The 72089-nt window shown below is 45.4% G+C and overlaps 1 protein-coding gene across 4 annotated transcripts; it reads left to right on the top strand.

Moving 5' to 3' along the window:
* Nucleotides 1–18853: 18853 nt before the first annotated feature.
* On the top strand, nucleotides 18854–71323 carry LOC147013201 (globoside alpha-1,3-N-acetylgalactosaminyltransferase 1-like). 4 transcript variants are annotated; one of them, XM_085855806.1, is made up of 9 exons: nucleotides 18854–18931; nucleotides 25815–25920; nucleotides 36510–36560; nucleotides 36801–36836; nucleotides 41554–41586; nucleotides 56686–56721; nucleotides 57026–57160; nucleotides 65946–66231; nucleotides 70861–71323. In XM_085855806.1, exons 2-9 carry the CDS (start codon nucleotides 25850–25852, stop codon nucleotides 71275–71277), a joined length of 1065 nt encoding a protein of 354 aa, XP_085711932.1. In that variant the 5' UTR covers nucleotides 18854–18931; nucleotides 25815–25849; the 3' UTR covers nucleotides 71278–71323. The 4 variants fall into 4 exon arrangements, with proteins under 4 accessions (XP_085711932.1, XP_085711931.1, XP_085711933.1 ...); XM_085855805.1 differs by lacking the exon at nucleotides 18854–18931 and adding an exon at nucleotides 25549–25672; XM_085855807.1 differs by lacking the exons at nucleotides 18854–18931; nucleotides 41554–41586 and adding an exon at nucleotides 25549–25672.
* Nucleotides 71324–72089: the final 766 nt, after the last annotated feature.

Genomic DNA, 72089 nt, shown 5'->3' with positions numbered 1-72089 from the left:
GGATCCCTGAGTGCGACATTCATGGTATTCGTGTCCCCAAAATAAATAACCTGAGGGCTGCGTAACTACCTAAACAAACTCACTCACACGGACGACTTAAATAAAATTGCCGGCGCAAAGACAAACATGCCGGGGGCGCACTCATATTTACAGTACATCTTAACCTTAACTTACAAATTTTACACTAAACCATGGCCCAGGATCATTGAACTCTGCAAAAGAAAAGCAGTTAGCAGGGAGCCAGGCTGCCCGCATGCAGTCTCTGGCTCAAAACAATGCAGGTGACAGGGAACGTGGCTGGCTGCTCACACGCAGTCCAAGGCCTTCCCTTTTGAACTGAACTCAGTGAACCACAACGGTGCTTGGGCTGCACAACGCAGTCTCCGTGCCAGCTCAAGTGGCACACGCAATGAGCACAACGAATGGATGCATGAACACAAACACGGTGCACGGGCCGCCACTGCAGGCCCGTGTTGTAGCTGCCAACAGGGCAGTTCTCGCAGCTTGCAAACCGTTGCCTTGCGGATCCTGGCGCACATGGAAATGAACAGGGGGGGGGGGGGCAAAGCAAAAATTGAACGGGGCTGGTGAACAGGGGCAGTGGGCATGGCATGGCAAAGGTGAGCAGGCAAACACAGCCCGCAGAAGAAGGCCGCTGCAGGCAAACACAGCCGGCAGATGAACTGGCCGGCACAGGCCTTGACGCAAAACACGGCCAGCCGATGGCACAGGCCTTGCAGCACAGCAGCTGCAGACGATCCAGCCGGCACAGACCTTGCAGCAAAACACGGCCAGCCGATAGCACAGGCCTTGCAGCAAAACAACAGCTGCCGATGAAGTTGGCCGGCCTCCGCCTCGAAGAAAAACACGGCCAGCCGATGGAGTTGGCTAGCCTTTGCCGTTCAGTGGAGGTTGGTGGAGGGAGTGCGGTGGTGCTGGCCACTTGGAAGGCGGGCTCGGACCTACCTTCCTGTCTCCCTCCCACCTATCGCCTTTGCCTGTCACTGTACATACCCACTCCCTTAATTTGTCAAACCCCAATTTAGCCCCAACTTATTTTTTTTTGTTTTTATTTTTACTTCCCCACTATAAATCGTCCCCTAACCCCCTTTACTGTCCTTGTTCGGCTAACCTATCCTGTCACCTAGCCTACTCCCAACCCCTACGTTCCCTTCCCGGAGGGGAATAAGGGAGAGCTAACGTCCTGTGTCGAGGCCCAACGAAGCCTCAGAATGGCCTCCCCAGAGTTCGGCGATCTAACCCAAAGTGGGTCCAGCGGCCCACAACGACAGCGAGGGGATGGATGGTGCGGAGGGGTACATCTCCTAATCTACCCTAACCATTTAACTGTTAAACTACCCCGGGGCTTTCAACAAGCGCCTCTCGCTTAAACTATTGGTTCTAACAACCCAGATTCCCGTCGCCTGTGTTGGTGTCCTTACAATTTCGGGCCTCGCCCCCCAATTTTCTCTCCGTGCCCTCACACGGTCTCGTGGCTGGGACACGTGGCTCCCTTTGGCAGGCACGACCCTCTGCCGATTCTCCCGCTATGGCACCCCCGGGCACTACACTGCCTCCGAGCCTACCAGCTCCCTAACACCGGGGAGTGCCCCCCATGGCACCTCCCCTGAAACGCACACGTGGCAGGCCGGCCTCCCGGGCCCCTTTCCGAGGGTCACCCGTGCCCACAACACTGCCCACGCGGCTAATGGCGCCCCGGGCCCCCGCACCAAGCAGGCGCACCCGTGCCCACTACTCTATCCCGGCCCCCCATGGGCCCATGGCCTACCGCGGCCGACTAGCCTGGTGCCCGGGGTACCCACTCAGCGATACTCACCTTTCGCAGCCACGCTCCCAAGCCCGTCAACAGGGCTCCTGCACCCCTCTAAATGGGTCTCGAGCCTACTTTCCCACCAACAACAAAACGACCTCCATTTTTCAATCTGACTAACCCAGCTAACTCACTTTACTCTGACCCCGGGGTCCCTTGGGCGGGAGTCACTCCTCCCCCCAATCACTCATCGCACCATGCATTCCCCATTCACTCCACACACACAGACCCGCTGGCCTCACTCACTCACCAAGCACATGCCTCACAACTCACCAACTCTTCAACATACACACCGCTGAACTCTGCCATTCTTCTAACTACATCCCCTAACTAACTCGTGCTCCCACGTCGTCCCTTAAACTATAGCACGTTCCTTTTAACACTACGTAGCTAAGCTACGTCCCCACTACACATTCATAAGTCTGTCTCTGTCTCCAAAATAATCCCATTTTATTTCCCAATCTAAATCTGGCTACAATCCCTCTAACTAATCCATTCCACGGACTCCATGAGGACTTACCCCTGCCCCATGAAGTCGGTCTAGCTAAGCTAACCCTTCCCCCTAACTAGTTTTCATCCTGTGCCCAGGGTAAGGGGGTCTTTCACCCCTTGCCCAGGAATCCTGTACACCCGAAAGTGAGGCTTGCTTTTTCTTTTTTTTTTTTTTTCATGCGCAGCACCTGCGCGGCAACTCAGAGCTCGCGCACTTTGCACCTGCCCGTGACGTCATGCAGCTGCACGTGTTCCTCGTCCCTCCTTGGACGGTGCCATCCGGCAGAGATACCCCTCCTGCCGGATTCCAACCCCACGTGCAGCCATGACGTCACCGTGCGCAGAAAAAAAAAACAAGCCCCCCGTCTCGAGGGGTTCCCCACGCGAACACATGTGCTTTGCCCGTTGGAGCTTAACACACACGATCGCGTGGAGAACCCGTCCGGTCCAAATCCATTTACCTGCCTAAACTTTGTCCGTCCGCGGGATCGGCAAATCCACCGCGTGCGTTTCCGGACCGGGGCTTCACTCTCGCAAGCGAGCACGTGGCGGTCTCGTGCGTTGCACAGCACGAACCTCGTGCTCACTGCTGGGTGAACCCGGCACGGTCCCCGAAACAACTACAGCCGCGACTCGGCTTTCTCTCCTCTGTCGCCGTCTCCGTCTCCATTCAACCCACGCACACCTGCGTGTTACGACGCACACAGTCCACACCATTAAACTCACCCCGGGAGACGCGGCTGCGTGCTCCCGCATGCCAACCGACATCTCCCTCTCATACCGCTCTCTCACACACACGGTCTCCCTGGCACACAGCGACCTTGCACACGGCCGTTCACTCACGCGTGCGGGGGCACTCACCCGCGGTTCCTCACTCGCACTCCGTTCCTCATCCACACACGCGGGGGCTCTCACCCGCGGTGCCTCACTCACACACACGGCGACACTCATACACGGTGCCTCATCCACACACGCGGGGGCACTCAACCGCGGTGTCTCATCCATACACCGTGCCTCACTCATACACGCGGGGGCACTAACCCGCGGTGCCTCACTCGCACTCCGTGCCTCACTCACACACGCGGGGGAACTCACGCGCGGTTCCTCACTCATACACACGGCGACACTCACACACGCGGTCCCTTCCACACAACGTGCCCCACTCATACACGCGGGGGCACTCAACCGTGGTGCCTCATCCACACACGCGAGGGCACTCACCCGCGGTGCCTCATCCACACTCGCGGGGGCACTCACCCGCGGTGCCTCACCCACACTCCGTGCCTCATCCACACACGGTTCCTCATCCACACGCGGCGTGCTGGGAAGCACGTACTCTGGCTCCATCGCCACCACACCACTCACACACGGGGTCGCTTCCACACACGGGGACGCACTCACGCCTTGCACCACACACACAGGGACAACCACACTGGGAATTTGTGTCCCCACAAGGGTCTCCGGGGCCTCTACACCCCCCAAGCTCTCCGTGCACCTGTCCACAGCACTCGTCCCCTCAACCTCGCAAAGCACGACCGAACTCACCTGGTCGTGACTCGCCTCAAGGGGGCATACTCCCTCCCCTCGTTCCTGGAGGAGGCCATCCAGCTGCTCACACCGGGTCCCTGCACGCTCCGCGAGCTCACCCCCATTATCCTCCACTACCTCCGTGTGTGCGTGCGCGTCACTTACCCCGTCTTCATCGTGTAGTCTTCCCTCTATCGTTCCCATCTCCCGTGTCTCTGCCAACTCTTCACCCTTTACCTCCCTTGTCTCAACTATTATTTCTGTTGTCGTCACCTCGTGTCTCGTCTCACACGTTTTGGTCTCCCCATTTAATTTTTCCCTTTCGGTCATCGTCACGACCCTCGCCCAACACGTTCCACGAATTATTTTTTCACCCGCCTCCACCGCGGGCCTGTCAGCCGTTGCACCCCCACCCAGCTCGTTTGCTCCCACACGTGGAGTCGCCATTTTTATCTCCCCGGTCACGGCCTTCATGCCCGCCTGCAGGCTTCGGCCCATGTTCTGCGTCTCACCCCGCAGCTTTTTCATTTCCTCCTTCATGTTTGTTTCCATTCCGTTCATTTTTGTATCCATCTTTTCGTTTATTTGTTGTGTATTCGCATCCATCGTCGTTTTCACTTCATTCATTTCGTTTTTCATTTCATTTGTGTTTGCATCCATTTTTTCGATCATTTTCGCATTCATCTTTTCGTTCATTGCCGCCAGCATGGCGCATAGCTGGGCCATGTTGGATGCACTCAGCTGAGCCGTTTCGGCAAGGGTTGGGGAAGGGTTTTGGTGGAGAAGGGGGGGGGAGGTGTCATACACTGCGGCCGCTGCCGCACCCATTTCGAGCTCTGGGTTCAGCTGGGCGAGTCCGTGTTCCTGCACAATCAACATTTCCTGCTCGGGGATTCCATCCTGGACCATGGACTCTACATTATTACACATATACATTTCTAATACCCCCGGCTCCCGCTCGCCTTGAGACGCCATCTTGCTTCTCGTGAAGGGTTAATTTGCTCGCTCGTAATTTGGAGGGAATCGGGGGTCGCTTCTCTCACCCCTGGACCGATTCCCGTGAATTTCGCTGGAGACAGGAGAGCCTGTTGTCCCGCTCTCCAATACCAGTGCCGCGAGGAGGGCGATGAATTTGTATCGCACGACCTGACACCAGTGTTGCGGTATTCGCGCCCGCCGGCGTGCGAACAGCCACGTAACTCGAATCGCGGCACGTCGCCCACCGGACGGACAATCCAGTCGTGACCCTCTCGGACTAACGCCGGGAACCAGTCACGGGTGGACCTTTCGGTCTCACCGCGATCGAGCCAATCAGCCCCCGCGTGGGATAGGGTTGCTCGCCAAATTCGAACTACCTAAGTACCCACGCGGAGGGTAGACCGGGCGATCGCACCTCGCCGCAGGTCGACTTCGGACACGGGCCACTTAAGCGACCCGTTCCGTACTATCAGAATAACCGAGCGGTGTTATCGTCGACCTCGACGGTTCGATTAATTATCGGGCGTACTCAGCCCACTACCAACCCTTTACGTGAAGCAAGATGGGGATTCAATGGGGGAAAAGACGAAGCGAAGCGGGAGAACAGTTCAACAATAAAGCACATTTATTCTCGGCACACGGGAAGCACACAAATACAATTCCACCAAATGCACACAAAAAAGAAAACACAATTCCATTTACACAAAAAGCAAACATAAAAGTGAAAACACAGTGCAGAGCTAATACCGACTACCGAGCACACGGCAACACTTATACAATTCTACTTCACAGACGGCGCCGACAACACATACCCAAAACCAAGGAAAAGAAATACCCCAAGAATGAGGTAGGCCTGGGGCCGAGACCGGGTCGGGCCTACCCGTCTGGTGATGAGACGCGGAGCGGCGATGGCCCCGCAACCCGCGGGCCTCGTGGACAGTGCCTGGCTGGGGGTGGGAACGGGGCCCCCTTGGTCGCACTATCTCAGCGCGGGGGGAAACAGGAGGGGGGTTGCTGATGCTCGGGGTATAGAGGATCTTTATTATGTGCGACGAGCGTCTCCACCTCGGCCAGGTCGCGCTGTCGGCCTCCCAGGGGTGCAGCTCCCTGCACGACGCGAGCACCCCCTCGTTTGGTGTCGCCGCCTTTCCACAGCTCCGTCCCCTCCGTTCCGACTCCAACGCACACGACGAGCAGCTCCACCGCCCGCGAAGTCTTGACCCTTTGCTTCCGACTCTCCTCTTCTTGACTCTCCGACCTCGTTCTGCTCCTTCTCTCGTTCCCGTTCTGCTGACTCTCCTTTGCGACTCTCTTCTCGTTCCGACTCCTTCTCGTTCCGCTGACTCTTTCGCTCCGACTTTTACGACTCCTTTGACTGACGAACACCGTCCTTTTTATCCCCCCCGTAACTTCGCCTTTGACCCCCTCCCTTTGACCTTTCAACTCGCTCCCCATTGGCCCGAGAAAAAGTGGGCGTGAAGGCCTTTTGATCCACAAATTTGCATATATCGATCGCCCTGGGGGCGGGGCCAATTCGCCCCTCGCTCACCGATTGGACGGCAAAAAGTGGGCGTGTGTCGTTTTCGATCCGTTTTTGAAGCAGAAAATCCGTGGTTTTGTACACGCTGTTCCACGTGCGCTCTGCATGAGTCCAGCATCGGTGCCCATGAGTGGCGCGAGATGACGGTGATGCGATGGTGGCGAGTTGTGACGGTAAAGGTCGTGGCGGTTGTGGTGAAGCGGTGGTTGTGGTCGGTGGTTGATGTTGTGGTTGTGATCATGGCGGTTGGTCCAAAATAAAGATAGTAAAAGAAAAACGGCTATCCTGAAGAGTCGCAGCACGTATAAATGACATGTATTCCCACTAGACAACGGGTTTGGGCCTAACTACACATGCACTTACCGAGATACCTCACCTAAGGGACCTGAATGGTGGTTTGCGAATCTGGTAACCACAACAGTATGTACGAAGGTCTCCCAAACATAGCGAAGAGGTCAGAGAGACATTTTACGACAGTGCCCGAGGTCATATCCGAGCACGGAAACGCGAAAGGGAACCTTGAATATTCATCAACAACGGTGAATATGTATCTGTTGTCTGTTTCGGTCGGTAGGGGCCCTTTGAAGTCGATGTTTAGTCTCTCGAAGGGAGAAGTGGCCTTGATCAGTCTGCCAGATGCCGCGCCAAAGAATCTGGGTTTTAGTTCAGCACAAACAGGGCATGAAGCATTCATTAGTTTAATATCTTCAACAGAATAGGGAAGATTTTGTCTGCGTACGAAATGTGCCATCCTGGTTACCCCTGGGTGGCACAGAGACACATGGAGGTCTTGCAAAGCCTGACTGATTGTTGCCGAACTGTAGACCCAGGAGAAGGTATCTGCAGCAGGGTTTTCCTTCCCGGGCCGGTAAACAATGTCGTACCTGTAGCAGGCTAGGTCTATCCGCCATCTCATAATTTTTTCATTCTTAATTTTCCCGTTATTTTTCCCATCAAACATGAAAGCCACGGATCGTTGGTCCGTAACGAGCGTGAAGTGGTTTCCCAGTAAATAATGTCTCCATTTACGCAGCGCTTCGACGATGGCGTACGCCTCCTTCTCTATTGCCGAGTGTCTCTGCTCGCTTCTAGAGAGAGTTCTCGAGAAGAAAGCGACCGGCCGCCCAGACTGATTAAGTGTTGCAGCTATGGCGTGATTTGAAGCGTCGGTCTCCACCACGAAGGGCACCGAGCTGTCGATCGATAAAACCACGGACTTACTGATATCATCCTTGAGATCGTGGAAAGCTTTCACGACAGCGGCATCTGGTGGAAAGTTTTTGCAATGCACTAGGGGATGTATTTTCTCGGAGTATTGCGAAATCCATCTTGCATAGTAAGCGAACATCCCGATCACCCGGCGCATTGTTTGCAAGTCCTGAGGTGGTGGAAGCTCACGGAGCGGGCGCAATCGCTCAGGATCAGGCTTAATTGTGCCGTCGGCTATCGTGTAGCCGAGAAGGTCAATTGACCTTGCCGAGAATACGCATTTCTCGTAGTTGAGAGTCAGATTATATTTTCCAGCAATGCTCAAGAATCTGTCCAGATTCCTATCATGTTCCCTCTGATCCCTACCGCACACTGTGACATTATCCACGTAAACAAAAGTGTCTTCGAGGTTTTCATCTGAGATGATGTCGTCCATAACCCGTTGGAAGCAAGCTACTCCATTCGTGACACCGAATGGTATCCTTCTGAACTGGTAGAGGCGCTGCCCTGCCTGGAATGCAGTGTACGGTTTGTCTTCCTCTCGGATGGGAATTTGATGATAGGCGCTTCGCAAGTCGATGGTACTGAATACCTTATAATTGGCCACGCGTTCGACCATCTCATCTATGCGCGGCAGGGGGTAGGCATCGAGTTGGGTGAAGCGATTGACCGTTTGGGAATAATCGACAACCATCCGTCTCTTATGGTTCTGACTGCTGGTTACTAACACCTGTGCGCGCCATGGCGAATCGCTCGGTTCTATAATTCCCTCCTCCAGTAATCACTTGGTTTCTGAAGTGATGAAATTCATGTCAGCAGTGGTATATCGCCGCGATTTGATCGCTATCGGTTTGCAGACCGGCGACAAGTTAGCGAACAGCTGGGGGGACGTCACCTCCGCGGTGGTCAGCGCATTTAAAATTAGACGAGGCTTGCTTCCTCCAAAGGGTATTTCGACGCTCGTGTGCTGCTTGAGGACATTATGACCCAGGATTACGTCTGCGCACAAATCACGAAGCACCAGCACCTTTACATCCCGATGCGTGTACCCTTTTACGTCCAATTCAACATTGCAGTACCCTCGTACGCGGGATTGTAGTGAGGTGGCGGCCATGCATACCGTATTGTCAGTCGGGTGGATTACCCATTTCCTGCCCTTCACTAGCGAGCTGTTGACGAAACTTTCAGAGCTACCGGTATCAATCAGTGCCTCAGCCATATGCCCGTTAATTCGCACGTTGATGATAGCCTTGGATAGATTCCCCGGGAGGCTGCAGTCAATTTATTTTGCGAGTAGAGAGCCGCAGAAGTGGGTTTATTCCTCCTTAGAGTAGATTTACATACCCTGGCATAATGCCCTTTCTTGTCGCAATTCATGCATGTGGCATCTCTGGCGGGACATTTTTGACGAGGATGCCTTTTGTACCCACAAAAGAAGCATTTACCGACCGGAGCAGTTGCTGAGGAGTTTGACGAGGTCTGGGTATCCGGCTCCTCGGGTGTTTCTCCATCCCTCATGTCTGGCTGTGTCTGTGCCAGTGGGGTTCCTTGGGTTCCCATCGTAGCAGCGTTCATGAGCAGCATCGGTGTCCCAAATGACTCAGATTGCTGCTGAGCCGTATCCATCGCTCGAGCCTGATCGACTACCTTGTCAAGAGTGGGTTGCGCTTTCTCTAGTAAGCGTTGCCGTATGTGGGCTGATCTGAGTCCTTGGATGAATGCCTCCCGTGTGGCTTCCTTTCGGTGTTCCTCGGCGCTTACTGCCCGGAAGCTGCAGTCTTTTCCCAGCTGATTCAGAGCTTGCAGGAACTGATCGATTGTCTCCCCGGCTGCTTGCTTGCGTGTGTTGAGAAGATGTCGTATGTATACCTCGTTCTTGGGCTTCACGTAGAGCGCCTGCAGCACGTCAATCGCTGCTTCGTAAGTGTCGCACCCCGAGAAGAGCCTGTACACGCCGGGCGAGACATGATTCACGAGAGCGGCAAATTTGTCAGCTCCCTCCGCGATGATGGTCAGATAGTGTGAGAAGGAGCAGAACCAATGTGACCATTTCATTTCTGCGTCAGTCGTGTTTGGGTCTGCGTCGAACCTCTCTGGTTTGTAGATCTTGTCCATCTTTGGTTGAGAGAGCCGAGAAAATCAAATGGAATAAATTGAAATGAGAGCGAGAGGTGAACCTTCAGAGTTTAGGCTTTATTCCATTTGATTGGAGCCGCTTCTGTGGGCACACCAGGAAATACAGGTTCAGCTAGGAGTACATAAGCAGAAACGTATACATGTGCAGTTAACCATTGCAGACTAAATCCGCGTAAGCACGGAGTTCGATATAATCTCCATTCTCACCAGTCAATGAGCACCTTCAGTTAACGAGCATCAAGTGGACAGCCGATGTCAATAGCAATGCCCCGGGGACAATCCTCGTGCCGCAGAGAGACCTCCCCTTATACGCGAGACGCACAACATGTGATCCCGCGTCATGTCCCTCGATTCACGTTAATTCACCACAAGGGGGGGACGGAAGGCAGTGTGAGGGGGGACGGAAGGCAGTGTGAGGGGGGACGGAAGGCAGTGTGAGGGGGGGATGGGAAGGCAGTGTGAGGGGAGGAGAAGATAAGGCATTGTCAGGGGAAGAGAAGTCAGTGTTAGGAGGGGAAAGGAAGGCAGTGTGACGGGAAGAGAAGGCAGTGCGAGGTGGGGGAGGGAAGGCAGTGTGAGCGAAGGAGTAGATAAGGCAGTGTTAGGGGAAGATAAGGCAGTGTGACGGGGGGAAGGGAAGGCAGTGTGAGGGGGACAGTGATGGCAGTGTGAGGGGAGAAGAAGATAAGGCAGCTTGAGGGGAAGAGAAGGCACTGTGAGGGGAGGGGAAGATAAGGCAGTGTGAGGGGAAGGGAAGGCAGTGTTAGGGGAGGGGAAGGGAAGGCAGTGTGAGGGGAGGGGAGGGGAAGATAAGGCATTGAGGGGAAGGGAAGACAGTGTGAGGGGAGGGGAAGATAAGGCAGTGTGAGGGGAAGGGAAGGCAGTATGGGGAGAAGGGAAGATAAGGCAGCTTGAAGGGAAGAGAATGCAGTGTGAGGGGAAGGGAAGGGCAATAAAACATGGCCAAACAGCAACATTTTCTTTTTAACCGCCGTGTTCGATATGAAACCGGTTGGGTGCATTTAAAACCCATGCTATCTAGTTGGCAAAGACCTGCCTGCATGCATGCATGCTCGCACATGCCGCGACCTATGCAACCCTCTGGTCGGCTCAAACCGAATCTGATTCGTACATGCTACAGTACTGGGAAGCAGTTTTAAATTCAAAACTAAACCTACAGTCCTTAACAGTCCCCTTAACAGAGGGAGAGGTGTGGCGGAGCAAGTAGGGTGGTGAGAGAGGGAGAGTGGTAAGAGAGGAATAGTGGTGGAGAGAGCGAGAGATGGAGAGGGGTGAGAGAGGGGAGAGAGAGTGGAGGGGATATAGAGGAGAGGAGAAAGAGAGGGGAGGGGAGGAGAAATAGAGGGTAGGGGATGGGAAAGAAAGGTGAGCGGAAAGAGAGGGGAGAGAGAAGAGAAGGGAGTGGGGAGACAAGAGTGAGGATGGGGAGATGGGAGGGGGAGACAAGAGGGAGGAGGGAGAGAAGGTAGGGAGAGACAAGAGTGAGGAGGGGGAGATGGGAGGGGAGACAAGAGTGAGGAGGGGGAGATGGGAGGGGGAGACAAGAGTGAGGAGGGGGAGATGGGAGGGGGAGACAAGAGTGAGGAGGGGGAGATGGGAGGAGGGAGACAAGAGTGTGGAGGGAGAGAAGGGAGGGGAAGACAAGAGTGAGGAGGGGGAGATGGGAGTGGGGAGACAAGAGTGAGGAGGGGGAGATGGGAGGGGGGAGACAAGAATGATGAGGGGGAGATGGGAGGGGAAGAGCAGAGGTGGAGATTCCGGCAGATGTGAAGTCCAGTTTAACGTCCATCACACACATTGATGAATCACTCCACCTGTAAAACACCAAGATGACAGTTTATAGCTGGATCAAGATTCGAACCCAGGCGAGACAGCTTAGAGTGAGCATGCATATCTCTCGGCTATCCTGCCGTGTTGTGGTGATTCATTGCATTGTAATGACTGAAAACATTTTTTACTCATTGTTATCATCTGATCTATTTTGCCTTCCTAACTTCAGAAATGTGCCCACAGAGAACCACCCAGGTCAAAAAACCAGTAAAGACCAGTAGCTTACTGGTCAACTGGTACCAGTTGAAAACCAGTAGCCAACTGGTACCAGTAAAGCCAGTTGGTTTCTTCCTGGTTTTAATATGGAAATTGGAATAGAGTGATATATTACCAGTTGAAATACATGTATTTAACTAACTGGTATCAACTGGGACCAGTACATTGTAACTGGTATCAACTGGGAGACCAGTACATTGCAACTGGTATCAACTGGGACCAGTACATTGCAACTGGTATCAACTGGAACCAGTAAGACTTTAACTGGTACAAATATGAGCTACTGGTTTTTTCAACTGGGAAATTGGAATTCTGACTGAATTTAGCTGGTACCAGTTGAAACCAATAGAGACCAGTTAAAGACCAATTAGAACCAATAGAGACCAGTTGAAAATGTGTACTGGTTTTAACTGGTTTTTCGACCTGGGTCATCATCGTGATCGTAAGCATAATGTTAGCTTTACGGTTGATGTGGCTGGCTTTTAAGACCTTAGGGTCTTAAGCTCAAGCCTCTGTCAGGCCATTGAAATAACAACTGGTGAGTTGACTCAGTCTGTCATCCTTCGTAAAAATGAGTACCATCTTACTGGTAACAGGGGCACTGCATCAGCAGTACAGCCGAGCTTTCAAAAAATGATGCAACCAGCAGCCAAATGCTGCACACGAAACATCAACAACAAACAACAACAACAACAACAACAGTAATCATCACATGCCATGTCCTGTATATTTTCAGTCAGCGTTCATAGAACCTGTGGGATGGGCGCAGTGTTTTCTCGAACCATATACCCAGACCTGCAGTTCTGAAATCTAAATGAACCCCTCACCCTAAAAAGTCATGGGAATTGAATCTGCAACAGTGAGGATAATCAAACAACAGCAGGGAAAAATGACAGTTCTCGGACACCTCACAATGGCTACCTGTCAAGGATTTTTGGTTCATGAGCGCCAGCCAGAGTGACCACTATATTCGTGATGTCTGTGTGTCTGTCTGTCCAGAGCATAACTCCGTGGACTTTGATCCGATCTTGATGAAACTTGGTTATGTGTTCGATATCAATGTCGAGTTGTTTTCCTGGATGGGGGTGTGGTTACTCCATTGTGGGCAGATCCACCCCAAAAAAAATAGCCATTTTTAGGGGGTAGTGGGATTAAAAATCTATCTTCTCCTTGGGAATTGACTGAATGGAATGGGTTCTTCGGTATTTGAATAGCAAAATGAATTATCTAAAACTTGTCGTTGTCCGATTTTTCATTTTCTTCCCAAGGTCAAGGTCACAAGGTCAAAAGCTTAGTTAATTGCGAATTTTGACATAAAAATCATACGACTGCCCAAACTTTGAGAGCTAGGATGACAATTTTTTTATGAATAATCTTGAGGTCATTCCCCACTTAAAGTCTTGAAACCATTTTGCTCTATCTCGAACACCTTGCCCGTGACACCCCCTTCAAGTTTGTTTTTACGCTGATTTCATTAAAGTATGGATAATCCGAGTGCGAAATGCCATATAGCCTATATAACGTTATATTGTTCCTGGAATGTTCCAGAGGAAGTTTTGCACCAAAGGTCAAATCCTTGACCTTTGACATTTAAAGTTCACAAAGGTCAAATTTTCAAAGTTGTGGGAATCGAACCGGGTTTTCGACCTTCTTCGACGAACTAACTCCATTAAGCTATAGCACGTATCCTGTTTCCTTATTTTAATGTCCACAACATTGTTTTGTGACCGTTAAAGGTTATGCAAAGGTCAAATTTTTAAAGTTGTTGAATGAAACCGGGTTTTCGACATTTTGCAGCTAATAACCTGTCACTCGGACCACATCATGTTGATCATTTTTATAACTTGGTCAAACATTATCACATTGTCTCATCCTTGACTTCTGAAACAATCTACATAGTCAAATACCGCTCAGGAAACATTGTCGTCTTCAGACTTGTTTTTTTTAATTTCGCGAAATAAATGTGTGCACCCTGTTCAGAGCAGCTCTGTTTAGAATACAGGCTTCCCCCATTAAAACCATCTGATACAATATCAATATCCTCTCATATGTTAGATCGATTTATTGTCATTTATTGGCTGCTCTTAGAGCACCCTTATTCTGGACATTTCCCTCTGTCTGTCTGTCCGCGAAACTTTGGTCAAACCTGGGGCTAAACCACTCAACCGTTTCCAATGAAATTTGGTCGGCAGGACCAATATTTCTGGGAATCGTGTGCTTTCGAATATGGGACCGCGGGCCCTAGCAAAGGCATAGCAACGGCCCTTTAAATTGGTCCAAAAAAATCGGAAAAAAAAATAAAAAAAAAATCGAAAAATCTAAGCTTAGAGTTCTGTGTGCAATCGGTTTAGCTTCCTTCACGCCAATTTGCAGCCCTAACAAAAAGTATTTGTAGGAGGAGATAGGTTTTGGGCAAGTACATGTCGAACATTTCAGAAAAGGTTAATTGCGAATATCTCTAAGAGAAAGAGTCCGATTTTGATGAAACTTGGGTGAAATGTGTACAATGTGGCTTGCATGTACACAAAAATGAATGGTTGCTATGTACACCTCCGTTGCTTAGCAACAGCTAAAATACTTTATCGTACACTTGTTGTGCACTGTACAAAAAGACCAATACCTCCGAAACTGGACCTCCGAGGGACCTGTTTTTTTGTGCCCAAGGAGAATGTCTTACAGTATCATATAAAAAAATAAAATCTTTAGCGAATAGATAGATGGAATTACCAGGGCTGCCATTTGTTAGAGTCTCTTTGGAAACATGCCTGAAATTTCACAAGGCGGGTTTCTGGGCGCAAACTAAGAGGGCTGTGATAATCATATTTATTGTGCTAAATTGATTGATCGCATGTACATGAATATCGGCTATTCGCGTCGGCCAGCTTTCCATCTAGAGCGAGCAGCCATGTCGCCTACCGGCTTGTTTGTTTATTTATTCCTTTCAAGATTTAACTATCATATTTGGGTTCAATTCTATATTTAACCATAACCAAACAAACTCAATGTCAGACTTGCAATTGGCACGACGCATTAACTTGGAGGGCGTGTGCACTCACATTTCGCTCTACACAATAAACTGCAAACCGGATATTTCGCATACCAGGCCAGATAACAAATTGTGTAACATGTATTGGAAGGACATGAAGCTGGAAGACACGTCAATTGGCAATGGTTGATGTTGGACGTTAAAGATCCAACGATGTTTTTTTTTTTTTGTACACCTTGTCGAGGCTCATATGAGAGCGATCACACAACGCACAACAAGGGGGGCATGAGACAAGAGGGGCGGGAGTGGGAAGGACAAATCAGTGGGGAACAGAGACATTAAGACATCTGTGGAAGGGAGAGAGATGGGGCGGGGAACTCCTCTCTGGCTGGCAGGCTCGCTGTTCGTTGGCTCGCTGTTTGCTGCCCTCTGCTCACTCTCACTCTTGCTCTTTTTGCTTCTCTTTGGCTTCATGATATTCAAAAATATGTTGATCGTTTCCGTTTCTTTGTTTGTCGCTCACCGATAATCACCGACAGATCACAATTTTAAACCAATCTTCACAAAACGGTGTACAAGATTGACACTACAGGGGCTTTCAGGAATGAAAGCAGGGAATTTGAAGGAGGTGGGTTTGGGGTGGATTTACGGGAGTAGAAAAGATCGAGGCTTCCAATTTCCAAAATAGAATATCTCTATTTTATCGTAACTCTATCTTTGATTCTATGCTTCAATTAGTCCATGAGAGTACATCATGTTTCCAAGGCAAGACATTTTTAGTAGGCAGAATATAAATGGCGGCGAAGACCCCTGTAAGGTGAAGTTGGGCTGACCAAGGATATGATAGAAGGTCGTAAATTATCTTCTAAAGTGCCTTAGCGACAAAAATGACAAGGATTGTTACACGGTGGACAAAAGCGCCATTTTTCAGAGCTGCACATGGGAATTGTGGTTAAAAAACAAGGTCATGCGCCAAAGAAACGGACAATGGGAAGGGTCATTTATGACATCATAATGACGTCATCATACCAGTTCAGTTTGATTACAAGCAATGATTGACAACATATTCCTTCACCTGGAAAACATACCTGTAACAACTTAAAACTTAACCATAGCATTCTGTGATCATATTTTCCTAATTTGTATTATTATGTAATTTAACATAACTGGTACGGGCCCGTAGGTGCGTAAACGACGACTGGATTGGGACATTATTTCTATTAGATTGGACCAACCGTATCATAAATGGCCATAACTTGGGAAACATACTCAGGTCCCCAGCGTCAATTGTGACGTCATATCAAACGAAGAAGAATTGTGTTGTCCTGTCATTGGTCGACAGATAAATGGCCATAACTTGGGAACCGCTCGTCCGATTAATATCAAACATCGAAAAGGCACATCCGCGGGGCCCCGGCAATACTCCTGGCAGGTTTCAGTCAGATCGGACCGTCGATCGTGCAATAAATAAATAAATAAATAAATAAACATTGATTGTGACGTCATAGCACCGTGTCTTGTCATTGGCCGACAGATAAATGGCTGTAACTTGGGAACCGCTTGTCCGATCGATATCAAACCTCGAAAAGGCACATCTGCGGGGCCCCAGCAATATTCCTGGCAAGTTTCAATCTGATTGGACTGGTGGTCGTCGAGAAACGGCGGTCGCAGACAGACAGACAGACAGACAGACACACACACACGCACACACACACAGCTGGAATTATAGATAGATGACATCATAAAAGACTCTTCCAGCAAGCCGATTTTTTTGGAGCATGACCTTTTCTAAATAAGTAAGTCGATGCGGTTCTTTGATGAAACAAGGACAAATGTGTCCAAGAGCCGCGTCATGAAGGTTTTGTCTGAACAAGAACAAGAAAAAGAACAACAACAACGCGGAGCTCTCTTCGAGCCAGGGTTCGCAATGCGACGCGGCTAAAAAAACAAAAATACAAGAATAACAACAACTTCCGCTATTTCGTCACATGCCTTGATGGAGCCAATAGCGAGACCCATCATGGAGGCTCCTCGTTCATGACGAGAAAATAGTGTATTTACGAAATTACAACACATTAAATGGAATAATCTTTAAATATAATATTTAAATAAAAATTTAAATAAAAATTACATAATCGTGAACTTTTCAAAACTTAAAAGCAAATGTCCGAATATATTGTTGCGAATTCGCGCCCGCCGGCGTGCGATCGACCGCGTGGAGCCAAAAGCGGCCGCCTCGCCCACCGGAATGGACAATTCAGTCGTGACCCTCTGGGAACTACCGCCCGGAGCCAGTCACGGGTGGGGGTTTAACCCCACCACCACCGAGTCCGCAGTCTACCCGCGCGAAATAGGGTGAATCGCCGAATGTCGATATACCTAAGTACCCGCGCGGGTAATCTCCGAGGGACGGTACCACGCCACAGGCCGAATTTGGACACGAACCGCTTAAGTGGTTCGTTCCATATTACAGGGATAACCGAGCGGAGTTATCGTCGGCCTTGACGGTTCCGATTAATTACCGGGCGTTTTAAACCCACTATCAATCCCTTACGTGATGCAACATGGAGATTTCAATAAGGGGAGAAAAGACGCAACGAAACGGGGAACAGTTCACACAACGCACATTTAATGCACGTAAACGAAAAGCACGTATTTACAGTTGCAGCAACAATCAATCATTCACGTATACAGTCAAGCAAGGAACAAAAGCAAGAATGGACGCAGAATTACAACCGAATATTATTATTTACACAAGCACACTTATACAGCTCTAAACTTGATGGACTGGTGCCACACACACACATTTACACAAAACCCCAAAGAAAAGACAGTCTGGACTTCCCTGCGCGCCATCGAGTCCCCCTCCCGCGACCTCAGCGTGGTCGTGCCTGGTGCCAATCTCCCTCGCAGCCGGCGAACCCTCTCCTCCTCCTCGTCCGGACGCGTAGGCTCGCGCCCCACAGCCGGCTCTGCCGCGTCTCACGTCTGCTCCTCCCGCGTGGCAGGCCGCTCGCTAAGCCGCGAGCGCAGGACCAAGATGACAGGAGAATCAGCAATGTTGAGTGAAGAGAGAGAAGAGGAAGAGAAAGTAGAAGGACGCGCCCCGCCCGTATCCGTCTTTTATGGAGTGCGGGGCTCCGCCCGTCACTTAGCATCGCGGGGATCCGCCCGTCGCTCCGCCCCGTTCTCGGCTCCACCTCGCTTCGAGGTGTTTCGAGAAGCCTCTCGAAATGGGGCGTGCCCTCACTCCGACCGCCTCACGCCGCACATCTACCAATCGGGAGCGAGCCGCCGCACCCTCCCCTTCACACCGAGCGTGGTGGGGGGGGGGGGATTCAGGCGGAAGCATCAGGCGGGGAAAACCCCACAGGCTCCACAAGTGCTTTTGCTCTTGCACGCGCCTGCACGGTGCTCGTTGAATGGTGAGTGGCGAAGATGTGGTGGCGTAGTTGTGGAAGGTGGCGTCGTGTAGTGAATGGCGTGATCGTGAGATGTTGGTTGTGGCGATGTTCGTTGTTGTTTTTGCACCAAATTAATTATAGTCAAAGAAGAACGGCTAACTGAAGCGTCGCAGCCCGGATGAATCACACATATTCCCTCTATACAACGGGTTTGGGCGAACTACAAATGTACTTACCGATATATCTCACCTGAGGACTCTTTATAGTGTAATGCGAATTTCCACAACCGTAACAATATTTAAAAGTTCATGATAGACGCTCTCAAAAGGCACCCTCAATGCGAGGATGTGTACAGGTGTTTAGTATTTAAGGAGATCAGGATCCTGTATATAAAAGAGCCGCGTCCGAAAGGTTTTGTCAGAAGAAGAAGAAGAAGAAGAAGAAGAAGAAGAAGAAGAAGAAGAAGAAGAAGAAGAAGAAGAAGAAGAAGAACACAGAGCTCTCTTCGAGACGCGGCTAAAATGTTGCTCTTGTCCACCATGTAACGATTTTTTCACTGAGGTACCTCACTATTGTGGCCATCAAGCTATTTGGTCCCCAAAATGTAAATGTAGTTTCTTTTTTTTTAGCAGTGCTCATCTGTGTGTCTGTATGCTTCACACAGGAGTGTAAATGTTTCATCGGCTTGAACTCTGTCCTCCTGAACCAAATTGTACGGACAAAACCTACTGAAGTGCAACGTAATGACTGGGAGATCGCAGGTAAGGGAGGGCAGAACACAGTCATTACCCCTGCCAGAGGGGAGGGTATTGCATTTGGGTCCGTTTGTCTGTCGTCTGTATGTTTGTTACTTGTTTAAAAAAAAAAATTGGCAAATATGTTGATCGTTTCCGTTTCTTTGTTTGTCGCTCACTGATAATCACCGACAGATCACAATTTTAAACCGATCTTCACAAAACGTCACTAAATGGTGGGGTGGGTGGTCCGACATAATCCTTTTTATTTTTAAGATCAAAAGGTTAAAAGGTCATCGTAGGCCAAAGGGTCAACAACTTTTTCAAATTTCTAAAATCCTCAATTTTCATTTGATTGACTTCAAATTTGAAGAGGATTTGCACATCAGGTCAATGAATTCAACCACCATTACTATGTTTGAGGTCAACATCAGCCAAAAGGTCAACATAGGCCAGATTTCTAAAATCCTCAATTTTCATTCGATTGACTTGAAATTTGAAGAGGATTTACATGTCAGGCCATTGAATTCAACTACCAATTATTTTTTTAGATCAATATCAACCAAAAGGTCAACATAGGCCAAATTTCTAAAACTGTCAATTTTCATTCCAATGACTCGAAATTAGAAGAGCATTTAAACATTATGTCACTGAGTTCAACCACCCACTATTTTTGAGGTCAACATAGGCCAAAAGTTTGGTCAACATAGGCCAGATTTCTAAAATCCTCAATTTAAATCCAATTAACTTGAAATTTGAAGAGCATTTGCATATAAGGCCACTGAATTCAACAACCTTTTATTCTTGAGGTCAAGATAGACCAAAAGGTCAACATGGGCCGAATTTCTAAAATTGTCAATTTCCATCTGATTGACTTGAAATTTGAAGAGGATTTCCACATCAGTGCAGTGAATTCAACGACCAACTATTTTTGAGGTCAACATAGGCCAAAAATTCAAAAATTGTCAATTTTCATCCAATTGATTTGAAATTTGAACAGGATTTTTAGATACGCTCAATGAATACAACCATCAATTATTTTTGAAGTCAGAATATGCCAAAAGGTCAACATAGGCCAAAGGTCAACGACTTGGGTGCAATTTCTAAAATCCTCAATTTTCATCTGATTGACTTGAAATTTGAACAGGATTGGCATATCAGGTCAATGCATTCAACCACCAATAATTTGTAAGGTCAAAAGGTCAACACAGGCCGAATTTCTAAAATTGAGAGATAGGGCCAAAAACTATATATATATATATATATATATATATATATATATATATATATATATATATATATATATATATATATATATATATATATATCTATATATATATATATATATATATATATATATATATATATATATATATATCTATATATATATCTATATATATATATATATATACAGTATCTCACAAAAGTGAGTACACCCCTCACAAATAGGTAAATAATTCAGTGTAACTTTTTAAGCAGCTGTGCTCGAAGCAACACCTTAGAGTTGATGACAGTAGACATTCTGCAATATGTATGCAGGCACAAAACTGCCATTCCATAAAAACAATGTGGCGTATTTCGAATACTTCTGAAAGAGGAGGCAACAAAAGTGAGTACACCCCTGCTGCACAAGAAGCAAGTCAAGCATGGCAAAACAGCTTCCATTTTCATCATTTTCTGCATATTTAAGTCAAAGAGTGTTAAAGGTACAAATATGCACCAAACAATACACACAATGTCCATAGAGCTGCAACCTCCATGGTATGCTAAAAGTGAAGAAGTATACTCAATGCAGTAATTGTCTATCTGCTTGCTGAAGAAATAATTGCATAGGAAATACTGTACCAATCGCCATTAAGAAAGCAGCATGGCTCCTCATGGTAAAGAGCTCTCGAAAGATGTCAAAGATCGAATCGTTGCCCTACATAAAGATGGCCAAGGATACAAGAAGATCAGTGCTTCTTTGAAAGTAAGCCCCAACACCATGGCCAAGGTCATCCAGAGGTTCTCCAAGAAGCGTACAACAATGAGTTGCACTCACCAGGGCAAACCAGCAAAGATGACTGCACATACTGTTCGCCAAGTTCAGAATCTAGTCCTCCAAGACAGACGACAAGGTGCCACCAAGATTGCTGAAGAGATGTCTACAGCTTCTGGCCAGTCTGTTAGTGCGCAAACCTGAAGCAGAGCCGCAAGAAAGTTCGCAAACAGTTTGCTGAAGCACATCAATCCAAGCCCCTGGACGACTGGCAACATGTCCTCTGGTCTGATGAAACGAAGATCAATTTGTTTGGATCTGATGGAGTGCAGCATGTCTGGCGGCGACCTGGGGAACAGTACCAAGACAAGTGCGTTATCCCTACTGTCAAGCATGGTGGTGGCAGTGTCATGGTTTGGGGATGCATGAGTGCTGCCAGTACTGGAGAGCTCAAGTTCATCGAGGGAAACATGGATTCAACGATGTACTGTGACATCCTGAAGGAGAAGATGTTACCCTCCCTGTGAAAACTTGGTAAAGGAGCTGTATTTCAGCACGAAAACGATCGGAAGCATCGTTCTAAGCAGACAACTGCCTTTCTGAAGAAGTCGAAGGTCAATGTGTTGGAGTGGCCAAGCATGTCACCTGATCTAAACCCAATAGAACACCTGTGGGGCATCCTGAAATGTGAGGTTGAGGGACGAAAGGTGTCCAACATCACGCAACGTCGAGAAGTCATTGCAGAGGAGTGGAATAGGATCCCAGCAAAGACAAGTGGAACACTGGTCAACTCCATACCGAGTGGAATAGCTGCTGTGCTCAAAAACAATGGTGGACATACAAAATACGGAAAACAATAACGCTTCAATGTAACAAAGTACATTGGGTGTACTCACTTTTGTTGCCCCTCCCCCCCCCCCCCTTTTCACAGATATGCCCAATATGCCACATTGTTTCCACGGAATAAATGTTTTGGGCCTGTACATGTATGACAGAATGTCTACTCTATCATTTCTTTGAGTCTTGTGTTCATAATACATCAAAGTAAAAAGTTACAACAAAATATGTACATTTTTGTAAAGGGTGGACTCACTTTTGTGAGATACTGTACACACATATATTGTTACTGGCCGGGTGTCGGCCACCAACCGACTGCTCTGAACGGAGCCGCAAGTCGAGTCGGCCCGACCGATCGGCCCGGAATATAGATCGCTGCCCGGATAACTCCGAGCGACGGGTCCTTGTACAAGAACCGAAATACGCCAATCGGCAGATCACGTGGGGTAGGGTCGATTGCCAATCTTCAATGTACCTAAATACCCACGTGATCCAACTACCGGGGTATTCCAACCTCGACGGAACAAACCGCCGAGGCGAGCTTGTCCGTGCGCGATTCTGAGCGGCGCAATCGCCGAGAACCGTTGGTCCAAATGTCCCCCTAGTACGGCAAACCAACGGCTTTCTAACTCCCAACACACGAAATGCTCAGTCAATGAGGGAATGGATGCAACGAGCAGGTGTACATTCACACAAGGACATTTATTATAATGAAACATGTATGCAATTAAATAAGCCAAAACACGTATGCAATTATACAAGCAACAAAAGCAGGACAAAAGAACTACAACCGTCTACTTATTATGTAGCCATTTACACTTAACAGCAGTTCCTACTTATTAGATGGGCATGCACACACACACACACACACACACACACACACACACACACACACACACACACAAACACACACACACACACACACACACACACACACGGTGGCTGAGGCTTTTAATCACGAGCTCCAGCTCGGAGGACAGGTGAGCTGGAACTCAGAGCTTGACTCGAACCTTTCCACCTCGTGTGGCCTTCAACTTGGCCGGACCCGGGCTCCAGCAAGAGCGAGCTGGATCCAATCGCCGCAATCCTTCCCGAGCTCCCGCGAATCCTCCCGCGCTTCTCAACACGTGCCGCTGAGATGAGGCGCCGATCCTTCCTGTCGATGCGTCGCTTCCCCCAAGGAACCAACTCCAAGAAGAGACTGACGCGTCGCACCAGACCGGGAAACAAAATGGAGAATGACAAGCTCCACGAACCAAGAGAAAGAGGAAGAAGAGGAAGAAGCCTCCACTCGCAGCTCGAGCCGAACAACCGGCTCAAGTTCCTTCCAAAACGAGCAGCAGCCGAAGCTCACTGAGCCAGCCGAAGCAAAAAGCTTCCGAAGGCCTCAAGCCAAGCAGGACCCGATGCTGAACGACTGCTCTCTCCGAAGCAAAAAGCTTACGCCTCCCACGGGACTCAGTACACGAACTCTGCACACGGGACTCAGAACGGGACTCTTCACGAACTCCGCCACGGGACTCCCACAAACTCAGCCCACGAACTCTTTTTTTTTTTGAACAAAGAAAATATGTCCTCTTTATCCTTTGCATCCCCTCCCCCGCACCCGGCGTAACTCATGCCCTCGTGATCCACCCCCCGCCCCGCTCAACCACGGGTGGGAGGGAGTTGTTGACATCACGGGATGGCAGGGTTCTTCTTCCTCTTTGCAGAAGAGGGGGAGGGACGTCTCCATTGTTTCGTTCCCTAACTATTAAATTGATCCGCAGCGCATCTAATCGATTTCAAAACATTTAAACAATGGAAGGTGAGCTATCAAGGGAACATGCACTTATCGACATAGCTGATGAAGGGAACCTGTATGTTGTGTGCAATTGAATTCCAAATTCGTAATAATATATATGTGTGTGTGTGTATGTATGTATATATATATATATATATATATATATATATATATATATATATATATATATATATATATATGCATATATATATATATATATATATATATATATATATATATATATCAAAAAGTTGTGGGCGAGTTATGACAAAACTAGGTTGTATTTGCGAGTATATTAATAGATATCAGTGTGTGCCTGTCCATCTCCTCCTTAACTCCAAAACTATGAAACCAAGTGGCTCCAAACTTTGCATGCATATGAAGGGAACTCCAAGGTAGTGCAAGAATGAAAATTGAGTGTTTGGGTTAATTTAAACACCTCTTGAAAATAATTAACAGCCTTATTTATTATCTTTTATCAATGTGCATCCTCAGTCACCTAGCTGCCCCTCGCTGGGGTCTTAATTCGCCATTGTTTACGGCCTGCCCAACAATGCCTTGATTTGGAACAGGCTGCAATGATTTCTCAATGATTTTTTTTTTCACTTTCCTCACTCATATCATCGAATGCTTGATCATCATACCTATGAATCACTGGATACATTGCAATACTTATAAACTCCTGGAAACGGCAGTATTTGTGGCTTTATGTAATTTCAGCACATTCCACAACCTCCAGAATCTCTTATTCTCAAACGAATTTCAAAATTTAAACTTCTTTATTGACTTCCACAGTAGTTATGACTGTTTTAAAAAAGTGTTCATTTGTCCAATTCGGACATCGCTTGACATTCTGGGCATCTCTGGGGGCATGTTGTTCATATAACCTATCGCAATCATGAATTGCTTGCCAAGCCAGCTGTTCATGATCCACCGTTTTGTTGGAGTGCTTGTTTGAGTGCTTCAGATACTTTATCAGTGGTCTACAATATTCACACTGTCACTGAATGTATCGATCGACTTGAACAAAGTTCAGGGCCCATTCATGTACGTTTGGATGTGCGGTGAATCAGGCAGTGGTTTGCTCGCTGAAAAAGTGCAACTTTATTTTACACCACGTTTCCCCTTTTTTGAATGATCTACTTTCTTTATATGACTAGTCACTTCGGCATAGAAAGATAGATACATCGAAAAAAAATTAAACATTTCGTTTTTAAAAGTTTCTTCAACCATTTTGTTGGAGTACTTGCTTTAGTGGTTTGCCACTCAGGTGAGTGCTCTTCAAGCTTTTATTGTGATACGGCAGCTTGCCCAGGTCGAAAAACCAGTTAAAACCAGTACACATTTTCAACTGGTCTCTATTGGTTCTAATTGGTCTTTAACTGGTCTCTATTGGTTTCAACTGGTACCAGTTAAATTCAGTCAGAATTCCAATTTCCCAGTTGAAAAAACCAGTAGCTCATATTTGTACCAGTTAAAGTCTTACTGGTTCCAGTTGATACCAGTTGCAATGTACTGGTCTCCCAGTTGATACCAGTTGCAATGTACTGGTCCCAGTTGATACCAGTTGCAATGTACTGGTCCCAGTTGATACCAGTTGCAATGTACTGGTCTCCCAGTTGATACCAGTTACAATGTACTGGTCCCAGTTGATACCAGTTAGTTAAATAGATGTATTTCAACTGGTAATATATCACTATTCCAATTTCCACATTAAAACCAGTAAGAAACCAACTGGCTTTACTGGTACCAGTTGGCTACTGGTTTTCAACTGGTACCAGTTGACCAGTAAACTACTGGTCTTTTCTGGTTTTTTGACCTGGGGATGATGATGATGATGATGATGATGATGATGATGATGATGATGATGATGATGATGATGATGATGATGCGGAGCAAATTTCCTTGGATACAGGTCGCCGACACCAAAATGGTCAGGATTGGGTTTCGGGTGTCCAATTCACATGTGTGTCACATGCATGTTCACGCAAATTGTCAGCACGTGAGCTTCAGTTTGACCACGCCTACCTCCATCGAGAGAGTTCGCTTCTCACTTACGGACACGCCCCCCTCCTGTGTGCATGACGTTTCCTTTATGTACTGTAAGTCTTATTTCGTGAGTGCTTCGGTTTCTCGTCTGGACCTGGCTCCTTGCTGTCTCCGTGTACAGGTGTGTGACGGTGTGTTGATTTACGATGCGTATTTCAATCAGGATGCGGTTTTGAAGTATTAAACATCATGAGGCATATTCCAAATCTTTTCCCCAAATTCGGGAAATACTGTGCGGTGCCTTCATGCGTTTTTCCTCGCAGGTATCCATTTGTGTATACCAGGTGTGTGAAGAGCGATGGAGAAGAAGTATTTATTGATCTTGCTTGTTATCACCTTGGTGCTCCTTCCAGTGCATTTCTTACAAAAGTACGTGGTTTTATTTTTTTTATTTTAGAACATCTTTATCTATAATTATCGGCTTTCTGTGAGACGACCGTTTTTGTGAGTGTATATTTTTTCTCAGAGATCACCAAATGGATCTTCATCAAACTTTTAGAGGTTCATCAGTGAGTGCCAGGAAGGGTTTTAGGCAAAATAAAATCAAATCAAATAATTGAAAATTAAAAACAAAAGGTTGGATTTAAAAAAAATTATTTATTTTAATTACTATATCGTGCCTTAGCCCTTTGTTGCTGTGTGAAAAGTGATATTAAATGATTCCCGACCTCATTTTTTCCTGGGTGTGGGGAAGTGTTTTAGGAACCCACAAAAAAAAATAGATGTTTTTCCTGGACCAATGAAAAATGTAGTCCATCTTGTTTACCCTGTGTTCCCTGCCCCATCCCTCTCCTTTCCACAGATCTCCACATGTCTCTGTTCCCCAATGTTTTGTCCTTCCCTTCCCTTTAAATCCCCTGCTCCCCTTGTTGTACGCTCTGTGTTTTAGCTCTCATATGAGCCTCGCCATTGTATAAAAGTAAAATAAAATATTTTTACCTCCGCCACCGAAGGTGAAGGAGGTTATGTTTTCACCCCTTTCTGTTTGTTTGTGTACAGGATATCTCAAAAAGTGGTGGCTGGATCCGGATGAAATTTTGTGGACAGGTTGGATGTGTGACAAGGTGGAACCAATTAAATTTTGGTGAAGATCTGGATTCCAGAATTCTTTCAAAGTGATTCTTCACCATTGAGAGATAGTGCCAAAAACTATATATAGCACGATATCTCAAAAAGTTACAGACGGATTTGGATGAAATTTGGTGGACATGTTAGGTGTGTGACCATGACAAATTGATTCGATTTTTGGTGAAGATCCAAATCTGGATCCGACTGCGAGAATTTTTTTAAGCAATTCTTCACCATTGTGTGGCGCTGCCGGTACCTGTGCGGGAGGACGAAAGTCCGAGTCTTCAGGTCCTTGATACTTCCAGTCTTGCTCTATGGGTGCGAGACTTGGACTTTGACCAAGGATCTGAGATGGAGACTTAATTCCTTTGGTACCAGGTCTCTTCGGAGAATCCTTGGCTATCGCTGGTCGGATTTTGTGTCCAACGAGCGGTTGCTGAGAGAGACTCGGATGAGATTTGTTACCTGCATAGTCCGTGAGCATCAGCTGCGGCTGTATGGACATGTGGCTCGTTTTCCTGACGCTGATCCTGCTCACCAGATTCTCTCAGCGAGGGAGTCTCATGAGCGGAGGAGGCCAGTGGGTCGACCACGTGCCTCATGGTTGCAGCAGGTTGACCATCATCTCAAGGAGATGGGGATGGGCCTGGAATCTGCCTGGGGGATGGCCAGACGGAGGCCCCTGGAGTACCGGTGGAAAGTGGACGCAGCGACGCGCTGTTCTGGCACATGCTCCCATACCTGACCTGACCTTCACCATTAAGAGATCATGCTCAAAAACGATATATAGCATGATATTTCAAAAATGCATTGAGCCGGTTATGTTATCGTGGATCAGGCATTACGGAGCGAAGGTATATATATATATACATAATATATATATATATATATATATATATATATATATATATATATACATATATATATATAAAGTATATATGTACATATATATATATATATTATGTATATATGTATATATATATATGTATCTGTATATATATATATATATATATATATATATATATATATATATATATATATATATATATATATATATATATATATATATATACATATACATAAACCAAGTCGAAAACACCAGGGGGTTGACTCAGCCTGCCATCCTTCCGAGGTCGGCGAAATGAGTACCAGTTGTACTGGGCCCGGTGTATGCCCCGGTTAGAATAGCTGTACCATATCCCTGTGTGTCGTAAGAGGCGACCAGGGTTGCGTCAGGAAGGGCATCTGGCGTAAAAACCTATGCCAAATCATTATGCGGACAACAACACGAATTTCCATACCGGATCGGTCGAGGCCCGGGTTACCAACGACCGCCACCGGTACCGGTGGTCAGCAGGGTACCAGTGGAAATTGTGCTACTGCTGGGCGAAGGAGGAGAAGGAGACGGGGAAGGCGAGTCCGGAGGCAGTGGGAGAGGGGGAAGGGTAGAAGTGTGGAGGTGAGAGTTGGAACTCTGAATGTTGGGACGATGACTGGCAAAGGGCGAGAGTTGGCTGATATGATGGAGAGAAGAAAGGTGGACATACTGTGTGTACAAGAGACCAAGTGGATGGGGAGTAAGGCTAGGAGCATTGGAGGTGGTTTCAAACTGTTCTACCATGGTGTGGATGGGAGGAGAAATGGTGTCGGGGTAATCCTGAAGGAAGATTATGTCAAGAGGGTATTGGAGGTAATGAGAGTGTCTGACCGAGTGATGAGTGTGAAGTTGGAAATTGAAGGGGTGATGATGAATGTCATCAGTGCATATGCCCCACATATGGGGTGTGAGATGGAATATAAAGAAGATTTCTGGAGTGAGTTAGATGAAGTGGTGGAGAGTGTATCCAAGGATGAAAGAGTGGTGATTGGAGCAGATTTCAATGGACATGTTGGGGAAGGGAATAAAGAGGATGAGGAGGTGATGGGGAGGTACGGTCTCAACAAGAGAAATGTGGAAGGGCAAATGGTGGTAGAGTTTGCAAAAAGAATGGAAATGGCAGTGGTAAACACGTATTTCAAGAAGAAGGAGGAACACAGGGTGACATACTAGAGTGGAGGAAAGTGCACACAGGTGGATTACATCTTAAGTAGGAGATGCAACCTGAAAGAGATTAGTGACTGTAAGGTTGTGGCAGGGGAGAGTGTAGCTCGACAGCATCGATTGGTGGTCTGTAGGATGACTTTAGAGGTGAGGTTGAGGAAGAGAGTGAGGGCTGAACCAAGGACCAGATGGTGGAAGCTGAAGGAGGAAGACTGTTGCGTGAAATTTAGGGAGGAGGTGAGACAGGCGTTGGATGGTGGTAAAGATGGGTGGGATGATTGGGCAACGGCAGCAGAAGTTGTGAGGGAGATAGCTCGGAAGGTACTTGGTGTGACATCTGGACAGATGAAGGAAGATAAGGAGACTTGGTGGTGGAATGAGGAAGTACAGGAAAGTATAAGGAAGAAGGGGTTGGCGAAAAAGAAGTGGGATAGTCAGAGAGATGAAGAAAGTCGGCAGGATTACAAGGAGTGGTGGCGAAAGGCAAAAAGAGAGGTGGCAAAGGCCAAGGAAAAGGCATATGACGAGCTGTATTAGAAGTTGGATACAAAAGAAGGGGAAAAGGATTTATACTGATTGGCAAGACAGAGGGACCGAGCTGGGAAGGATGTGCTGCAGGTTAGGGTGATAAAGGACGCAAATGGGAATGTGCTGACGAGCGAAGAGAGTGTGTTGAGAAGGTGGATGGAGTACTTTGAGGAGCTGATGAATGAAGAAAATGAGAGAGAGAAGGTTGGAAGAGGTGGAGATAGTGAATCTGGAAGTGGGGTGGATCAGTAAGGATGAAGTGAGGATTGCTATGAATATGAGGAGTTGTGGTATTGTATGAGGAAGTCGCGAGTGGTGGAGAAGTATGTGAGGATCGTGCAGGATATGTATGAGGACAGTGTGACAGCGGTGAGGTGTATGGTAGGAATGACGGACCGGTTTAAGGTTGAAGTGGGATTGCACCAAGGATCGACTCTGAGCCCTTTCCTGTTTGCAATGGTGATGGACAGGTTGACGGACGAGATCAGACTGGAGTCTCCATGGACTATGATGTTTGCGGATGACATCATGATCTGTAGGGAGAGTAGGGAGCAGGCTGAGGAGAGCCTCGAGAGGTGGAGGTACGCACTGGAGAGAAGGGGAATGATAGTCAGTCGGAGTAAGACGGAGTACATGTGCGTAAATGAGAGGGAGGGTGGTGGTATGGTGCGGTTGCAAGGAGTTGAGGTGGGGAAGGTGGATTGGTTTAAATACTTGGGATCAATTGCCCAAAGTAACGGAGAGTGTGGGAGAGAAGTGAAAAAGAGAGTGCAGGCAGGATGGAGTGGGTGGAGAAGAGTTGCAGGAGTGATGTGTGATAGAAGGGTAGCTGCAAGAGTGAAGGGGAAAGTATATAAGACGGTAGTGAGACCAGCTACGCTGTATGGTTTGGAGGCGGTGGCACTAACAATAAGACAGGAAGCGGAGCTGGAGGTGACAGAGTTAAAGACGCTGCGATTCTCGTTGGGAGTGACGAGGATGGATAGGATAAGAAATGAGTATATTAGAGGGACAGCGCAGGTAGGACGGTTTGGAGACAAAGTGAAAGAGGCGAGATTGAGATGGTTTGGACATGTGCACAGGAGGGAAATGGAGTATATCGGGAGAAGGATGTTGAAGATGGAGCCGCCAGGCAGGAGGAGAAGAGGAAGGCCAAATAAGAGGTTCATGGATGCGGTGAGGGCGGACATGCGGGTGGTTGGAGTGTCAATGGAAGATGTGGAGGATAGAGCGAAATGGAGACGGTTTATCCGCTGTGGCGACCCCTAACGGGAGCAGCCGAAAGAGGAAGAAGATATATATATATATATATATATATATATATATATATATATATATATATATATATATATATATATATATATATATATATTTACTGGATTTATCCAAATAGAGTTTGACAGTTCAGAACATTGGAAATGAACGTATTTGCCAACTATATATTACATGGGCGTCGATCCCGGGGAGGGGGGGCGGGACAGGGGGGGACATGTCCCCCCCCACTTTTCGAGTCAGTCTGCATGCATCGCTACCGCTCTTACAGTGCATGGAAGGGTTTAACAGAGCCCTGCAAGTGCCAGCGCAGACTGTAGCGGGTATGCCAAAGTTGGGCGAGAGTGTGAAAGAGCAAATACAGCACCTTCGGAGCAATGAGGCCTGCCATGACACATTCGTCTACGTGGAGAAACAGATGGAAGAACACGGCATTGACCCTTTCGCTCCTCATAGGAAGAGGAGAGCTCCCCGTAGACTGGACACTGAGGCGCCACCCCACGAGTTTTCGATGGCTGAAGACGCGTGTAGAGCAGAATACTTTGCGGCGCTCAATTCAGCTCTGTCGAACATGACTACGTACTTCACCTCGACAGACTTGCAATGGTACGATGGCCTCGCAAAGATGTAACTCTCTGGAGAGTAGAACCCTGACACTGTTACCATTTATCCAGAATTGTCAAAGAGTTTGAAAGAAGAATTGCTCTTCTTCAAGGAGCAGTACACTGGTTCCTGTATTCAGGATAACCAAGCCATCTTCCAAAAGATGGTACCAGCGGTGCGCCAATTGTTACCGCAGGTTGAACGGTTGCTTCGATTGCTCATGGTCTCCCCCATCAAGCTCTTGCTCAGTTGAGCGCTCCTTCAGCGCACTCAGGTGTCTGAAAACCTGGCTGAGAAGTACGATGAGTCAACAAAGACTGAACCATCTCATCGTTTGCCACGTCCACAGTGATCGGTTGGTAGCACTGGATCCCCACGAGTTGGCAAATACGTTCGTTTCCAATGTTCTGAACCGTCACACTCTATTTGGATAAATACAGAACAGTATATGTACCTGTACGTGTACATGTATTAAAACTGCATTAATATACCGTATCTGGAACTGAAAAAACGTTGCAGTCCATTGTTCATGTCACCAAATCGATTCGTGGGGAGCATTTGTCATGGTGATCTATTGCCTGGGCACACATTGGGGGAAGGGTCCAGTTACCTGTCCCCCCCCCCACCCCCCACATTTTGGCTTGGATTGACGCCCTTGATATATTATATATGCATATAATGTTAATTGGTTGAAAATTGACGATTTATGTGACCTTGACCTTTTTATCTCAAAAACTATAGGCTTCCAGCTTGTCACTATTTCTACCAGGTGGGGAAGTTTTGTGAAGGTTGGAGTAAAAAAACAGATGTGACTGGCGAATGAGAAATATGAACAGATAAATAGAAAAACTAGAACTGCCACTTTATAACTGCTGGCAGTGATGACCGGGTACCCAGACGTCCCCCTTTGATACAACGTGAGACTTAAATGAGAATTGCAAAGTTTCCCTTCAATAGGATAAGTGGTTCCAGAGAAAACATTATTTAATAGTGATACAAATACAGCCCTGCCTCGAGACAGCGCGGGATTGACGAGTTACGAACTAGGTAGCACAAAGTGTTCAATCTATTTATTACGTATGCAGTTAGCCCTTTTTTCCTGGGAACATTGGCGGTATCAATTGAATTGCGATTCCTGTACCCTCAAACGCATGCAGATGCAGCCAAGTGAGCCTTCTTGAAAAACAAAAAATCCAAAAAGTTCTCAGATTCAAATAATTAAATAATTCTGACTGCCAAACCGTGTGGCTGATCGGGTTGAAATTTTAAAACTATGTTGCACATGTCGGCTCAATTATAATTTTGAAGTTTCGCATATATTGATTCAGCAGTTCCAGAGTAAACATTAATTAATATTTTCCCTTCAATCCAATATCGCTGCCAAACGATGTGTCGTACATCAAAAGTGGGGGGGAGGGGGGCCTTTTGATTGTGGCTTGTAACCCTCAAGTGTTTCTGCAGAAGGCCCTCGGACAGAAAGTTAAACGGGGATCTACAGGGTCTTAGTTTTCCAAAGGGTCTTAAGCATCTACCAAAGGGTGTAAAGGTCTTCAGGAGTCTAAAGGGTGAAAGGGCTCAAAAGGTCTACATGTTAAAAAGGTATGTTCCAATTATCCGTAATTAATAGATGTAGTCAAGGTCCAATAATAAGTCATTCATAGACGTACTCACTGCCGAACTCACGTTCAAGCAGCACATAACTAATAGACATACTCATATGGTTTAACCAAGCAAGATTTCAACTCGATGACGGTCACCAGCCACCGATGTTATTCCGTTTTATATACTGTAGATATGAAATGAATTGGATGAAAATTTAACGATTTATGTGATCTGGACCTTTGACCTTTCAACCTATTGACCTCAAAATCAAAATTGATGATTTATGTGATCTGGACCTTTGACCTTTCAACCTATTGACCTCAAAATCAAAATTGATGATTTATGTGATCTGGACCTTTGACCTTTCAACCTATTGACCTCAAAATCAATGGGCTTCCACCTTGTCACTCCCTCCACCAGTTGGTTAAGTTATGTGAATATCAAAGTTAAATTGTGACCTGTAGGCAATTGACATACAAACAGACAAACCGACAGAATAAGACCAACCAAACCAGTGATTCTCAACCCTTCCTCTGTCATTTATCCCCTCAGCTTGGTGTATATAGCCATTTCCCCCTTACTTCCATGCAAAAAAATGCATAGCCGGCATCGAGGCACAGAAAAAAGAAGATGGAACAACTTTATTATGAAGGTTTTGCACAAAATAAACTTTAAGGAAAAACAAATCATACAGTCCACTTCTATCAAACAAAAATACCAGAAGCATAATCAATGGGAACTCTGCTGATTCATTGAGTCAACCAGTTTATTTATTCGAGTAGCTGTTGACGACAACGCTACCCTCATGTCTGTCATCGGCTTTCAGGCGGTTCCTTGCCTTTGTCTTCATTGCTACTAAAGTGGAGAAACTTGATTCACATAGTTATGTGGTGAGAAAGGGAACAAGCATTTTGAAGGCTCACTATGTCAGAAGACTGAAATTTACATTCTTTTTCAGTTTTTGGTAACCTGAAGTTTTTTTTATTTTTTTTATTTTTTTTTTTTTTCTTACTTCTGGCAATTTACCGCTTAGCTTTGAACCATTTCAGGTTCTTCACTGGACTTGAACTGCTTAAATTTCAGTTAAAACTTTTGAACGGTAGAATATACAGCACATACAGACAAATAAGCTGAGTAAGTTTCAATCTGACAACTTGAAAAATTACTGAAGTTTGGCAGTAATAAAATCATCAACAACCCATTTCATTATAATGGGGGTAAATTTTTGTCATGGACACCATTTCCTTTTTGCCATGTGGGACTTTTCTCTGTGCTACAAAGATGAACAGAACCTGAAAAAAACAAAGACAAAAATTAATTATATTTTGAACCCCCTTGGCTTGGTGCTGAAGAGGTTTACCAATGGGGGAGAAGGGGCCTTTTGATTGTGGCTTGTAACCCTCAAGTGTTTCTGCAGAAGGCCTTCGGACAGAAAGTTAAACGGAGATCAATAGGGTCTTAGGTTTCTAAAGGGTCTTAATAGTCTACTAAAGGGTGTAAAGGTCTTCAGGAGTCTAAATGATCTTGAAAGGGTCAAAGGGCTCAAAAGGTCTACATGTTAAAAAGGTATCTTCCAATTATCCGTAATTAATAGATGTAGTCAAGGTCCAATAATGTCATTAATAGACATACTCATATGGTTCAACCAAGCTCGATTTCAACTCGACGACGGTCACCACCCACCGATGTTATTCTGTTTTATATACTGTAGATATGAAATGAATTGGATGAAAATTGACGCTTTATGTGATCTGGACCTTTGACCTTTCAACCTATTGACCTCAAAATCAAAATTGACGATTTATGTGATCTGGACCTTTGACCTTTCAACCTATTGATCTCAAAATCAATGGTCTTCCACCTTGTCACTCCCTCCACCAGTTGGTTAAGTTATGTGAAGATCAGAGTTAAATTGTGACCTTTAGGCGATTGACATACAATCAGACAAACCGACAGAATAAGACCAACCAAACCAGTGATTCTCAACCCTTTCTCTGTTATTTATCCCCTCAGCTTGGTGTATATAGCCATTTTCCCCCTTACTCCTATGCAAAAAATGCATAGCTGGTGTCGAGGCACAGAAAAAAAAGATGGAACAACTTTATTATGAAGGTTTTGCACAAAATAAACTTAGATAAAGGAAAAGCAAATCATACAGTCCACTTCTATCAAACAAAAATACCAGAAGCATTATCAATGGGAACTCTGCTGATTCATTGAGTCAAACAGTTTATTTATTCGAGTAGCTGTTGACGACAACGCTACCCTCATGTCTGTCATCAGCTTTCAGGCGGTTCCTTGCCTTTGTCTTCATTGCTACTAAATAAAAGTGGAGAAAGTTGATTCACATAGATATGTGGTGACAAAGGGAACAAGCACTTTGAAGGCTGCTATGTAAGAAGACTGAAATTTACATTATTTTTCAGTTTTTGGTAACCTAAAGTTTTTTTTTGTGTTTTTTTTTCACTTCTGGCAGTTTACTGCTTAGCTTTGTACCATTTCAGGTTCTTCACTGGACTTGAACTGCTTAAATTTCAGTAAAAACTGAAAAATGAGGGTGTTCTGAAACTTTTGACCGGTCGAGTATGTTTTAGAACTGTCGTTATGTATGCGGCTAATGGAAGATATGTTTTTGTGTACTAGTACACCACAGTATGTACATACAGCTCGCTTATCTTGTTTTTGATGACATTGGTGCCTTCAATATGACCTCATAATTGCATACGTAGAACGCAACATCCGATCAATATGAAAAATTTTGTGCGGAATCTCGGATAAATTGGTCCACAAGAAAAAAATTGACAATATCATCAGTCACGTGGTTCAGCAGTCATTTTGTTTGTTTTTTTTTATACAAAAAATAACCTTCAAAATTTTTCGTTGAAATGGCTGAACAGATCGAGGCAAAACTTAATAGGTATGTCTGCCTATCCATGAGGAACAAAAGGTTCACACATCTGATGTCATAGGTCACATGGTGTGGCAGCCATATTGGATTCACCCGAAAGCCTTTAAAAATCTTCTCCTGAACAGCTTGACCGATCGAGGGGAACTTTCACACACATGTTCCTCAAGCCTTGGGGATACCAGGGTGTTCACAATTATAATTGATAGGTCACATGGTCTGGCAGCCATATTGGATTGAGCAAAAATCTTAAAAAAATTATTTCTCTTAAACTGCTTCATCAATCGATGTGAATCTTCACAATTATGATGTAGTAGTAATGGGGAATATAGGTTTTAATTTTCATCCTGATTTGTTGTTTAATCTGGCAGCCAGAATACTGGTATTGCTATCATATCAGTATTATATCACTTCCATACCGGTATCGCGGTTCACCGACTCGGCACAGGGGTTGTAAAGCACACGTGATTCATATGAATAACCAATTGGCTATTGCTTTAAAACCAGCCACGAGGGCAAAGAAAAACACGATTGCTTGTACAGAGGTGGTGAGCTCAGATGCTGAGGTTTAAAAGTTCAAACTACTATACTTTCTTCCTGGTACATCTTGACGTCATATGTTTCACTGTTCCTGTTCCATGTTTAGTCGAGACGCCAAGTGCATCAAAACTTTAAAAATCATGGACGGTATTTAAACATGGTAAACACCTCTCTGATTTGTTGGTGATGTTCCATTTTCTTTTTTCTCATACCGACTTTTTTCGGTATACTGGTATATTCAAAATTCCAACACCGGTATATCGAAATGAAAAATTATATCGATATATCGCCAAGCACTAACACCAGTACACCAACACCACAAAAAACAAGTCCTGGCAAGGGTCTGACATTTCCGATTGCTCTTTTTCTTGTTACATTTTGTGTTTGTTTTATTTTCAGGATATTTACTCTTCACAAACAATGCACAAACTGCTTCTTCCTGCAGGAGAAGTGAGTACACATTTTGCTACCCTCATAGCACAACTACCGAAATGTCTTTCTTGCTATGAGCACAGACCACAGTCGATTAAAGTGGGGAAAGATGTGTCAGCAAAGATCACATTGTGACATGAAATAACCAATGAGAATGTGTTCATACTTGGGGGTGGTGGTGGTGGGGGCAGAGGGGGAAGGAATGAAACAAAACTTTTATTCAAGAAGAAAAAAGAATGCCTTTTTTTTCCTTTCCAGACACATGGTCAAGGAAAAGAGTTTTCTAACACCTGGGTAAGTAAAACTTTCAATAACTGCTGATGGATAAAGTGCTTATTTCTTCATTAACATGTTAAGACTGCTGTAATGCAACAGGTGTCAAATTTCAGGATGAAGGGTGATTCGTTACCATAACTGCCAAAGTGAATTTAGTCCCAGAATCAGTAATCTGATGCATGGAGGATGAAATATACCACATTATATGTTCTCTATTCCTACTACTCTAAGGGCCAAAATTTTTGCCACCTCCTTGTAGGGTCAGCCAGGGAAAGTTTTTGGCCCAAGTCTTTCACGAACCAGCTGGACAAATTTGATGTTGATTGAAGGTGGTTGGGCAGGAATTTGTAATTTATTACGGGATGCCAATGATAACTCAGCTACTCTTCTTCGGAACAGACACCGAAGGATCTTTAACATCCACCAACTAATGTTTGCAGTTGCGACACACAGATCAACGTGCTCCGAGGGACAGCGCACTCTCGAGCTAAACACCATGCCTGTAAATCACAAATCGGACAGGTTATATTAAGGAATCAAGAATAGAATAGATAGCTTGCAATACATTCTGATTCTAATAAATAGCAACCTCAAGGAAAGTAACAGCAGTAAACAGGCCATAACATTGAAGGAATGCTGTCCTGACGATTAACTTCCTCCTCTCTGGGCTGTGTTCAAGAGCTCTGGTAACTTCATGATTCAGTACCTGTCAGATGGGATCCACCTGGGATCAAAAATCGCTTTAAGGACCTGATTATCACCCCTTAAGCTTAAGATAAGCACAATCACCTGAGTGAATATGCCCTGATTTACCGAAACAGTTGATGCTCCACCAATGTTTCTCTTGATGTCCAAAAATTGATTTCTTCACATTTGATGCCCCTGGGAATCCCTGTTTTCCCAGGAATCCTGGGAAACATTTGATGCCCCTGGCTGTTTAATACAGTTGTTTGTTTCTCAGCCACCCAAAACGAGAAATTTTGGTGTATTTAAAAATTAAACTAAAGCACCAGAATGTGTCAGGAACTCATGTCAATGTATTCAAAATTCCCCAATAAACTGCCTGGGATTTTGGCATCAGGCATTTCTGTTGATCAAAAAACTGCCTCGGGTGTGTTTGTTTTGTTGGTCAACTTCAGGCAAATACATTGATCGCCCGCAAATAATCGGCTGGAATTGGCACAGAACAATCTACTCGAGGTATGACTGACTTAATACCACGTGTGTATACAAGTAAAGTGAGCGGTGTCTGTCTCTGTTTATCAAGTTTACTATCTCTGCTCTCACTGCTTCATGATTAGTCACTAAACTTAGTTTCCATAATTATTAATCTCTTCAATATTACATGTGGTATCTCAATTTACTTCCAACTACTCTGTTTATTCCATCAATCACAGTTGAAAGTATATGCTTGTAAAATTGTTCACCATGCCGGATGATGTCATGGCATTCCATACTTGCATGTATCTTTCTGCTGAATAGTCGAGAGGGTTTTCCGAGAAATGTGAATGTGAGGTGCACTTTTGGGTAAAAATAGGGAACCTGACTTTTTAATATAATGAGGGTATGCTAAATTCGATTAACCCGGTTCCCAAGCCAAATTTTGAGTTTTTGATAATCTAATTAGCATAAACACAATGGCTGCCAAATTGCAATATTTTGACACATTCTTGGGGCAAGCATATATATATATATATATATATATATATATATATATATATATATATATATATATATATATATATATATATATATATATATATATATATATATATATATATATATATATATATATATAGACACAGACACACACACAAGTTTATACCTTCGTATTTATTTGACTAATATTTCTTTTTATTTGCAAGTGACGATGGATCGAGTGGTTTGCTTGAAAAAGCCTTCGTCTGTGGATTACAGCTTGTGCATCTGTCACAAGCTTGCAAAACCGTTCCTGCATCGGAAATGATACCAGTTCTGCAATTTGTTCAGACTTGTCATCGGCGACTCTAGTGGAAAGCTCAGCTTGGCATTTATTATCTGCTTTGGCAACAAACAAAAGAAAGGTTGGCACCAAAAGTTGCCACAGGGCTTGCAAGGTGAGTTTGTGAGCCCTCATACCCTTGTTGTATGCCTTTCCTGAAAGAACAAGCTCTACTGCATCTTGACCCAGCAATCCACTCTCCACCCACACCTCCGTGAATCCAGATCCGTCCATATGATCTCCTGTAGCCTTTAGAAAGTTAATTGAGATATGGAAGCCACCAAGACATGGAATTGACTTATCTTGGTATTCTGGAACAGACCACTTTAGTCCCATTAGTCTGCCGTAGAGTGCTTGGTCCACTGTAAGGACTGTATGCTCCTGTCTAAAATGTGAAGATATTGCCATGCATCTCTTCACAACTGTATTTAAAGGATCTGATTCATGAGCCGGAGCAAGGATTATCCTACTGCTATCTGCTCTGATCCACTGACAAGATTGATTGATTGAATACTGTCAAAGAAGGTCTTGTCTCTAAATCTTGATGATGTAGAAAGAATGCTAGGTCTGTAGCTTCTGCTCATTTCACGGAATAGTTGTCTTCTTCAGATTTCCTGAACCAGGCTTCATCAACAGGGGCAGTGAATACTGGCTCACACGTGTCTCGAGTAATATTAGCAGGATGCAGCTCCTCGAAGACATTTGACATGATCAGAATACATCTGGTGGATGGCTCAAACATCTGAAGAGCTGTATCTGTTGTTTGGCCCCGTTGCCAAGCGGCCATTTGGGTTGCATGGAAAGTATTCTTCCCATCTGGCGTCTCATCAAGGATATCAATATTATCACAGGTGTAGTGGATAAATTTGTTTGCCATAATATTTGGTGGAATGATGGCACCAGTTGCATGATCTAAGGATTTTAGAGTGCTCTCAGCCAATGAAGTGCCTATTTGTGACACCTGCTCATAGCTTAGACAGTGTCCAGCCTTGTAAAACAGCTTCACTAGATCTTTTGACCATGTAGCTTGGTGTAGTGTACTGGCAAGGCCAACATGTTTCGGAATCCATTTTTTGCCACCACTGACACAGTAAACAAATCCTGTGCTCTACTCAGAACTCTGCTTCGGACAAGTTCCTCATCGTTTTCAGCACTGTCATATTCTAGGGCCTCTTGACCATCAAAGATGAGTTTCAATAGCATGTATAATCTATCTAGAATGCATTATATTCCAGCATCTTCACTTACAGAGAAACCTTAGAAGCCTGGGGTTGCCATCATATCCCCGCAAATTTTCAGAGCTACATGTATCAATGAGAGGAAAGTGTCATCTTGCGGCTCATATTTAGGCAGTGCTGACATTCCCTCACTTTCCTGGATGTCGTATTTCATTTTCAGAACTGCTGTAGGTTGATAGTTTGAAGGAATCGGTGTAATTTTCCACTCTGAGGAACACCTGTCAAGAGGTTCGAAGAAGTTGAAAAGGTTACCGAGCTTTGACTGTAACTTTTCCTTGAATGTTTTACTTCTACTGTAGTAGGACTGTTGAATCATAGTTGAGAATTCCTCAGGCAGCTCGTTATACCTCTCCCAGACATCCTCAAGAAGCAATACGTGCCCTTTGTCAGCTGCTTGATGAAGCTCCTTCCATAACAATATCATAGCAAGGTCTGTATTGGCTGATTCCTGCTTTGTTTTTGTGTTAGATCTGGTGAATGCTCTTCGACAAGTCAGGTGATATTTGGCCTCAACTGCGATCAAGTCAATCACACCACTCAGTCGAATGCTGACTTTGTAGTCAAGAGGAGAAGCTTCAATAATTTCATTACTCATTTGTTTTGTCATTACTAAACTCAGATGTGCCTTCATATCAGTGGTTTGGCAGAAAATGCATAAGTTCCAATTAGTACGTGCCATCCCTTTTCGCAATAAACGCCTGTCACCACATGAGACACCAGTACTACTACAACTTTCTTCCTCTTTTGAATGTTCTGCCTGAATCCTCTGTAGTCATTAAATTTTACTTTTGTCCGTGAAATGAGCAGAATACATTTTGTGCCACACAAGTTTTTCGGCTGCAGCGGAATCTAACACATCTTCAAGACAATTAATCACATCAATATTCTTTGAGTCCCTTACTTTCCTTCTGCTACATACAGCAGTCCTAACTGTACTGAGTCCATGACCACTTGCTTCACTTGGAGGAACTCTGGCTTTATGGGTTTGGCAGAATATACACAAGCTGTAGTCCACAGACGAAAGCCTTTTCAAGCTTACCACTGGATCCATCGTCACCTGCAAATAAAAAGAAACATTAGTCAAATCCATACAAAGTTATACATTTGTGTGTATATGTATATATATATATATATATATATATATATATATATATATATATATATATATATAATATTTTATATATATACATGCTTGCCCCAAGACTGTATCAAAAAATTGCAATTTGGCAGCCATTTTGTTTATGCCAATTAGATGGTCACAAACTCAAAATTTGGCTTGGAAACTGGATTAATCGATTTTAGCATACCCAAGTTATGTTAAAAAGTCAGGTTCCTTACTTTTACCCAAAAATGCACCTCAAAATTTATACATGGCCTTTTTCCATAAATCCGTCTGAGTTAGAAGACTCTTTTAACTCTTCCAATCTGTATCTAGAAAAAAAGACAGCGTAGAGCGTCATGAATGATGGAATGTCCTGTGAAGCAAAGTCATGAAAGAACATTGTTTCTGTTTCAGATTTGGTGAAGAAATCAAGTCGCTGAAACCTAAGTCAGTGAATCTTCTTCGATTGATCATTTTTCAAGTTAAATTGAAATGCCGAAATGTTCGTTATGCTTTGACGAGTCATCTTCCAGGTCTTCATATTATGTTTACAAGATTAATTGTGAAGAAGTAGATTGCGAAGGGTAAGATTTGTGAAAGAAAGTGAGTGTAGTTACAGAGAAAGGAAGGTTTGGGATCAAAAGAAACAAACAAACAAAAGGACTTTGGACTTTAGAGTAGTTGGATGAGTTGGAATCATATGTTTGGCAACGTCATGAGTATATATTATCCGATGCAACAAAATGAGTCTGAACTCGCTCAAAATATTTTTTGAGAAATCTACACTTCCTAAATCTGCACAAAATAAGCTTTGAAAGGATACAAAAAAATACGAGTAACTTGATGATATCTTCTGCATTCCTCGAAGTGTACATACAGATGTTTAGTTGGGAGTCCCCAAGAACATCAAACTGAGACAATGAAAGTTAAGATGAGGTGCTGTTTTGGCTGGGTTCACTCAGCACTTTTACCAATAATCTTGGAGCCAAATTACAAAAGGGATTCTATTTTATTACTCTATTTTTATGACTTTGTAACCTCCCCAACTGCACTATTACTTTGGATATATCGTATGAAAGGTGAATGTTTCAGGCTCAATATGTCTGGGTGTCATCTTCTAGTTGCTCTTTTTAAGGAATGTGTGCGCATTTCTGCACCATGACCCAAAGATGTCAGGTCAGGTCAGGACAGATTAGATCTGTGACTTGCTGCAGGTATCATGTAAAGCTGTACTAACCTGTTCCATGGTCAGGTTGTCGGCGAATAAACAATCTCCCCCACCAGGTTTTTTCGTGAGGAAGGTGTTTGGATATGGACACCCAACAGGATTAAAAACAAAACCTGTCAAAGGGCGGAGGAGCTCCTTGTGAGCCAACGGCCATCCATATCTAGTTCCCAACTGTGTCTGCGGATGTCCTCCTGCAGTTGGGCTACTTCTTATTAGGAGGTTGGTGGCAGTATTTGCACTCCAGCCACTGTAAAACCCTTCATTCTGCAAAACACAAAAACGCAAAGAAATCTGAAAACGCACTCCGTGGGAGTACCTCCTGTGCAGCTTCCCTTCACAGGGCAGCTCACCGGATGACAGGATTGGGGCAAAGCCTTCAGGACCCCCAATCTTTGATGATAGGAGGGAAATCACGGGGTAACATTCCTGGGGCAGATTGCTGGAGAGTGTGTCGGAGTGGTGCTGAGGTGTCGTTTACCCTACGGCAGTCTCCTTGGGTTAACCTGAGGCAGTCCATTCAGGTGGGTGCCTGGAATGTCCTATCCCTAAGAGAGGATGATCACCTGTCTCTGTTATCTTCTGAGCTCAAGCGTTTGGACATCGGGATTGCAGCACTCTCTGAGGTTCGGAGACCAGATTGCGGTGAGATCATGGTGGGTGGTTACACCCACTATTGGTCTGGTTGCTCTGAGGGTTACCATTCCCAAGGAGTTGCTGTTGCTGTGTCCAATAAGCTGACTCCAATGATAATTATCATTGGATAATTATCAATTATAATTGAGGTAACACCGGTCAACTGGCATATTATGAGACTTAGGATCCGTCACTCCTTAGGTGTCATTTCCCTGGTCTTTGTTTATGCTCCGACTGAGGCGAGTGATCTCACCATGAAGCATGCATTCTACGCCACGCTCGAGTCTGTGGTTGATCAGTGCCCCAGGAGAGATACTATTCCAGTCATGGTGGATTTCAATGCATCAAATGGAACTCATAGGGATGGTTTTGAGATGTGTGTTGGTCCCCATGAGTCTGGAACTGTGAACCAGAATAGCACTAAGTTCCTTGACTTTGCAAGAAGTCATGGTCTTAGGGTGGCTGGTTCATGGTTTCAGCACCCAGAAACTCATCGCTGGACTTGGTATTCCAATGCTGGTGGTGTGGCAAAGGAGATTGACCATGTCCTCGTTGATGGTCGCTGGAAGATGATCCAGAACTGCAGGGTCTACCTGAGTGCCCAGTTCCTCAATACTGACCACCGGCTTGTTGTAACAACTCTGAAGTTGCACCTTAAATTCAGGAGAATGGTACCATCCCAGCCGAGGCTGGATGTTGGCAAGCTCAAAGATGAGATGGTGGCTGAGGAGTTTGCGAACAAGCTGAGTGGAGATTTTGGGGCTCTGGTTGCTTTGGGAGGTCCTAAAGAGTTGTGGAGTGCCTTCAAGACCACCTCCTTGATGTTGCCGGTGGATGTCTTGGAACTCACCGTTGGGCAAATAAGAATTTTGTCTCTCAAGGGACACTGGATACCATTGAACAGATTCGCAGGGCCAGGCTGAATGGCAGGAGCTGAGCTGTTGAGGGAGCTGAGGCATAAAACTGTACGTGTGCTCAGTGTGGAGAAGGAGGCCGATGTGCGAGAAATCTCTGAGGGGGGTAGAACATCATCTGTGGTCAGGCGATTCTCGTCTTGCTTCAGAGGAATTCGTGCATTGCGTTCATCCAAGCCCATCCCTCAGTGTACTGCAGTGAAAGCAGAGGTGGTAGGCTCTTGACAGAGGAGTCCGAAGTGAAGGCGCGCTGGGCCGGTGACTTTGAGCGGTTGTACCAGGCTGATCCCCCAGCCGTTGAGTTTGACGTCAAGGGTGTTACAATCCCTGTTGCTGATCCTCCAATCAACTCTGGTCCACCTTCGCTTGTGGAAACGCATGCTGCGGTGAACCGGTTGAAATGGGGTAAAGCTCCAGGGATCTGTGGCATCCATGCTGAACTTCTCAAGGCTGGTGGAAATGCTGCACTCATGTCGTTGCATGCAGTTCTGTGCTCTGCCTGGAACACAAGCATCATCCCAACTGACTTGAAGAGGGGCCTTGTTCTCCCTCTCTGGAAACGGAAGGGTGATCGCCAAGACTGCAACAACTACCTAGGGGTGACGCTGCTCTCACTACCGGGCAAGGTCTTTGCTCGGATAATTCTTGATAGGGTTCTCCACCATTTGCTTGAGCACCAGCGTCCAGAGCAGTCAGGTTTTACACCAAAGAGGTCACGATTGACCGTATCCTTGCTCTTCGGGTCCTCATCGAACGCAGGCGAGAGTTTCGGCAGGGGCTGCTTGCAGCCTATGTTGATCTCTGTAAAGCGTTCGATTCAGTGAATCTGGATGCCCTCTGTAGGATTCTTGGTCTTCATGGGGTGCCACAAAAACTGATCGATCTGATGTCTGAGCTCTACTCTGGTACTGAGAGTGCTGTGAGATGTGGTGGTCCCATCTCTGACTTATTTCCAGTTGTTATTTGAGTTATTTTGGGGTGTGTACTGGCCCCCACACTTTTCAGCACTTGTATGGACTGGATTCTAGAGAGCATGTCTGAGAGATCAAGCTGCGGTGCATCGTTTGGGAATGTCAAGAACTCTGACCTTGATTTCACAGATGATGCAGTCATCATTGCGGACACTTTGGATATCCTTTTTGGTGTCCTCGAGGTGCTGAATGAGGAGTCGGAGCCACTGGGATTACGGAATTCCTGGGTCAAAACTAAGATCCAGCCTTTCAATGACATCTTGGATGCTGCTGTCTAGTCTGTGCCTGTTTGTGGTGAGGATGTTGAGGTCGTCGAGAGATTCACTTGCCTCGGCTTTGATATTCATGTCTCTGCTGGCTGTAAGTCAGAGGTCAACAGACGTCTGGGTCGAGCCTGGGGAGTCATCAATTCACTGGATGATGGGGTGTGGCGCTGCCGGTACCAGTGCGGGAGGACGAAAGTCTGAGTCTGCAGGTCGTTGGTGCTTCCAGTCTTGCTCTATTGTTGTGAGACTTGGACTCTTTCCAAGGATCAGAAATGGAGACTTATTTCCTTTCATACCAGGTCTCTTCGGAGAATCCTTGGCTATCGCTGGTCGGACTTTGTGTCGAACGAGCGGTTGCTGAGAGAGACTCAAATGAGATTTGTTACCTGCATAGTCCATGAGCGTCAGCTGCAGCTGCATGGACATGTGATGCTTTTTCCTGACTCTGATCCTGCTCACCAGATTCTCTCAGCGAGGGAGCCTCATGAGTGGAGGAGGCCAATGGGCCGACCACGTGCCTCGTGGTTGCAGCAGGTTGATCGGCATCTCAAGGAGATTGGGATGAGCCAGCATCTGCCTAGGGGATGGCCAGACGGAGGCCCCCGGAGTTCCGCCGGAAAGTGGACGCATCGACGCGCTGCTCTGGCGCATGCTCCCTTACCTGACCTGACCTGACCCAAAGATTACTCGATCAGCTTCTAAAACCACCCTTCGTCACAAATTACAAAGAACAAAACCTGTGATTAATCATTTGTTGATGAAATGCCTACATACTTGGGTGAGTTTAAGCCCAAAAATTTATTTCCTCATCTATTTTTGGGCGAGCCGGTGTCGTGAAATTAAGAAATGCTAAATTCGATTGATCTTTACCTTTACTCCCCTGAAGCAAAAGCAATTATGAGTAAATCGCTCTAACTTTAAACAACGGCAATTATAAAACATAACTTGTTTAAATACTGCATGTTTATGCAATGTGAAAAATGGTATTTCTGGGTGTTTTTAAGCCTGGCCCAGGCCAAAAATAGCATTGCTTTCCTGGAGTACTTTGCTGCAGACTACTGTGGAAGGACCTGTTACCAACTATAGTATATGAGAGTACAACTCTCATGTACTATCGTTCTAATGGTAGCATTTTTGCCTGGGGGTGTCAATTTCTAAGTGCATTTTTGAGCGAGTTGTGCTCTGTTTACCACCCCTACCCTCATGAACTTTCACACGGCTTTGACCGCTTTTCTTGTTCATGAACTCTGCTCATCATATATCTTTCATCCAAATACATCTTACTTGCTCAAATATATGTGTTTTATCCTTCACACATGTTAATGTGCAGGGTGAGTATTCAGTATTTTCCATTGCATATTTTTATGAGCCATGATTAATGCCATACCCCCTTATCACCAGGCATTATATGCCTATTAGAGAAATGGAATATACAAGTAGACAGCAATTTCTACATCAAGTTCACCAAATTCCACCAAATGACTGCAGTTTGTGTAAACAGTGTGTAAAAGTCACAACTATTGCTTACTTGTGTGCTGTTCTGATTATGTGCTGTCTGGTGTGCTGTACTGACATGGGGGTTGGTGTGAGCTTCTTCCAAACTAAACTAAACTGAGGTTGAGACAAACTCCATGGCAAAACTGCCAAAAAAAAAATCATCAATCTTATCTTTTTCTTTGGCTGAACAAGAGATTTTCACCCAGTCTGTTTTTTTTTTGTCTACCTCTCTGAGCAGGACTGTTTGTCTGTCTACCTCTCAAAAAGTTATCGACAGATTTGGTTGAAGTTTGGTAGATAGGTTGGGTGTGTGACGAGGTCGGATTGAGTAGATTTTGATGAAGATTCAGATCCGGAAACTCGAATTTTTTTTCGGTAATTCTTCATCATTGAGTGATGGCACCAAAAATGATATTGTTGCAGTTCTGCAAAACCGCGTGCCTCTAAGGCAATGGCACCCAACATGCAGTGATCCCCAGGCAGTTATTTCATTAGTCTTCATGCAGTCAGACCTCCTCTTGCCTAATGGGTTACTGGGAAGAAGTGCGTTGCGTGGATCCAATAGCTCGGTCTAATTATATCTGTATCTTCTTTTCAATCCTGATTTCCATCTAACCTTTTCCTTTTATTTTATCCATGATACAAAACGAAGCTGGCCCCGCACCCAGGCAGCCACCTGTGAGAGACTCACCTCCAACACTGTACATGGCGTGCCCTTTCATTCAAATCTGCATGCCATTTTACAATGGTGTCTCACCTTTCTTAACCTTCGCTCACCAAAAGCACACCACCTCGACCACAAACATCTCCTGCACACGCGAAAAATCACCCCGCGCCTCCACCCACCTCCACATCGATACAATTTGTCACCAAACAGGGACATGCTCCATGGCCCAGGCCTCTCGGACTGCGTAGCATGGGGATGGGCCAAGCACGTTAACAGCACCAACTGCATCTCACCGAGGATGCCCCGAACGGGCATGCGGGACCGACACTACCCTCGTCCAGTCGCCAGAACACGGCCCGGGAGTTCGGTGCAAGGCCGTATTGCGCCGGATGTGCGAATGCGACCGCTTCCGGCCCCAGAAGCCTGGCAGGGCAGGGCCGGGACGCAATAGGGGAGCACGATTTTGGTGGCAGCTCGTCACTTCAGGTCGTCATCCCAACTTTCGCCCGGGGCTTATAAATGGTGGATCACGAAGCCATCCGTCCTCTCTCTCTCTCCATACACTTCCTCACCTGCCTGCCTCGCCCACTTCATCTGCCTGCCTGCCTTGCCAAATTCTCCGCCTCTCTGCTCCACGTTCTCTTTACTGCTCCGCTTTGTCTGTCTGTGGCTGCATCTACACTCGGGTTTGGTGTGCGACAGACGTTCTTCTGGACTAGTGCGGAGTGCACGTTTCCATGAACCCTTGCAAAGTGTTTAAGCAGGAGATAACGCGCCGACTTATAAGGTGGATCCCTCAAGTGTAGGTTCCCCCGAAAAATTATAGGTTGCGTGGTCGGCCGAACGCGCCAGGTATTGTGAGGATGTTGGTCATCATCTGCTCTCCTTCCTTTTGGCTATCTAATATTCATTGGGTTTGTTTTTGTGCATTCGTGCGTGAGTGCTTGCATGTGACGGTGGCTGTCGTAGCATAAGTTAAGATCGTAGAAGATATAACAGGATAAGTGTGCTCTGTGTCTACTTTTGTAAATTGCTTGCCTTTTGTCACACCCCATGCATTCCTTGCAATAACTACTGTACAGAATAATAAACCCCATTCACTGTGCCACATACCTTTCCTCACCTGATTGTAAATAAATGCTTTGTACAGAAATATTCCTGACTCGTTTTTGTCTTTTCATTCATTGGTCCAGCATGGTCCATATCCTAGCCGAGCCGGGACGTTATCCCCCAACAATCTGTTTCCTAGCTGGTACATCCTTGGCAGTTACGCTCTGCTGCATCTGATCCGGTAAGGTTATCCAATTTGAACAAAGTGTACCGAGGGCGTGTCCCCAGTAATTAGATCACGTGACCATTAGGTAACCGGTTTCCATTGGATGGAGGACCCTTTGTCACGTGGTTGAGTTATTGGCGTTCACGGTCGATTGGTGACCCACCGAGTCACAGAGTTATCCGTGTGCAAGGGCCTGCGATTCCAGAGCGTCTGGTGGGAACCCGAGGTAGCTTCCCCCCATCGTGGTCTTCTCACCCCGACCCCGGGTTTCCAACAATATGTGGCACAATATCTCAAAAAGTTATGGACAGATTCAGACGATACTTGTTGGAGAGGTTGGGAGTGTGATGAGGACAACTTCATTTGATTTTGGAGAATATTTTGATTCAGATGCGAGAGTTTTTATTTTATTTTATTTTTCAAGTGATTCTTCACTACTTTGATATCAGCCAATAACTATTGTTATGTTTGTGGGGTAGATGGAGGATTTTCCAAGGAAAGATAGGATCGGATAGAGTTGTTTGGCCCGTGGACATGTCGGAGACATCTCGATGTAAAATAAGTGGCGAGATTTTGAGCTTAAGTAATACTTGTCACCACATGGGGGGTGTTGCGATGTTAATTCGATAGGGATTGAGGATAATTAACCACAGTATGTAATTGCCTTCCTGTGACCTTCTCCTACGTTCTTGTATTACAAACCAGCAATGAAAGAATTACGTTTTTGTAAAGGCCCAGTCACACCTTGACGTTTTAGCCAGCTTATGCCGATTTTTCGAAAATTTGTCTAAAACGCTGGTACACGTCGAATACGTTATGGGTAAGTTTTGATAACATTGAGAGCACGCTGACAAACACTGCCATACGTCGTAGTACGCTGGCTTTAAACGTTGTACTTTTCGGTTGTCCTCAAATTTTCCATGCTTGAAATTTTAAGACTTATGCCAGCGTATGACTCACACGTTCCGCATGACGCTGGCCATAAGTTGAAGGCACGTCACGCGATCGTTGACACACGTCGACACGCGTTACTTGTAAGTTACTTATAAGTCGAAACACATCGAGGTAATGTTTAGCGTACCCGAAACTTATTTATAACCTATGAGTAACGTGTTGTACTCACGTTACGCAATCGATGAAACACATCGACACACGTTACTTGTAAGGTGCTCATAAGTCAAAACACATCAAGGTAATGGTTAGCGTCAGTGTTCCAGACTCCCTGTTTTTATTTTTTTATTTTTTTTCTTCCTTCCTTCGGTATGATGGTAATTTTGACACTTCGATTTCTATTGCAGTTATAATATAATATAATTAATAGGCTGCCGCTCAACGATTTAAATCATAACTGTACTGTACACTGAACACCGTCATACCGAAGAAAAATAAAAAAACGGGAGTCTGGAACACTGACGCTAACCATTACCTTGACATATTTTGACTTATGAGTACCTTTCAAGTAATGTGTGTCTGTGTGTCAACGATCGCATATCGTGCATACAACTTATTCCCATCGCATGCGGAGCATGTGTCATACAGCAAGTACGTCGTAAAATTTTCAACATGTTTAAAATTACAAGACGTAATCCATTTAGTAAGACGTATGATAGCGTACTTTAGCATTCTATTCACGCATACCAAACTTACCCATACCGTATTCGACGTGCGCTAGCGTTTTAGACGCATTTTTCAGAGGTCGGCATACGCTGGCAAGATCGCCAAGGTGTGACTGCGATGTTGACACTTCCATTTCTGCGGCGGTTATGATTTGAATCGTTGTGCGGCAGCCTTTTCATAACCTACGCCACGTCATCGTCGGCGATGCGTGCAGAGCGCTATGCATAAGTTAGACTATTGTTGGGCATAGGTTGTGTAGGCCGACAACAGGTTCAGCATTCGTTGGTATAAGTTATCTACAACACAACGAAACGTTCTATGTCCGTTACTAATACTTTATGCATCAGACCAAGTCGTTATGAATACGTCCGAATCTTTTTTAAAAACATCAAAAGTTCAACGTCAGCCAGCGTTTTACATACATTTTAATACGTTGCCATTGCTGGCTAAAACGTCAAGGTGTGACTGGGCCTTAACCACAACAACCATTACAACTGAGCTGCATGACCAAGCAGGCAAGAAGCCCCACCTCCAAGGGTAACGGCGGGGTGATGTCATGCCCCCGAGGCTGATGATTGATGGGTGTGACATAATTAGGAGGAAGAGAGCGTGAGAGGCCACCTGAGTCAGAGGATCTCGCTTTGCTCTGCTCTCGGAATGAAGAAAGGCTGCACGATTCTCGTCTTTGTGCCGTGTGAATTTACAGTGTGCTGAGCAAGATGCCAGCCATTGACTGTTCGGCTGAGCCATGTAGTGTGTACATTTCTGAGGAGGAAAGAAGAGTGTGCCTCGTTATCTGGTCACAGGGTCTCAGAAATTGTCTCATCGTGTGGTCCATTGTTGTGAGCAGACCGAGTGTAAAGAGGAATGGTCAGGATATTCGCTCTTAAGAATAAGCTACACTGTGGTTCGTGAGCCCTGACGTCGAGTGCCATCTCCAAATTGCCTCCTGTGTGTTTTCCTACCATGAGAGAGCAGCTCAGCAACATTTTGCATGAGGTTTCCCACACGCTGATGACTCGTTTCGATCGTCAAGTCCTGAAAGATCACTTCTGAACCTAAAGATAAGTGCTGGGAGAAAGGGAGGATTTTTCTTTTATTTATTCTTTTCCCCTTGTCCGTCTTTGTGCCTGTGTGGAGGCACCTCAATTAAATTTAGATTTAGGTTACATCATGTCTTGATATGTCCCATTACAACTGTTGATTTTTCTGGTTAATAAATGATTGTTTATTCTATTTGATTGTGCTGTGCACACATCTGTTCCATCCGTCGCTCCGCAAGTGCCGCCTGCCCTCCCGCACGCGTTATAATCTCTGATAGTTATGTGTCTGCCTCCGAAGGAAAACCACTCAGCAATCCGGGCTGGTCGGTGTTAACTGTCCCTCCACCACAATTGGGTCGGGGGGGATAAACCTGAACCACCATATCCACGACAGTATATACAGCATGATAGATATATAGCATTAGAAAAAGTTGTGGACAGATTATGACAATAGTTGGTGCATGAGTTGGGTAGGTGATAAGAACAAGCTGATTAGATCTTGGTTCAGGTCTGGATGGAGATCCAGCCCATCAGGGGGATGCAAGATGTAAACTGTTCAGCTTGTCGGAGGTATGCACTCCTACTAAGTGCCATTCTCGTTACCTTCACCAGAGGAGAGGGTATTGTGTTTGGGTCCATTTGTTATTTGTAAAATCTAAGATTCACAAGTATGTTGGTTGGTTTATCTCCAGTCTGTGATTCTGTTTATTTGTCTGTTTGTATGTCAATCACCTACAAGTCACAACTTTAAACCGAGCTTCACAAAACTTGGTCATAATCAAGAAACCTATTGATTTTGAGAGCAAAAGGTCAACATTGGCCAAAGGTTAACAACTTTGTAAGATTTCTAAAATCCTAAATTTTACTGTCTGACTTGAAATTTGTAGTGGATTTGCATATCAGGTCACTGAATTCAACCACCAATTATTTTCATTGTTAAATTTGTTTGAGTGCTTTCACAAGTATTGTGCTCTGCATGACGTCTTTCTTGTTTGTTTGTCTGTCTCTTTGACTGCACAGAACATGAGAATAGTGTTGCGGTTGAGGAAATTCGCAAACCACCATTCAGGTCCCGTAGGTGAGATATCTCTGTAAGTACATGTGTAGTTAGCCCAAACCCGTTGTTTAGAGGGAATAAATGTGATTCATTCAGCCTGCGACGCATTGAGATAGCCGTTTTTCTGTTCTATCTTTATTTTGAACCAACCACGTCTCAACCGCCATCACACAACAACCACCAACCACAACGCCGCTTCACAACAACAGCAACGCCAACAGCCACGACCTTTATCTTCACAACTTGCTCCCGCAAACATCGCATCACTGCCATTCCAAACGTCGCCATGGCCATAAACCACCACAATAAACCCTCCACCACCTTCACCTCTCCTTCTGCGGCCATTCCCGCACCACTTGTGAACGCCGAGCGTCAGGCTGTCCTGGCCTCGTACGGGACGCGCGCCGAACCGCGAGTGCAAAGTGCGGCCTTTCCGAGGAGAATTCGGATCAGGAATGATACACGCCCACTTCTGATCCGTCCAATCAGCAGGCGCGGGGCGGTTTGGCCCCGCCTCCAGGCGCGTCGGAGTAGAATCGGGATATGCAAATTCTCGGATCAGGGGAGACTCACGCCCCTTTTCCTCCGTCCAATGGGCGAGCGTGGCTCCACCCCCGAGCTCGTTCTGATCCAGAAATTTGCATATGGGTTCTCCTGCCGGCCGATAAAGCGCCGGGCACGGGGCGAATTGGTCGAGTCAGGCTCGGAAGAGTCAGTTTTGGAGAGCAGAGTGTGGCAGCGGCAGAGTGTGGCAGCGGCAGTCAGTTTGAGAAGTCAGTCTGGAGAGGTCGGAGAGCCGAGTGGAGCTCGCAGTCTGTCGGGGTTCGGAGTCTGTCGGGGAGCTGCAGAGAGAGGAAGCCTGGAGCGCGGTCGAGTCGGTTTTGGGGCAGAGTCGGGTTGGAGCGCGGAGTGAGTCAGGAGGCGAGGGCGTACAGGTGGTTTGCTGCAGTCGGCTGAGGAGAATTGGGGAAGAGGCCGAATAGCTCGGGTCCGAGGCAAGGAAGGCGGCGGTCGTCGACGAGCTCGAAGTGGAATCGCTCGTCGCGGGACCCAAGCAAGCCAGCTATCCTCTTTCCCCAGAGCATCAACAATTCCCTCCTTTCCCCCCCCCCCACGCTGAGATAGTGCGAAAAGGGGGGCCCCGTTCCCACCCCACTCCAAGCAGTGCCAACGAAACCCGCAAAGGAGCGTGGAGTCGGGGTGACGCCGCGCCACCACAGTTGCGGCTCATCACAAGACACGGGTAGGATCCACCCGGTCTCGTGGACCTGACCGCTCTTTCAGGTCCCGCGCAAATATTGGCCCACAGGACCCGCCTGCCCCCTTGTCTTTGAGGATGGCCGTTTTCTTTTGCTTTTGAGTAAATGTGTTGTCGGTGCCGTCTGTAAAGTAAAACTGTGTAAGTGTTGCCGTGTGCTCGCGTAGTCGGTAGTAGATCTACATTGTTGTGTTTCTTTTGTAGCATTTGCTGTAGGTGCATAATTGTTGTAATTGTATATGTGTGCTCTCCGTGTGCCGCGGAATAAATGTGCATTATGTTGAACTGTTTTCCATATTTCGCTTCGTCTTTTCTTTAATTGAATCTCCATCTTGCTTCACGTAAAGGGTTGGTAGTGGGCTTAATACGTCCGATAATTAATCGGAACCGTCGAGGCCGACAATAACACCGCTCGGTTATCCCGCTATTACGGAACGGGTCGCTTAAGTGGCCCGTGTCCGGAGTCGACCTGCGGCGAGGTGCGGTCGCCCGGTCTACCCTCCGCGTGGGTACTTAGGTAGGTCGAATTTGGCGAACAACCCTATCCCACGCGGGGGGCCGATTGGCACGATCGTGGTGAGGCCGAAAGCCTCACCCGTGACTAGCTCCCGGCGTTAGTCCGAGAGGGTCACGACAGAATTGTCCGTCCGGTGGGTGACGTGCCGCGATTCGAGTTACGTGGCCGTTCGCACGCCGGCGGGCGCGAATCCGCGACAATATGTATTAATTACTTTCGACCTTTACAATCCCAAGAACCCCTAAGAACTCGGAAATCCTCTCGAGCCTTCAGAAGCCTTCGACCCTTTTAGGTCCTCAAAGACCTTTAAAAGTCCTGAAGACCCCCAAGGCCCTTTAGACCCTTAAAACTCCTTTAGACCCCCAAAAACCTTTTAATATCCCGAAGACGCTGAAGACCCTTTAGCCCTCAAATACCTTTTCATATCCTGAAGACTCCTGAGACCCTTTTGATCCCCAAAACCCTTGAGAACCATTAAGACCCTCCAGACCCTGTTACATCCTTTAGAGCCCTTAAACCTTAAAGACCCTTTTGATCCTCTTAGATCATTTAGAACCCTGAAGACCCTGAGACTCCTTTCTACCTTTTAGACATTTAAACCTTCACACCTTACAGACCTTTTCATACCCTGTAGACCCATTTGACCTTTCTACCCTTTTTAGATGTTTTAAGACCCTTTCGACCCCCTTCAGACAATTCCGACCCTTTAGACCTTAAATTACACAACTTACACTCCTTCAAATTTTTTTTATAAATATTTCTTCGACACTTTGGAGTCTTTCAACCCCTTTTTATGAACCCATTTCAACCCAGGGCTGGATTTAGGCATGGGAAAGCTGGGCAGTTGCCCAGGGGCCTCCACAACCAGGGGACCTCCACATATTTAATGAAAAAAAAATTGTAAGGAAAAATGTATTTGTGAGTGCCTGAATTGTTGTTGGTAGTTAGTGGAACAGATATAAGATATTCATCTATAACAGATATAAGATATTTATCTTATCTCATTCTCTATTTTATATAGAAGTTTAGATTCTTTGTTCTTGAAAAATATACTTTATGGATGACTGTAAATATGTCTTGTTATCTTTTTAGTATTCTAAGGTAGGGTGGGCCTCCACTACTGAAGTCTGCCCACAGGCCACCATATGTTTAAATTCGGCCCTATTTCAACCCTTGAAGATTTTGACCTTTTCAGACTGTTTGACCTTTCCACCTTTACAGATTTACAACAAGACCATTTAGACCATTCACATAGGACTGTACATCTTTCCATTTATTTGCCACACATAATACACCACACAAAACAAGTACTGGCGAGGGTCCGCAATTAAATCTCTGATTGCTCTTTCATGTTTTTATCTGTATTCTAGCCACAGTCATCCCCATTAATTATGTTTTTTCTCAACCCATTATGAAATGTCCAAATGTTTTTTTTTATTTTGGATCCAGTACGTTTTCTGGGTCTCCTTTGATAGACACTGCTGCTATATAATGTTTAGTGTGGATATCATTGTGACAATGTGTATTCTGTAAAAGAAAAAAAAAACACTTCATCCCTCAAACGTGGCAAAATACAGTAGAATCTGGATAATAAGCATATATGACAAATAAGCGCACATGGGTTTTCCTATTTGATTTCTCCTAGAAAAATAAGCGCATATAAATACGTTATCACAATACTTTAAAAACTAAAAATATTATCAACTTAAACACAACTATTCCGTGTTTTATTGGCATTGATAGATGAACTAAAGTCCGAATTTCTTACACGTCTGGTACTGGTACTTCCAAGAGTTGTACGTTCAAAATGACATTTTTCATCAAGGTCGTAAAAGGGCTTTTTTCATCATGATTAAAATGGACTCGTCAGTGAAGTGTCGATCACACACCCATGAAAAGAAGATCGAGATTATCACATTTTACAACTCTTGTACAAACCAGGCCCATACGTGTAATGAATTCAGACTTAACATGAGGACTTTGATGTGAATGGTGAAGAATGAGGAAATAATTGTTCAGAGTGCGAAAGGTTCGAAGAAGATAGGGAGTGGAAGATGGACCTTTTACCTGGAGATAGAAGACAAACTTGTTTTGGAGTTTAAGTGGATTTAAGTTTAAGTGTAAGTTTAAGTGGAGTGGACGTGCTCAAGGACTGAAACTGTATTTGGTATTTGTTTCCGAGGTATGGACAATTAAAATTGCAATGATGTAAAAACTGACATATATGCAACCAATATGAACAACTTTTACCATAAAAAGCGCATGTCATGGATTTTTGAATATGTATAAGCACATATCGCCTGGTGTTTGCTTAGTGGTTAAGGTGGCTTTTTTGGGACCTGAGAGTCCTGAGTTCAAGCCCTTGTCAACCATTGAATTAACACCAGGTGTGGTTGAAATAAGTGCTGTCGGGCTTTTTGAATATAAGTGCATATGTTCCACAAAATCTAAAAATAGGCGTGTATGCTCACTGTATTATCCAGTTGCGACTCTCGCACAATTAAATTGATTGCTGAAGGGGCATCTATATATGTGAGTGAAATTATGACTCTGCTGTGCAATCAAAATAAAAGCCTTTCGTTTTTTCATTTTATTCCTGCAGATTCAACATGGATGAATTTACAGCAATTCAACAAACGTAGGTGAAGGTTACTTTGATGCACAACTAATTTTACTAGGAGTGACATTAATTTCAGTTTGTGTTTAAGGGAATGTTTCATTCATTTGTGTTTTTTCTTTCTGACAACAAGGTTTACAAAGCAAATGTCTTTCTCGTAACTTATAAACCCATAAAGTGTCCACAGGTTACAAAGTGATGCTTGCCAAACTGAAAAAAGCTTTTGTTTAAAACCACACTTTATTGTGCTGTTGGAATACAAACTCTTGGTTGTTATCTCACACATGGAGATGGCTATTCAGGTCTGTCTTGTTTTTCATTTCAGTCGAGTGGATGTTCTTACACTGACCCCTTGGATTGCACCCATCGTGTGGGATGGCACCTTTGATCCCGCTGTTGTTCACGCCCTTCACCCTCCGGACAATCTCTCCATCATCCTTGCTGTGTTCGTTGTTGGAAAGTAAGATGACAAGTGCAACTGAATTTGGCCCCGGCTAATTATCTTCTTCAATATAAATAGTATGCTTATTTCCTCCACCACCGAAGGCGAAGGAGGTTATGTTTTCACCCCTGATTATTTGTCTGTTGGGTAGTCGATCTATCTTCCCTTATTGTCAGGTTTTCCGTCGTTATCTTGGGTAGTCGATCTATCTACACTTATTGTCAGGTTTTCCGTCGTTATGTTGAGTAGTCGATCTATCATCCCTTATTGTCAGGTTTTCCGTCGTTATGTCTGTCTGTCTCTCTGTCTGTTGGTCTGTCCAGGCCAGTACGCCGTTAATCGTAGGCCACCTCCAGGCGCGTCTGTGTGAAATCGATATATGCAAATTCTAGGATCAGGGGAGATTCATGCCCCCTTTCCTCCGACCAATGGGCGAGCGTGGCTCCGCCCCCGAGGTCATTCTGATCCGAATATTTGCATATTAACTACTCCTGCCAGCCTATAAGAAGGCGAGCGCAAGGCGAATGAAGAGAGTTGAGTCGGGTGGCGAAGTCATCGGTGTGGCAGAGAGTTGGGTTCTGCAGTCGGCTGAGGAGAGTGTCATTGAGTTGGGTTCTGGAGTCGGCTGAGAAGAGTTGCGGGAAGAGGCAAAGGAGCTCCGGTCCGAGGCGAGAAGGTGGCGGTCGGCAACGAGTTCGCGGTGTGGGATCGCTCGTCGCGGTTCCCGAGCCAGCCAGCCATTCTCTTCCCCCAGGGCATCATCAATTCCCCCTTTCCCCCACGCTGAGATAGTGCAAAAAGGGGGGCCCCATTCCCACCCCACCCCAAACGTCGTGCCAACGAAACCCGCGAAGGAGCATGGAGTTGGGGCACAGCCACGCGGCCACATCTGTGGCTCGTCCGCCAACGCGTCACGAGGACGCGGGTAGGACCACCCGGTCTCGCGGGCCTGGCCGCTCCTTCAAGTTACGCGCGCATATTGGCCTACAGGCCCGTCTGCCCCCTTGTCTATGAGGGTGGCTTCTTTCCTTTGCTTTTGAGTGAATGTGTGTTGGCGCCGTCAGAGCCTGGTGTTGGCGCAGTGGTAAGGGCAGCGGCTTGGGATCCAAAAGGTCCTGAGTTCAAGCCCCGTTGGACCACTGAATTATTACACCAGAGGGTTGACTCAGCCTGTCATCCTTCCGAGGTCGGCGAAATGAGTACCAGCAAACTGGGCCGGTGTATACCCTGGTTAAAATAGGTGTACCATATCCCTGTGTCGTAAGAGGCGACCAGCGTTGCGTCAGGAAGGGCATCCGGCGTAAAACATGTGCCAAATCACTATGCGGATCATACAGATGATCCGCTGTGGTGACCCCTAACTGGAGCAGCCAAAAGAAGAAGAAGAAGAAGTGTGTTGGCTCCGTCTGTGAAGTAAAACTGTGTAAGTGTTGCCGTGTGTACGCATATTCGGTAGTAAATCTGCGTCATTGTTTCTCTTGTTTCAACTGCTATAGGTGCATTTTGACTGTTTGGCTGTATATGTGTGCTTTCCGTGTGTCGCGTAATAAATGTGCATTGTGTGAAATGTTTTCCCATTTCGCTTCATCTTTTCTTTAATTTACCCTCCATCCTGCTTCACGTAAAGGGTTGGTAGTGGGCTTAATATGCCCGGTAATTAATCTGAACCATCGAGGTCGACGATAACACCGCTCGGTTATCCCGATAGTACGGAACGGCCCACCCAAGCGGCTCGTGTCCGGAGTCGACCTGCGGCGAGGTACGATCGCCCGGTTTACCATCCGCATGGGTACTTAGGTAGGTCGAGTTTGGCGAACAACCCTATCCTACGTGGGTGGCCGATTGGCAGGATTGTGGTGATGTCAAAAGGCCCACCCGTGACTGGCTCTGGGCGATAGTTCCCGGAGGGTCACGACTGAATTGTCCGTCCGGTGGGCGACACGGTCGCGAATCAAGTGACGTGGCCATCCACACCCCGGCGGTCGCGAATTCGCAACTATATATATATATATATATATATATATATATATATATATATGTGTGTATATGTATATATATATATATATATATATATATATATATATATATATATATATATATATATGTATATATATATGTATATATATATGTATATATATATGTATATATATATGTATATATATATGTATATATATATGTATATATATATATGTATATATATATGTATATATATATGTATATATATATATATATATATATATATATATATATATATATATATATATATATACATATATATATGTAAGACTGGTGTTGGCTTAGTGGTTAGGGTGGCGGCTTGGGATCCCAGTGTCCTGAGTTCAAGCCCCGTTGGCTGCTGAATTAACACCAGGGGGTTGACTCAGCCTGTCATCCTTCCGAGGTCGGCAAAATGAGTGCCAGTGTACTGGTCCCGGTGTATGCCCCGGTTAGAATAGGTGTACCATATCCCTGTGTGTCGTAAGAGGCGACCAGGGTTGGCGTCAGGAAGGGCATCCGGCCATAAAACATTGCCTCAAGAAAAAGCCAAACCCCTGCACAGCAGGGAAAAATGGCTGTAAAAACGGTCAATTTATATATGTATGTATATATATATATATATGTGTGTATATGTTAGATATATCGATAAGTTCATGTGTAGTTAGTCCACACCCGTTGTTTAGAGGGAATATGTGTGATTCATCTGGGCTGCGACGCTTTGAGTTAGCCATTTTTCTTTATCTGTCATTATTGTGGACCAATCACCCCCAACAACCAAATCACAACCACCAACATCGCCCCCGAACAACTACACCAAACCGCCACTACCTTCACCTCCACAATCCCACCCTGCAAGCATAGCCTCACCTCCATTCTCAAATGACGCCCGCCAACAATCAAACCACCACAGCAAACCCCCCAGCACCTTCGACTTTCTCCTTCCACAACCATCAACACACCACCTGTCATCACCGAACGTCGTGCTGTCCAGGGCCCGTTCGGTGATTGTTACCAAACGCGTCGAGCCGTGAGTACAAATGGATGCCTTTACGGGAGAGGAAATCGGATCAGGGGAGGTTCACGCCCCCTTTTCCTCCGTCCAATGGTCGAGCGTCGGGCGGTGTGGCAACGCCCCCAAGCGCGATGCATGTGGATTCCTTTTAGAAGGAAATTCGGATCGAGAGGCTCACGCTCCCTTTTTGCCCGACCAATGGCTGAACATCGGGTGGCGTGGCCCTGCCTCCAAGCGCGATTTGATCCACGAATTTACATACGCTCCTCCCCCGGTCTATAAAGACGCGAGCACAAGGTAACTCGCGGCTGGTCGAGTGAACACGGAGGTCGTTGTCGAGGTTGTCGTTGTTGGGTCGTGGTCAAAGTCGTAGTGTCTGAGTTGTGTGTTTGCGGGGATCGGACGGCGAAGGGGACGGAGCTCGGAGTTCAGGTCGAGGGCCGAGTCGTGGAATGAAGCAGGGACGTGGAAGAGGACTCAGGGGCGAGAGTTCGCCAGAGTCGGTGCGGTCCCAAGGCCCCGCTAGCGGGACGGAGCGTCCGCCATTCCCCTCTCTACACCCCGAGCATCAACAATTCCCCCATCCACGCTGAGATAGCGCCAAAAAACCCGGTAACCCCGTCCATTCCCCACCCCAACCGTGGGGTCGACCGACCAACACACGCCTAAAGGAGCTCACCGACCATGCCAGGGGCACTGACATTGCGGCTGGCCCGCCATCGCGCCAGGAGGGCGCGGGTAAGACCCCTTCGGTCTCGTGGACCTGGCCGCTCACCCAGGTCCCACGTACATTTGGTCCACGGACCTGTCTGCCCCCTTGCCTATGAGGGTGGTTTTTATTTGCTTTTTGTGTAAATGTGTGTGTGGCACCAGTCTTTTAAGTAAACTTGAATAAGTGCTTGTATATTGCTTTATTCGGTTGTAGCTCTGCGTTGCTTTCATTGCTTTGACTGTTATATGTGCATTCTTACTGTATGGCTGTGAATACGTGCTTGCCTTGTGTGTGTGAAATAAAAGTGCTTGTTAAATTGACCGATTTCGTTGCGTCCTTTCCTTTGTTTGAAAGTGCCATCTTGCATCACGGAAGGGATTGGTAGTGGGTTTAGACACCCAGTAAGTAATTTGAACCATTGAGGTCGGCGATAACTCCGCTCGATTATCCCCTTAGCACGGAACGACCGCTTAAGCGGTTCGTGTCCAGAGCCGACCTGCGGCGTGGTACAACCCCTCGGTAGGCTACCCGCGCGGGTACTTAGGTGTATCGACATTCGGCGATTCACCCTATTTCGCGCGGGTTAAATGCGGACTGGGTTGTGGTGAAGTTTAACCCCCCACACGTGAGTGGCGGTAGTTCCAGGAGGGTCACGACTGAATTGCCCGTCCCGGTGGGCGACGCGGTCGCGATTTGAGTTACGTGACCGATGGCACGCCGGGCGGACCAGAATTCGTAATATATATATATATATATATATATATATATATATATATATATATATATATATATATATATATATATATGTGTGTATTTATTATATATATATATATATATGTATTTATTATATATATATATATATGTATTTATTATATATATATATATATATGTATTTATTATATATATATATATGTATTTATTATATCTATTTTATATATATATATATATTTTATTTAATTTTTTTATGTAATTGTAATAACAAATTAAGAAAAAATCCAAACTCCTTTTACATGACATACCACACCCATATGATGCATCCAAAAACCCATTTCATTTCCCTCTCATGTGCCCCCACCTTTGACCCTCTCCATCCCCAAAATAAAATTTCCACACCTAACCACACCCACCGCGCTCCTCATTTCCCCTCACCAATGACCCACACCTTCTATTCCCCCACCATCCACCCTTCCCCACACACACATGGTGAGGGTGGTGGAGTAAGGGAATGGGTGGGTCATTGGTGAGGGCACACTCCCCTACTTCCCTTCTCCCTCCCCTTGCACCCTTTCCTTTCCCCACCCCTCCTTTTCCTTTCTTCTTTTCTTGTAATTGAGAATTAAATAATTGAAAACAAAACATAGTTAATGCTTAAATAAATATGCAGTACATGCTACTACACATTATAATAAAAGGTGTTTTCTTCCTCTGAGTGTTTAACCTTTCCCATTTCACAGTATGGCTTACTTCACAAATGTCATGCTTTTACTACTACAACTACTAATACGCATGCCCAACGAGGGGATGTTGCGACCCCCATAACTTCTGCCTTCTGCCAACATTCATGTTGGCCAACGCCAAACTCATTGACACACTGGTGTAACCAAGAAAGTCTTGGGCGTCTTCGAGGACAGCGCCCAGTTGGATCGGGTCAGTGACCATGGTAAAGATTCGTGGCAAATGCCAGGGAAATATATGCCGGTATATGTTCATTTAAATGACAGATGTGTCCAAACAGAGAATAGCGTCTCCTTGCAATATCGAGTGTGATGGGGCCTCGTCTAATGATCTCACAAATAGTCCTTTTTGAAACTTGGTCAGACAATCATACCCCAAGGATGTGACATTGACATCGCATGTGGAAAGCTTGTAAAGTATCTTGGTCCTTTTTCAAAAGAGTCCATGTCTCACGATTATAGAGGAGAACAAGTAGGACGCATGTTCTGTAAATGCAGAGCTTTGATGGTAAATTAAGCCGGTGCTGTTTCCAGACAGCGTCTAGTTGCCCCATGACAGAGCCAGCCATGCCAATTCATCTATGCACATCAGGGCTACAGTATTCACATGAACGAATGTTGGAGCCCAGGTTGGTGAACTGATCCACAACGACACCAGAGATAGGTACTGGCAGGGGAGAAGGATCAATGGTAACATTTTGTGCTTTGGTTTTTTGCCATGAGGGTGCATAGTTGTATCATGGCAATTGGTAATCGCTTGCCAAATCAGGTGTTCCGTTGGAGTGTTTGTTTGAGTGCTTAAGCCACTTACTGAGCTGTACAGTGCAGTTCGTGTCCCAATCGGGATGTGCAGTGGACAGTTACTTCAAGGTAGAGGTACGGATGCAGCACACACGGACGTGGTACATATGAGAAGATTTTGATCTGTACGGACTCTCTGCGGGTGTGTGGGCATTTCATGCCTGTAACGGGTGCCATGTTGGCAAAGATTTTTCCCATATCTTATGGAGGTTCTATCAGGATTTCCTTTGTCCTCACGCCTGTTTCTAAAGCATTTGGTTATCGGATTTGCTTTCCAAAAGTTAAATGTTTCTATTTGTGAGTTTCAAAGCAAAATACATTTGATAATGCTCGATTTCTGAGCCATTTACTGTATTAACGTGTTTTCTAAATTACCGAGCCAAATTTTTTTCTTCCACTCGTCACACGTAGCTGTTTATAAAAAAATTAATGTTTGCAAACATCTCCCTGAAACGTCTGAATAAATGTGACGTAATTTTTCGGTGAAAGCTACTCAAGGTTTCTGCGTTGTATGTGGTACGCACAGCAGTGGGTAATTACACTGATTCCAACCTGCCGATTCCCGATAAATTGCTGATGTCGGGTGTGTGTGTGTGTGTGTGTGTGTGTGTGTGTGTGTGTGTGTGTGTGTGTGTGTGTGTGTGTGTGTGTGTGTGTGTGTGTGTGTGTGTGTGTGTGTGTGTGTGTGTGTGTTTGTTCACAAAGCATAACATATTCTCTCTGATAACTCCCCTACCATATATATATATATATATATATATATATATATATATATATATATATATATATATATATATATATATATATATATATATATATATATGTCTCTCTGTCTCTCTCTGGACGTATCCGGATGTTCATTATATCTGGCAGTAGTTATGTCCGGGCGGTGTTCGTCTCCAGATGGCTTGGCTCCGGACGTGTCCGGGCGGTATTTATATCTGTACTGCAGTTTGTCTCTGAGCCGTGTTTGTAGTCCAACTGGTATGAAATCGGCTTCAGACATTAATTTGTTTCCATCTTCACAGTTGTTCTATGCAAAATCGTTTTGATGAAACAGTATGAAATCATAATTAACGCTCCACCGCACATCTGCCTTCTCTTCCTCTCACCTCACACTGTCTTCCCTTCCTCCACCCCTTCTCACTCCTCCTCCCTCCTTTCTCATTTCCCCTCCTTTTCACTCTTCCCGCTCTCTCTCCCCCAACCCTCTCTCCCTCTTTCCCCCCTCTGTTTCTCCTTCCTCCTTTCAGTATTACCGTCAGCAAAGCGACGGGTGGTATTTGCCAGTAAGAGAATAAAACACTTTGATAAACTACAAAGCAACCAAATATTTATTAGGCTCTCTTTTTTTAGCATAATGGCCTGGTGTTGGCTTGGTAGTTCAGGTGACTGGCTTAGGACATGAGGGGTATGAGTTCAAACACCTGTTCACTGTTGAATTAACACCAGGTGGGATTGACTCAGCCTGTCATCCTTCTGAGGTCAGCAAAATGAGCACCAGTGTATTGGGGTAATAACCATTTGGAGTAAGCTGTGTCAGAGTGGTGACTTGTCCAAGACTGTTCTCCTTGCCAATGAAACTGCCTTGGCAGCCCGATGTGCCTTTATGGCATGAAAGGAATGGTATTATTATTATTATTATTATTATTGTTATGAGTTCAATGACCAGAGAGACCGTTGGTCTTTACAATTAATTAATTAATTAATGTAAAGATTGAAAGATGTGCCAAGATGATGAGATGTTAAATGGCAAGATATCAATATGGGGAGAAATGATGGATCGATGATCAGCAAGGTTTTCATTGCCAAGCTGTGAAGATTTATTTATTCATACGCAGCCAGTGGCTACTTGGCTGGATCATTTTCTGGGGACATGGCTGTGCCGCTGATGCAATGCCCCTGTTACCAGCACGCTGGTACTCATTTCACCGAACTTGGAGGGATGGCAGGATTCGTCAATCCATCTTGTATTAATTCAACGTAATGACAGGGGGTTGAACTCAAGACCCCAAGATCTTAAGCCAGCCACTCCAACCATGAAGCCAACCATGAAGCTGTGAAGATGCTAAGATGGGGAGGAATGGGGGTGATATTTTGGGAGGACGGTCAAATAGTCTTTTCCTTTTCCCACATCACTTTCATTTCATTTTGGAGGCGGGGTATGTTCCATAACTCTCATTTTCCTACTACTAAGCCGATTACATTTTGGTTAAGGTTCCGATGCAGATCCGGCCATTCGGTGAGATACAAAACATAATGTGTTCCGGCTGGCAGAGGTGTGTGTCTGGCGAGTGCTGTTCTAGTTACCTCTGCCACCAAAGTTGAAGGAGGTTATGTTTTCACCCCTTTCTGTCTGTTTGTTTGTTTGTCTGTTTGCTTGTGTGCAGGATATCTCAAAAAGTTATTGACGGATTCAAATGAAACTTGGTGAAAGGTTGGGTGTCTAACCATGACGAATTGATTCAATTTTGGTGAAGATCCGAATCTGGATCTGGATACAGGATTTATTTAATTTTAAAGTGTTTTTCACGATTGAGAGATGGGGCCAAAAATGATATATAGCATGATCTTGCAAAAATGTATTGATTGGGCCCGATATGATCTCCTGGATGAGGAATTATGTGGCGGAGGTATGCGCTCAACCGAGTGCCCTTCTGGTTTGTCATGTTTTCAGTGGTTTTAGTTTTTTTTCAAATCTTTTTTAAAATGGAGACTTTGATGCATAGATGTGACACAAATTTATAACTGAGTTTTCTCCCTCATGTGATAGACATTGGGATTGCTAAATATTGATTCTTGTTACTTTTTCTAAAATACCTGCAGCTATTGGTCATTTCTGCAGCCGTTTCTGGAAAGTGCTGGGAAGTACTTCATGCCCGGCTATAATGTAACTTTTGTGGTGCTGACGGAACGTGTGGGTGAGAATGCACCAACGGTATCCCTTGGTGGCCCTGGCCGCACAGTGAAAATGATGCAGGCGGAGAAGTTTGATGCATGGCATGAAAATGCTCTCCGGCGTATGCCACGGCTGCTGCAGATGCTTGAAGACAATGAGTTGCACTTTAAACCGGATTACTTCTTCACCATCGACGTCGATATGCTGTTCAAGGTGTGTTCCACAACTCCTGATATATCCCAGTTACTTTACATCAATATATTTTACTTAAGACTGAAGGGCTTGAAAATCCTGCCTGATCTGAAAATGTAGGCAAACTTTGACCCATCTCTCCATTGGACTTGAATGCAGAAATCACTACTCTTCTCACATAGTAGCAGTAGAGGTGTTGCATTTAGCAGCAGGCTATACTTGGTGAACTGGTTGATAAACGATCTACAGATTGGCAGACAATTACGATACTGCATGATGTGGCTTGATGTCAGTACAATGACGACATTGGGTTCTTCCTTCGTATGACTTATTTTGACCGAGACCATAAAGGCCCCGTCACACCTTGACGATTTAGCCAGTGTATGCCTGACGTATGCAAAATTTGGCTAAAACGCTGGCACATGTCGAATACGTTATGGGTAAGTTTGCATACGTTAAGAGCACGCTGGCATATGTCGTAGTACGTTGGCATACGTCGTAGTACGCCGAGGTGTTAGACAAATTTCCCATGCATGAAATTTTTCGACGTATGCCAGCGTATGACTCACACGTTCCGCATACACTTGGCCATAATTTGTAGGCACGTTACGCGATCGTTGACACACGTCGGCACACGTTACTTGTAAGTTACTCATAAGTCGAAACATGTCGAGGTAATGTTTAGCATACCCAAAACTTATTTCTAACCTATGAATAACGTGTTGTAAGCACGTTACGCGATCGTTGACACATGTCCACACACGTTACTCGTAAGTTACTCATAAGTCGAAACACATCAAGGTAACGGTTAGCGTCAGTGTTCCAGACTCCCTGTTTTTTTTTTTCCTTCGGTATGACGGTGATGTTGACACTTCGATTTCTAGTGCGGTTATAATATAATATAATTAATAGGCTGCCTCTCAACGATTTAAATCATAACCGCACTAGAAATCGAAGTGTCAACATCACCGTCATACCGAAGAAAAAAAAAAACAAAAAAAAAAAACAGGGACTCTGGAACACTGACGCTAACTATTACCTCGACTTGTTTTAACTTATGAGTAACGTGTGTCGACGTGTGTCAACGATCGCGTAGTGTGCCTCCAACTTATGTCAGCGTATGCGGAACGTGTGTCATACGTCGAGTACGTCGAGAAATCTTCAACATGCTGAAAATTTCTCGACGTACTCGGCGTATGACGACGTATGTCAGAAAACTACGACGTATGCCAGCGTACTACGACGTATGCCAGCGGGCTCTTAACGTATACAAAACTTACCCATAACGTATTCGACGTGTGCCAGCTTGGTTCGGCAATTTTTTCATATGTTGGCATACGCTCGCTAAAACGTCAAGGTGTGACAGCGGCTTCACACTTCGATGTCTAGAGCAGTTATGATTTGAATCGTCGAGCCGCAGCCTATGAATAGCCGACGCCACGTGATCGTCGGCGATACGCTGCCGCGCTATGCATAAGGTAGACTATCGTTGGGCATAGGTTGTGAACGCCGACAACACGCTCAGCATTCATTGGTATAAGTTAACTATATGTGATTAAAACGTTATGTGTACCTTACTAATACATTATGCATATGTCCAACACGTTATTATACGCCCAAAACTTAAAAAAAAAACATCAATAGTTCAGCGTACACCAGCGTTTTACATACATTTTGAGACTCTGCCATACACTGGCTAAAACGTCAAGGTGTGACAGCCCCTTAAGTGAAGAAAATATGATATAAGATTTCAGAATCATAGCAGATGAACAATTGGGGCTGCAATTCAACATCTAATCTGATTTTCTACAAGGAGAGGAGATGTTTGCTGAAGAAGTTTGCAGAGGAAAGAATATTCTAAATGTCATATTTCCTTCCAATCAATACTTCCATGCAGGAATTGAGGACTTGGTCACAATACCAGTACACAATAATGCTCTCTTTCTGAATAGTATTGTGGGATATTTAATGTATTGAAGAGAGGAGGAGGAGAGGAGATTGGGACCATACTCTGTGCAGAGCGTTGGTCCTGCTTCAGCAGTCTCCTGGGCTATTGGGCAAAATCCTGGATGGGGCGCCACTCCGACACAGTATAGCAGCATGCTGGCACTCATTTTTCCTCCCTTGGAAGGATGACAGGCCGAGTTAACCCCATCTGGTATTGATTCAACAGCTGAGCAGGATTTGAACTCGGGACCCTTGGATCCAAAGCCCGCCATCCCAACCATTAAGCCAACACCAGGCATATTGAAGAGAGCTCACCAGTTTATTTCCAAAATTGAAGCATAGTCTATTATTTAAGCTCAAGCCCACAAAGCACCAAGATGCCATCCTTTATACATAACTTCCACCAGGAATTCAGCATTTCAACAAACTGCATCTAAATAGAGATATTGTTGTGGTGCCGGGTTCTGTGACGAGGACAACCACTAGACGGAACAGTTTGGCCATCTCCCATCGAACACCGGAATTGAAGGTCATCACTCAGAAAACTCCGAAGTCGACGGGTCGCTGAATGGACCGTGGGCGCCAATATTTCAACCGCGCGGTTGGAGTCTTTTTGTCTGATTCCAATTTACCTAAGTAGCCGCGCGGTCTAGCAACCGGGGAAACCACACCCTCGGCCGGCTTTGACCGAAACGAGTTGCTGTTATCGACTTGGATCTGGCATAACTGAGCGGGAATTACCAAAGCCGCGCCGGCCCAAATGACAATTTACGGCAAATCGGCCTCCCTAATTCTCAAGTCCGAACTACACTGGGTCAATGAAAGAAAGCACAGACAACGAACTGGAACATTTAACAGTTATTTATTTACAATGTAAGAGGGAGGGAAACACAGAGCAGACTTAATCACGAATATGAATGCAGGCAAATGTACAATGGAATCACTGAAACAATTTCTACTTATCAGACTGGCCACAGACAGACACACACACCCAAAAAGTAATGGAATTCGTGCGTCTTTATTCGGCCCTTCAGCTTGGGATGGAAGGCGAGCTGAGGGTCAGAGTCTGGCCGGGTACCTGGCCGCCTCGTGCGGTTTTACCGACTCGCACTTGTGGAGCTCGGAGTCCATGGACGGGAACGGGGATCCCAGCTCGAGTGCTCCAACACAACCCACCATGGTGGGAATCGAACCCACGACCCAGAATCCAACAAGCGCACGATCCTGGCTGCCACGAACGACGATCGACGACACGAGCACCACGTAACACCGCAGCCATGACCACCATCACAACGAGCACCAACACGACTACCGACCACCAAGGAACCCCGAAAAAGACCAAACACACCGCTGAGACAGCTCGCCACCTTTCTTATCTCTCCCCCCGGGCGGGTGGAGGGATCCGCTCTGAGGTAACTCGCCTCCACATTGGTCGGGCGATCGGTGTCCTCCCCTCATTGGACGAGGCGAACATTCCATCTTGCTGGGGCGGAGTTGGCCCTGAGGTGATCTCACCCCTGATTGGACGGGGGGAACATTCCATCTTTCTGGGGGGGGGGGGCTCTGAGGTGATCTCACCCCCACCTATATCCGTGGCCTCGAACACGTGTGTAATGGTGCTGAAGGAGTGCAGGGAGATTTAATGCAGTAGACTAACTAGAAAAAAACTCGCAATGCACACATGAAATTCCCATTCGACATAGGGGAGAGATTCGAACTATCCACATATACTTATCGAAATAACTAAACTTTGGGTCAACCCTAACAGCTTGGTTTTGATCAAACTTGGTACAAGTATGCATAAACCTATGTCAGTGCAGCCATCCATGATAGATTATTTGTCACTAAAAGGTCAAGGGTCAGAGGTCATATTAAAACGGTTAATGTGATTACAAAGCTTGATGAAGGCGGAAGCATATCAGTCCACTTTTTTCTGTTTTTTTTTCTGCCAGTGTTTGAGCTTGAAGATGGCTGGGACTTTTGGAACGAAATTTTGCATCAAGAATGGGAATAAAAAGTATGCAGGGTTGACAATTTTTTTTGACATTGATCTAATTAGACATTTTAACGTTTTTCACCATAACTCTTCAAAAGTTTGCCGAACTGGAACAAATTACCCTCTATAGATATCCTCGAGTAATGTTAATTTAGCATTTAATTGACATCATACTACTCTGAGTTAAAGTTCAAGATCAAATGGTGCGCTGAAAAAAAAATTAACGACTTGTCATCACTCAATTTTGCCAATGCGGAATCTCAGACCGCTTGGCCTTCCAAGATGTTCTTGCATCATAATAGTGTACCTGCATTGAAATTGTACACCTGATGTTTCCTTGGTGTCCTTGACCTTCCTTTTTCGGATTGTAACCTAATGAACAAATAACACCTTTTTAATCATAACTTGAATAATTTCCCTCAGATTTTCATGCTGTTGAGTTTTATGGAGAGATTTGAGCTAGTGACACTTTTTTTTTTTAATTTACACTCTATCCCGAAATGTTGAAGGTCAAAGTCCGATGGCCATCATGGGATTGTGGGCATGAGGGATGCTTATCCTTGGTGATCGCTTTATGATCACCAATTATTTATAATTTTTTTCTGCCATTATTTTAAATTATATTTTAACAGAATTGATTCTTGTGTCTTCCACTCTTATTTCACCCTTCATTTTCCTTCTCTGCTCCCTTTTACCTCAAATTTCAGGCTGAAGTTGGGCCAGAGATCCTCTCCGATCTTGTGACGTTCCTGCACCCAGGTTACTTTGGAACTTCCCGTTCCCACTTCCCATATGAACGACGGCAAGCTTCACTTGCCTACCTTTCACAAACACAGGGAACGTTCTACTTCGGTGGTGCATTTTATGGGGGACAACCCGAGTCTGTCATTGCAATGCTTCGGCAGTGCTGGGCTAACTTGCAGGATGATGCCTCTCGTGGCATAATCGCTGTCTGGAATGAGGAATCTCATTTGAACCACTATTTTGCATTAAAACGTCCACCCACACTTGTGCTCTCCCCCGAGTATTGCTGGGCATCTAATTGGCCATTACCTTCACAGGTGCACTTTGCACGTGTGTTTTCTGTTGCTAAAAATAACCAAAAACTTCATGGAAAACGCTAAAGTTTCCCAAAGTTTATCCATTAAAATAAGTCACTGTCAAAAAACATTGAGGTGTAACAAGTTATTCTTTTCTTTATCTCATAATTTTGCATTTTTGTTTGATAATTGTGGTGCAGTGAGGTGTTTTGGAAAAAATATTATTATTAATTCAAGAAATTAGAAAAAGACGAAGCGATGACTTGTAATACCAAAAAGTAGAGACAAGGGAAGGATTATTGCAGAATGCAGTGTTGTTACTCGTCAAGTTCATGCAATTGGACTTTTGTCAAAGATGAAGAAAGCAGGAAAAATACACTGTCGTGTCCAAATGGTTAGCCCCTACCTGGACAGATAGCCGAACAGTTCTCCCTTGGAGGATTACAGCCGAGACACTCAGATTAATGATGCATGCAGGAAGGAAATGCTAGATGCTTCACCAGAGCGGTAGCACAAACTGCACAAGGGTTTTACTTTCTCACCCACAACAGACACACGGACACAAGCAAATTAAACAAATAATGATTATTAAACAGAAAAATCAACAATTATAATGAAAATGAATTAAGACGTGAGGTAACCTAAATCTAAATTTGAGGCGCCTCCGCAATCAGACACACACACGGACAAGGGGTCATATAAAATAAAGAAAACAAAGAAATTCCTTTTCATTCCTTCACTTAACTGAGTCCAGGCGATCTTTTTGCTGAAGAAGTGTTCTCGGAATGCGTCATCGTGGCAGGAGTAACCATGCCCCAAAAATGGTGCCAATGCCGAGCAATTCGTGAGGCAATATTCAATGTCAGGGCTCCCAAACCGTGGTGTAGCTTCTTCAT

Source organism: Eptatretus burgeri, chromosome 14 (assembly GCF_056783735.1).
Source record: "Eptatretus burgeri isolate ZD-2024b chromosome 14, Ebu_testis_v1, whole genome shotgun sequence".
Lineage (NCBI taxonomy): Eukaryota > Metazoa > Chordata > Myxini > Myxiniformes > Myxinidae > Eptatretus > Eptatretus burgeri.
Note: the sequence above shows the minus strand (reverse complement) of the source record. Positions and strands in the feature narration are given on the sequence as shown.

Bases quoted from the DNA above. Each gene is read 5' to 3' on its own strand.
- LOC147013201 (XM_085855806.1), top strand. From the start codon at position 25,850: ATGGAGAAGAAGTATTTATTGATCTTGCTTGTTATCACCTTGGTGCTC. The intron at 25,921-36,509 runs GTACGTGGTTTT...TTTTATTTTCAG, and splicing joins CCAGTGCATTTCTTACAAAA to GATATTTACTCTTCACAAAC. The intron at 66,232-70,860 runs GTGTGTTCCACA...CTCAAATTTCAG, and splicing joins ACGTCGATATGCTGTTCAAG to GCTGAAGTTGGGCCAGAGAT.